General features: G+C 41.8%; 1 protein-coding gene across 1 annotated transcript; it reads left to right on the forward strand.

Moving 5' to 3' along the window:
• The first annotated feature begins 21074 nt into the window (after positions 1 to 21074).
• Positions 21075 to 48407, forward strand: LOC147628220 (protein EARLY FLOWERING 5-like). Its single transcript, XM_086813286.1, has 10 exons — positions 21075 to 21093; positions 21180 to 21284; positions 22380 to 22473; positions 45942 to 46027; positions 46192 to 46241; positions 46336 to 46402; positions 46487 to 46568; positions 46640 to 47046; positions 47131 to 47718; positions 47810 to 48407. Exons 2-10 carry the CDS (start codon positions 21204 to 21206, stop codon positions 48008 to 48010), a joined length of 1656 nt encoding a protein of 551 aa, XP_086669412.1. The 5' UTR covers positions 21075 to 21093; positions 21180 to 21203; the 3' UTR covers positions 48011 to 48407.
• The last annotated feature ends 23682 nt before the right edge of the window (positions 48408 to 72089 follow it).

Raw genomic sequence — 72089 nt, forward strand, 5'->3', positions numbered from 1 at the left:
GCGTGCAGCCTCGGCAAGATACCCGTGGACTTCATGTACATAATGGGAAAATATATATATATATATGAATTTAGGAGCATTACTATCTTTCCTTAATTGCTGTGAGATCCTAACCTTTGATTCATATCTTGGTTTAGCTTGTGGGTCTAAAGTTCCCTCAACCCATTCTTTTATATCCCTATGAAGGTAGGATTGCCATCATTCTTATTGTCAGAGGTGAAAATGCCTATCCCAATTTGTGATCTAGAAGTATACATCTCATCCCTTGCCTCAAACATTCTATTCATGAGGCCATCTTCTAACTCTTCCATGGAGCAAAGGTTGTGATCCTTCTCTTGTTCTTGAATTGGCTCTAGGATGTCCAATTCTCTATTTCACATTGTAGATACGCTATGTCAAGGGTTTATTTCTCTCTTTAGCTTTTGTTCAAAATTCCCCTGGGCTTCTCGAATTAAACCCTTTGTTGTTTCTATTTTCTCAACCTCTTTTTCCACATTGGGATATTCTCTGATGCCCTTTGGGTTCCTTGGCCTTTCCAAGGTCTTTTTTGGGGCTTTTTTATAGGGACACTCTCTTGAATAGATCATATTGACCATGTCTCTATGGTTCCCTCGTCTAAACCATCGTTAATAAGGAACATTGACTAACCCTTTCCTACCCTCTTTTGTTGCCTTCTCCTACTTTTTTTAGAGGTTTGAAGCTGGTGATTAGAGAACATGCATGAGCTTAAGTTAGCAAATTTAGCAAGGCTATAATGCATACTAGTTGTATACGTAGGCTTGGTGCAAGATTAGTGGAAGTTGTCGCTTCCCCACTTGACTTTTATGGACTTGTATAGACAATGCTTGATTAGATGATCTGCTCCACACTTCGTAAACAGGTAAACACTAAAGCCATTAATGCTTATTATGGAGCTTGTTGCTCCAAGAGCAGCCATTTTATGTGAGTACTCTCCTTCTCAATGAGGTCTGATAACGATAACATTACAAAAAACGAGGCCCTCCACATTGTTGCATTCCTCTCTCCCCCTCCATTAGATAAAGCTTTGAAACATGGGCATTAGCATCACTCATTACATAACGTAGAAATCAAGTAAAATATCATGTGGCTCCTCATTATAGGGTGGTTGCAGGATCAGGGTGCCCAGTTTTGTCCACTCAGGCACCCTGTTAAACAGTAAAAAAACAAGCATTTGTTTACCTTTAGTGGCTAATCTCTCCTAGCTAACAAAGGAATTTCCTTTCAAGTTCTTTTGTTGGAACATCACATGCAAAATTTGGAATATAGTTGCATAATCTGATTAAGCATAGTCAAAAGTCCTCATTTCCTTAGGTACAACGTTAATGTATACACCCTGTCCCAAATTTGGACGGATTCCATAAAATACTAATATCTTTTACATATAAACTCATATGAGATTCCCACTTTGGACATTAGATCTTCACATAATATAGAGCTTAACTTGATTTTTTGAGAAAATTTTAAGCTATTTGTCTATTTTCTTTAAATATTTCAAGGTCTTTAAAGTGTTATAATATATGACACTTTTTGTACCCACAATATCTACCACCTAAAATGCTCAATCGTGTAGATCAAAAGAGTGTTAGATAAAGAGACATGAGTAGAATGTGGTGGTTAGTCAAAATTTCAAATCCAATGGTTGGATTTTTAATGATATCTTTTCCAAAATTCTTCCAGGTTATCAAAAGGCCTGCAAATATTAATAATCCAAAATTCTTCCAGGTTATCAAAAGGCCTGCAAATATTAATAATCTAATTAGTAAAATTACATTTCTAAAGTAAATAATCTAAAACCTATAAGGACTAGCGTACTTGTAATGGTGCATCTATGGAAAAAAATTTGGATCACTCTAAGTATATGAAAAGATCAAATTTTTATCATTTCAACATATTTTTGATAAATTTTCATTAATTAAACTAATTTATATTAATTTAAGTTTTATTGGGTCAATTTTAGTGCATGTGTATTTTCTATTAGTTTCTTGATCTCATTTGAAGTACCCTACCTCCCCAAATTTTCTCTCCAAGCATTGTCCTAGTCCAGCATAAACTGGACAGAACTGGATACCCTGATCTTGCAACAACCCTATAGTTATGATTTAGTTTAGACTCACAAGGATATTCACTTTCTTCTCTTCAACAAAAACTTAATTGTGTAATCTTTGGTAGAGGTAGAGGTGGAGGTAGAGGTGGTTGTGGTGGCGGGATAGGTAGTGGTGGTACCCTATACATTCCTCATGTGTAAACTTGTCCTTGTAATGGTGTGGGTCCAATATTACCATTATGGGGGGTTTATGGTGTTGGTAAAGCATCTAGCTACTGGTATTTGTGCTAGTGGTCTAGCACCATATCTACACATGGATGTCTCATGTTCCCCAAGTGTTTGCAATGTGTATAATAGAGCAATGGTTTGGGTCACAGATACAAGTATTTTAGTGCTTGTATGGTTTTATCTACATATTATTGAACACCAAATTGGCTCTCTCCTTGGTTATAGGTGTGCATTGTTGGTGGAAGGCCCCTTACCTCCTTTAGCTTGATGACCTTAAGAATGGCCAAGGTCAATTCATCCACAATTATATTTTTTACTTGTCTTTCCCCAGTGTCTTAGTCATACCAACTTGACACTCGAGATGGCATAGCCAAAGATGGAGTCTTGTTTTCTTTCGGATTGGATAATTCATTGATAGTTATATTTTTTACTTGGCTTTCCCTAGTGTCATAGTCATCCCGACTTAACACTCAAGATGGTGCAACCAAAGATGGAGTCTTGTTTTCTTTAGGATGGGCTAATTCTAACATGCTATACTCAAATTCCATGGCCAATTTGCAACATGTATCCAATGTGGCTGGTTTTGACAAGAGCAGACCGTCATACATTTTAGGGTCCCTTAATCCCTTATACAGAAGCATGATAATAAGTGTTCATCGATGAGCCTCTTTGAAGCTTACACCAAGAGTTTAAATGTTTAAAATGAGAGACATAGTCTCTCATCAACTCATGCTCTTATTACTTACTTAATGTTGTAGACCTGTGCTACTAGGCTCCACTTGTCACCGCATACCATTGATGTGCCCTTCCCACCTAACATTAGCGAAAAAAAATGAATATGTGTGAGCTCATCAATGTATCCACATGTTCCACAAATGTACTCAAAGATTTCCACATGTTAGATTGGATCCACACCTCTTTGAATCTTTGCATTAGTTTTGCTATATGGTACGGCTTCATGGGATTTTGCCATGGGACATAAACTTGAGCCCTCCCCAATTCTCTTGCCATCCCTGCCTATTTTAACTATCATCCTTAACAAATCAGTTGGGTTAGCTGTGGTTAAGACTGGAGCTAGCTCATAGGCTGGATTTGTGAAGTGTTTATATCCTCGTTCTCTTCCCCTTCCCCTTGCCATTCCTGGATTGGTTTATCATTGATACTCCTCGAGCTACTCATGGTCATGGGAAAGGATGGGAATTTCACATTCATTGCCTCTCCCCATGGTGGGGGAAATCTACCTTGCCCTTGTAATAGCACTATTTATATGTACGTAAGGAAATTGGGATTTGTTATCATTTTTTAATGTCCTCCTTTATGTAACGTTGTTCCTTGGATTTTCGACCCTTTTCTAAGTTAGGTTCTCCTAGCCCATGATGGGTAGCCCTTCCCCCTCTCCCTTTGGATCCTCCTCGATTGGCTAAGAGCTTGGGCTTACGCTGTAGCCTTTAACCTATCCCTTTCTTATGTGTCTGGCTCTAGGGTTTGCGCTCTTCCCAACATCTCTATTATGCTAGGGCCTTTCTAAGATCCAGTTCTTTTTAATTATAGATTTACAATTGTTTCTAGTCATCGCTGATTTTTATTTCAACTTCCATCTCCTCACTCATACGAAAAAAGGTCTCTCCAATTTTTACGATACTCTCTCCACATCCCTTTTAACTCTAGGATTATAAGATTTGTAATTATTCTGTTAGGGCCTTTTTAGGATCTAGTTCTTGTTCTCATTAATTATAGATTTGTAATTTTTTCTAGTCCTCCCTAAATTTTATCTCAACTTCCATCTCCTCACTTGTATGAAAAAGGTCTCTGCAATTTTGGTGATACTCTCTCCACGTCCCTTTTAACTCCAAAAGTGTAAGAGATTTGTTCACGACGAAGAGTGATAAGGTTTTTCCTTGGTACAAAAGTTTGTATGGGAGGTGCTACTTATGCAAATCCTCTTCCCGTTGAGAAATGTTGCTCATTGTGTGACCCTCATCGATATAATGATCCTCTTAGGCCATATTTGGTTGTATTCAGAATAGTCCTTTGGCAATGTTTAACAAGCCACCGGATATTGTCGGGGAGCTTGAAACTCTCTTCTCCACTTGCTAGTCTATCACCTAAGCTACTAGTTTTGCTTGAATTTAGACCTCTTTAGACAAACTCACTTTGATAAGTGCTAGCTAAAGGACCAAATCCAATGCTCCTTTGGGGTAAGAAGATCTTTGGTAATTTGATGTACTATCCTTGGAACAATTTTATCTCCCAAAATCTTCTCAATGAATCTCAAGTGCATGAAAAGGTGTTTTAGTAGGCTAAATCTCAATTGTTGGACTTATTTTTTTGTTTATTAACCTTTGGTTACCCAAAGGTTAAGTTATTCATAGCATGAATAACTCTGGTTTTTCACATCATGGAACTTTTTTACTCATCTTTCCAATTCAAGGTAGCATTATTGACTAGCATTATTCCCTTAGTTGGTTGGACTAAGCACCATTCATAATTTAATATCAAAGAGATTATGCTCGTAGTGTCTCCTCCCCTCAAACCTATCATCTCATCACTGCCATTAGGAACATCTCATAGTCTTTGAAGCCTGCCTGAAGCTTACAAGATAATGGTTATTACCAATAAGCTCTACCCCATAGTGTTTTTGAAATTGGACATCAGAATCTCAAGCCTTTCTTTATCACATATTTCTGTGATATGTAATGTCTAGTTTGATGGATGCCAAACCTATCATACATGAATTTCATTGTCAATTTATAAAAGAGGACATGAACTAGTCTCCTCTCTTTTTCGCATCTTTTCTTTCCTCAAACACATGAATAACTTAAGATAGTCATGATCGTTTTGAAAAACTTTGGTTTTTCATGCCAAAATTTTTCCAAGATTTAAGTGTAAAATCATTAACAATGAACTCTAACAATATGTCTATAACATGTAGGCACCTTAAAAGTCCAAACCGATGAAAGAATTTTGACATAAATTTCTCAAGAAACTCACTACCGTGAAAACACATTAGTTTTCACACCAATTTTTTTTTCTTTTTATGTCAAATTTACTTGTAATTAACTTAAGTGATCAATTTAGGTTATGTGGACATCTCCAAAACGGTGGGTGTCCTTGTAATATGGCTTAAGACTTTTGTGAACATGTAAGGTTTCACTAGGGTACTCCTATGGGCTTGGAGGTATGTATTCCTCCACTTGTAGATGTAATATGCCCAATCATTTGTCAGATTCAGGTGTACCTTTTATAGTTCATGGAGGTCAATTTAGTTATACATGTCCATCGTCTTTACTTTGCATAATCATTTGTCAGATTCAGGTGTACCTTTTATAGTTCATGGAGGTCAATTTAGTTATACATGTCCATCGTCTTTACTTTGCATAATCATTGAAAAAGGGCCCTACATGTCTTCTCATTTTCCTGAGCCTTGATCTTGTCATAGTCCACCCAATTGTTGTTGTACTTAACTTTTTATAGCATTTCTTTAAAAGGGAGTCCTCGTATAGCCATAGAAGTAGGCAACTAAAGTGCTTGCCTAATATCCTCTTCATGAATCACAATTATATATTTAGTACCATCTGGAAGAGTCACTTCTCCAGCCTTGGTATTCTTATCATAGGAGTGTACAAAATTTGCACACAATTTTGGGTTGATGATCATTGGAAGCTCGCAAACTTGGCCTTGAATTATGGGTCTTCTAGGAATAAGAGGAATTCGAGGGAGTGGTACTGGAAAGCCACTTTTTCTCTTAATGTTATGACTTCATCCTTGATAATTCTCTATGATACATCCTGTATGGTCCCAAATGAGTAAAATTATACGGCTTGGTCTGCTTCTTCCTTCTACTTTATCTTTTTCTCTTGGTGGGTGTGGATCCGAGCTGTTCTTCTGAGGTCAATGAATTTGAAGATAGGTACTTAGACTCTAAGGCCTCTCTCCTACCTTTGAAGATAGGTACTTAGAGTCTAAGGCCTCTCTCCTACCTTTTTTGCGAGACATTATGTAAATAGACAACCCAGTTATGGTTAACCTGACATTGGCTAATAGGGGTGTTGCCATGTTCTCCAACTTGTGTTGAAGTACCTTCCTGGTTTTTGTGTAAATAACATAGTGTTGTATGGCATGAAGTGTGTTGATTACATGTTGTTTGTGTGTGTGTGTGTGTGTGTGTGTGTGTGCGCGTGTGTGCGTGTGTGTGTTTGTTAAGTGATCATGTGCAATGCTAGTGGTGGGGAAAATCTGACTAAGCATGTGCATTATGTTGTTAATGGGTTTAAGTCATGAAAAACCAATGAAATTAGTCATAGTGTGATTTTCTTTAGTCACATGTAATTCCCTATAATTAGTCATAGTGTGATTTTCTTTAGTCACATGTAATTCCCTATAATTAGTCACGATGTGATTTTCTTGAGTCACATATAATTCCCTATAATTAATCACGATGTGATTTTCTTGACTTAGTCTTGTGTAATTCCCTAACAAATTTTGGAGTTTTGGTGTGCCATACATGTGCTCAACAGCATGTGTATATCATCATGTGTGAGTTGATAATGAGAGAAAACATAAAAGTAGTATGCTTGTGGAAAACCGGTGTTAGGGCAAGTTTATTGAGATAATCATGTGCAGGAATCTTTATATTTTGGTTTTTTTTCTACTAGAAGTGTACCCAAGGAGTTTTGATAGACATAGGTGAATGATTTCCTAAGTGTTGTGGGTGGATGTGAAAAACTAAAAATACAAAATAACATTGTGACTTGAGTTAATCACATGTAAAAAATAGTAAGGGTAATGTAACAAGAATGAAAAATGTTCTATTTATGGGGTATGATACATTAATGAACAAGTGCCAAGACATAAAAGCAGTATGCTTGTGGAAAACCAGTGTTAGGGCAAGTTTATTGAGATAATCATGTACATGAATCCTTATATTTCTACTATCAAATACAAAATAACATTGTGACTTGAGTTAATCACATGTAAAAGATAGTAAGGGTGATGTAACAAGAATGCAAGATGTTCTATTTATGGGGTATGATACATTAATGGAAAAGTGCCAACCATGACTAAGACTTTGACGTGTGCGCATAATTATGAAGACTTTGTCACATGTGTAGGGAATGAGTCACATGCAAGTGAGAGGGGTTTTTTATGTTTTATCACCATTGGTAGGTGAGAGAGGGTTAAAGCATGACATGAAGGTATTTTTGGTGATTGGATGCACACATGAAAATCCACGACTTGATTATCTCGACCAAGTTTTTCATATGTAAACCCTTAATTCTTGTCAATGATGGCTTTATAATGATATTGAATGGATTCCATGATTTTTATGAGAGATATGTATATCCTAAAGGCCTCCTTTTAAGCTATTTTGTTGAACTCAATATTTCCTTCAGAAAGGCTTTCGCAAAATCAACAACAAACATGATTCTTTTTTATTGGAATCAAATGAGTAATATAAGTCTTCTTCACTAGAATTAAATAAGCGATCTTCATCGATCTACCATGATTAAGATGATGGAATCATATCCTAAAGGTAATCCAATAATGACCATGCCTATGCACACCCATTTCATATGCGGAATATCTAAAGTATGCAACTTTCCTTGCATTTTTATCCTTTCGACTTTTATCTTTTGGCAAACTAAGCACTGATAAACATGTAATACTACATCCTTTTTAAGTCTAGGCCAAAAAAAACTTTTCTTTTAGAGCCATGAAAGTCTTCACATAGCTGGGGTGTCCTTGTTGCCATATATATAGGCAGTGATGTGTGTGAACACTCTTAGGACCGCCGAGGTACTTTTTCTCTCTTTAGGAGGTTTTTTCCCCCGGCTTGTATATACGCCCATCATTCTAGGGCTAACTTATCTTTTGTACATTGACACAATCTAATACACTGTGTGTTGTGTGCATTCTTGCTTCTTCTTCTTCTCCAAGCTTTATGTGCTTTCTTGCAACCCTAATTCCAATAATTAGTATCAAAGCAGGCATCGGCTCCCAGGGCTATGTTGCTAACACCCTCCGACTCACGTTCTCTGATTGAGGTGAGCTTTCACGAACGCTTGCAGGTCCCTATACTCTACAATTAAGCCCGTAGATTTTAGCGTTCTCAGAAATTGCATCTGAGGTCGTTTCGGGCTCCGTTTTTGCATTGCAAGTTTTGCACAGGTGTTTTCGTCATTTTGTACAAAAATTTCGATAGTGCAGATTTCTGCAAAATAGGCATATGTATTCTATTGTGGACTGTGCTACTACATAGCATGAGTTGTTTTCTGTTCAGTCTTTGCTTCATTACAGGTAGCTTTTGCATCAGTTTCAGTCAGTGGCCATGGCTGATAACAGCAATGATGTATTTCACATGTTGTCTGCTGATGACAAATTGGATGGAGAGAGCAACAACCCACTTTGGGTAGTTGTCTGCTGATGACAAATTGGGATGGAGACAGCAACTACCCACTTTGGGCATACATGATGCACCATGTTTTGGTTGCAAAAAGAGTGTGGAACATTGTGTAGGGTATGGATGTACGTCCAGGTTCTGTGGATGTAGGATCTATTGAGGATGTAGTAGGTTCTAGCAGCTCTACTATTGCTGCTGTTTTATCCACTGTTGAACAAGCTCATTGGGATGGTAGAGATGCGTAGGCTCATGCCTTGATTGCACTTTCTGTCAAACGTAACATCACTCCACATATTCGTTCAGCTAAAACAGTAAAACAGGCTTGGGATATTCTAGCTGGTTTGTATGCAGGTCGTAACGAGGCAAAAATCTCTTACTTGCGTAAAGAGCTAGAATCGAAGATTATGCAGGAAGATGATGACATGAATATTTTTCTTGCTGAGATTAAAGATCTCAAGGAACAATTGATTTCTGCAGGTGAGATTATTCCTGATCATTCTCTTATGCAGACTATTCTTGATGCTTTACCTGAGTCATATTAGACTTTTGCTTCCACGTGGAGACTTGTTATTGAGGACAGACCTGATGTTGTCAAGTATGATACTTTAGTCAACAAGCTCTTGCAAGAAGTGTAGTCCAGGCAAAACAGGGCTAGGCAGCGTGCAATTGATCAGGCAGAGAAGAAGTGGTAAGGCAGCTTCTTCCATTGTTTCTTCTCCTATTAGTAGGTCTGCAACTTCTTCTCCTTCCACAGGTAGCAACAATAGGTCTGAGAAGGCTCTTGATAAAGGTAAGAAAAAGATCAGGTGCAACTATTGTAAGGCAACTGATTATGTCATTAAGAATTACCCTAAGCTAAAGGCTAAAGAGGCAAAGAAGAAAGAGTCAAATGCAGCCACAATAGCGGATGCTTCTACAAATGCAGATTCTACAAATGTTGTGCAGCATACAGAATGGGCATTTAGCGTGTATTGACAGTATGACCCATCTGTACATGATGCATGTTTGGCAGTTTCTATTGACTCTGATGTATTTTAATAGTGGTGCTACAAAGCACATTACCTCGCATCGTGATATGTTCACTTGTCTTGAGGCTGTCTCTAATGGGAATACTGTCACATGTGCCACCAATAATGCTTCTTACCCAGTGAAGGGCATTAGTAAAATTATGCTTACTGCTGCAAATGGCAACGCTTTCATACTTTCAGATGCTTTCTATGTGCCAGGGATAAAGAAGAATCTATTGTCTATCTCTATGCTTGCTAGACTTGGATTTGTAATCAAATTTGTGGATGACAGATGTACTGTTTATGATTTGACTTCTGGGGATACGATTATTGCATCTGGCACCTTATTTTGTGGGCTGCTGAATAGGCTCAATTCTTATGACAAGCGTGTGGAAGATTCAGCAAATGTAGTTTTTGATGAAAAGGCAGTTTCAGATGCAAAACTATGGCATGCTCGTTTTGGTCATCTGAACTTTGCTAGTTTGCTGCGTTTGCAGAAATTTGATATGGTTGCTTCATTGCCCCCTCTTGAGGCACCATTAAAACATGTTTGTGAAGGCTGTATTTTGGGCAAAATGCAGCGTTTTGTGTTTCCAAAGGATGGTTCTGTGCGGGCCACTTGCAAATTGCAACTTCTACATAGTGATGTATGTGGGCCTATGCAAACTCCATCATTTGGTAAACACTTATACGTCGTGACTTTCATTGATGATTACTCAAGGCATGCATGGGTATATCCACTGAAGGCAAAGTTCGAAGTGTTTTTGTGCTTCAAATAGTTTTTGCTTATGGTTGAAAATGTATCCAATTGTACTGTGGGCACCCTCCGTTCCGATCGAGGGGGGGAGTACATGTCTAAAGAGTTTGATGCATTTCTGGCTAGTCGTGGGATAAAACACCAATGTACAGTGCCGTATACCCCTCAGCAAAATTGTGTTACTGAGAGGAAAAACATGTCACTTATGGAGATGGCACGATGTATGGTCAAGAGCCAAGCTTTGCCACATGCGTTTTGGCTTGAGGCTGTCATGTGTGCTGCATATGTACTCAGCAGGTGTCCCACTAAGGCCTTGCAGTCTGTTACTCCATACGAAGCTTGGCATGGCAGGAAGCCTTCTATTGGTCACTTGCGTGTCTTTGGTTGCTTGGCCTATGCTTTAGTGCCTGTGCAACAACATAGAAAATTGGATGATAAGGCTATCAAATGCATTTTTGTTGGTTACAGTGCTGAGAGCAAGGGTTACAGATTGTATCATCCGCAGTCAAAGCGTATCTTGATTAGTCGAGATGTTGTTTTTGTGGAAGATGTTGTGCAGCCTTTGTTATCATGTACCAAAGAGACAGGTGTGAGCTCACGTGATGTATTTGATACGTTGTTGCCTCTGTTTACAGGTGGGAATTCAAATGTAAGTCCTAGTGAGGCAAATATTCAGCCTATGCAGATTTCAAATGACATCATAGATCAGCCTATTTCTGATACAGATTTACAAGATGTAATTTATGAGGATAGGGCTGAAAATGAGCAGGCTAGAGGTATGCCTAAATGGCTGGTGCAAACCGATGCATCTATTTCTAGTCGTACTCGTTCAGGTTTTCAGCATGCCTCTTATGCATCAGATTGTTATGCTTTGGCTGTGTCTAGTATGTGTGAAGAGGAAGAACCTCTTTTATTTGATGAGGCACAAAAATCAGAAAATTGGTTGGCTGCAATGCAAAGTGAATATGATGCTATAGTGAAGAATGGTACATGGTCTTTGTGTGATTTGCCTATTGGTAAAAAGGTCATTGGATGTAAGTGGGTTTTTAAGTTGAAACGAAAGCCAGATGGCAGTGTTGATCGCTATAAGGCTAGACTTGTTGCAAAGGGTTATGCTCAAGAAAAGGGCATTGATTTTGATGAGACCTTTGCTCCCACTTGTCGTATGACTGCCATTCGTAGCATTTGTGCATTGGCAGCTCATAATGGTTGGAATGTACAACAGTTGGACATAAAGACTGCGTTCTTGAATGGAGATTTGCATGAGGAGGTGTATGTATCGCAGCCTCATGGTTTTGTTCAAAGAGGGCAGGAAAACAAAGTGTGCAGTTAGAAAAAGGCTTTATATGGTTTAAAGCAAGCTCCACGAGCTTGGTATGAAAAGATACATGCATATTTGACTGCACATGGTTTTCAGAATAGTCCAACAGAAAGCACTTTGTATGTTAAACATGTGGATGATGTACATCTAATCATTGCTCTCTATGTCGATGACATGCTGCTCACAAGACCAAATGAGAGTCATATTGCTGATTTTAAGGCTAATTTGAATGCCTCTTTTGAGATGTCAGATTTGGGGCATTTACATCATTATTTGGGGATACAATTTAAGCAGTGTGATGGAGGTATTGCTTTGTGTCAGACAAAGTATATTGAGACATTATTGCGGAGATTTGGCCTTGAAGACTACAAGCCTATTGCTACTCCAATGGAGACAGGTTTGAAGTTGAGTCTTCATGATGCTGGAGATCACTTTGATATCATACTCTATCAAACAGCTATTGGTTGCCTCATTTATGTATGCATTACGAGGCCGGACATTCAGTTTGCAGTCTCACAGGTGAGCAGGTTTATGCTTAGCCTAGGGTCTCAGCATTGGAAGGCAGTTAAATGCATCTTTCACTACTTGAGTGGCACCATACATCTTGAGTTGTTTTTATCCCAAGGGGGGATCATTGCCTCCAGATTTACATGCTTTTTCGGACTCAGATTGGGCTGGTTGCTATGACACAAGAGTGTCCACAAGTGGTTTTTGTTTCATGCTCGGTAGCTCATGCATATCTTGGTTGAGCAAGAAGCAACCTACTGTGGCCACTTCTAGTTGTGAAGCTGAGTACAGGGCAGCTTTCACAGATAACTACGGTTGAGTGTGTGTGAGTCAGACGGCTTACTGCCACCTCTATATACACTGACAGCAGTCAGAGCGCATTGGCAGTTGCGAGAAACCCAGTTTTTGATGCTCGTACAAAGCACATTGAGGTGCATTATCACTATGTCAGGGAGAGACTCTCAGCAGGAGAGATCAGCTTGGCCTATATGCCAACACAGGACAACCTCGCCGATCTTTTCACAAAGGCGCTTCCTCTCGTGAGAAGTTCGAAGCTCCGCCGTAAAGCTTTGGGCTTGCTCCCCTTTGTGGACTAATCTACTTCGGGCATGGCACTTCCCTATACATGAGTGCCAGCTCTCGTTCACACCATCACTCCCAGGGGGGATTTGTTGCCATATATATAGGCAGTGCTGTGTGTGAACACACTTAGGACCATCAGGGCACTTTTTCCCTCTTTAGGAGATTTTCCCCCCGGCTTGTATATATGCCCATCATTCTAGGGCTAACTTATCTTTTGTACATTGACACAATCTAATACACTGTGTGTTGTGTGCATTCTTGCTTCTTCTTCTCCAAGCTTTGTGTGCTTTCCTGCAACCCTAATTCTAACAGTCCTACTGTAGGGCTATCATGAGCTTCCTTTAAAATTCTTCACTTGAGATCTATATCTTTAGGAACACAAAATCTATTATTGAAGTACATACATTCATCCTTTAAGATGAATCCTTAAACTTTCTTTACTTCTTGGACTGTCGTACTTTCTTACTTTTAATAAATGCAATAATAAGGGCAAAGAATTTATCTAATTTGATCTTATCCTTGGTCTCAAACAACTAGGTAAGGGATTGAAATTACTCTTACCTCGTAATAAGGAGGCCTTCCTGCTAAGTGTATCTGCGACCACGTTCTTCTACCTGATCTATACTTGATTTAAAAAGAAAAGCATTTGCAGCCATCTTCTTTGCCTCATGTTAAGATCATTTTGAGTCAAAATCCACTTTAAGCTCTTATGATCTATAACCAAAGTGAACTTATGCTAAGAAAATAGTGTTGCCACATTAAAGCTCAAGGGGTACACTATTGCAAGCAACTCTAGATCATGGTGGACAACATAGTTCCTTTCATGATGTTTCAATTTTTGAGCTTTATAAGAGATGGGACATCCTTCCTACATTAGGATTCCTCCAAGAGAAAATCTATTGGCATCAATAATGAAACTTATCAAAGGCATTGTGGCACATTGCAGACTGTCGAAATGGAATATCTCCTTCTTGAGAAGTGTCGAGCAATCTTAGCATATTAGGGAATAAAGACCCGCTATCAATACCACCTTATCAAACCTAAGAATCCTTTGACTTGCTTTACCATTTTTAGTTTTGGCCAATTGATAACTACTTGTACCTTAGCGAGATCAGCTGATATCCATCTCTGAACGATATGAATCCTAGGTATTCAATCCAGTCGATAAAGCTCTTATTAGCAAAAAAATTATACTTTTTGAGGGTTTCCAAGACTTACATTCATGATTCTCATGATCAGATCATTCTTGGAGTAAACCAAAATATCATCAAAGAAGACTAGCATGAAATTATCCAAATGTTCTCTAAAGATTTCCTACATTAATTGATTAAAGGTAGCACGGGCTTTAGTTAATCTGAATGACATTACTGTGAACTTATAATGTCCATATTGGGTATTAAAAGCCATCTTGGGAATACTCAGATTTGATAATAACACGACTTTAAGTTAATCTTTGTAAATATATAGCTTCCATGGAATCGGTCTAACAACTCATCTTTTATGGGAATATGATATTTATTCTTAATGGTAATAAGCTGATTCAAGCCTTGATAATCAATGTACAATCTGATAATAACACGACTTTAAGTTAATCTTTGTAAATATGGCATCCATGAAATCAATCTAAAAGCTCATCTATTATGGGAATATGATATTTATTCTAACAACTCATCTTTTATGGGAATATGATATTTATTCTTAATGGTAATAAGCTGATTCAAGCCTTAATAAATCAATGTACAATCTGATAATAACATGACTTTAAGTTAATCTTTGTAAATATATGGCATCCATGAAATCAATCTAACAGCTCATCTATTATGGGAATATGATATTTATTCTTTATGGTGATACGCTGATTCAACGCTCGATAATCAATGTACGATCTAAAAAACACATCCTTCTCCTTCTCTGGAAAAGAGTTGGTGCACACCCCAAAGGGATACACTGGCCGAATAGAGATTTTCTCCAAAAGTTGCCTCAATTGTTCCTTGATCTCAATGGCTTCTAGAACGGCCATCTTATAAGCTCTTTTCGTAGTTGGTTGGGATTCGGGGATCAACTCTATATCATGATCAACCTCATGAGTCAAGGGCATTTCAATGAATTCCTTAGGAAATATATCAGCACACTTAATCATTCAGGTCTCTAATAGAGAGAAAAAAGCCATCATGTCCTAGAAGGAACCATCAAAAGTAAATAGGAAAAGCTTATTGATACCTTCACCCATGTATCATATGATCTTCCACATTTAGGTTGCTCTGATACCAAGTGTTACAACCCTATGGATTCCCTAAATGCAAAAACACGAGTAATTAGTACAACCCCCCTAAGAGGGGTGCAGGCTAGCTCACCACCCAACCATAGGTTAGCATTCGCAGACCTCCCCTACGCCAAAGGCCTAAGAGGGGTGCAGGCTAGCTCACCACCATCCGTGAATTGTCAAATCTAATCATGTTCTCGATAATCCTAGTCCATTACGGACATAAAGTGAATAACTCTCTGTGAACAATAATAACCCAAGTCTCACTTATATAGTGGCTAATGCTGCAATAAATAGCTATTCGGTCATAAATAGTCAGTATACGTGGCAAGGTTGTTAGAGGCCTTTTCATTTTTATGTGAAAAAGACAAATAGAAGGATCATGCTATTAGTCCTTTATGATGACTTGATTATCACTGGTGTGATAGTGATGTTGACATACATGATGTTAGGAGACTTTTCAAGTAGAAGTTTGAGATGAAGGCTTTGGGTGAGCTACGGTATTTCTTAGGCATAGAGGTGGTGAGATCACCTCATGATATTTTGTTATTACAGAGTCAGTATGGCTTGAACATATTGTCCAAGTATGGTATGATAGGGTGTAAGCCTATTTCAGTGTCATTGGAGTAGAACACAAAGCTTTCCACAAATACAGGGGTGAGCTTTTGGTGGAGGACCCCAGTACATACATGCGCATAGTGGGTAGCTTGATCTGCATGACCATTACTAGGCCATACTTGAGCCATGTTGTTAAACTTGTGAGGTAGTTTAAGCAGGCTCCTAGGAAGTCACACTTGGATGTGGCCAGACGGATTCTCAGGTACATAAAGTCCATAGTTGATTATGGACTTTTCTATGAGGCTGGTACAGAGATACAGCTACATGGGTACACAGATGTTGATTGGGCTGGTAGTGTCGTAGATAAGAGGTTTACCAGTGGCTTTATCTTTTTGGTTGGGAGTGCTACTGTGAGTTGGAGCAGTAAGAAACAGCCAACAGTTGCTTTGTCAAGTATAGAAGCAGAGTATAGGGGTGTTGTAGCTTGTAAGGTAGCTTGGTTTACAATTGGCTAGTAACCCAGTATACTATGCTAGAATGAAGCACATTGAGGTGCATTATCGCTTTGTAAGGGAGAAGGTTCTAGCAAGTGATGTAGATCTAGTATATATCAGCATATAGGATTAGGTGGGGCTAACATCTTCATGAAGTCATTGGGCACAGAGAATCTCCATAGGTTTAGGAGCCTACTTGGAGTGTAATGTGTGGAGTTGAGCTCGAGGAGGAGTGTTGAGATATCCAATTGCTATGGACATTGATGACTCGCCTGGGTAATAGCTTATATACTTATGCCACTGGCATGGTTAGTGAGATTACGGTTGATATGCCACCAGTGGATGATAGGCTATCCGCTTTGGAGTAACAGAGTTATGGCATAGTTATAGTGCCAGATCATATAGTCGAGTTCACACTATGGACCGAACATCATATGTTATTGTAGGAGAGTACTTTCCCATATAGTATGTACTCTTACCTTTTTAGTTATATGGTTATAGAGAAGAGACGAATATATAAGAAAATTCAGCTGTCCATCTCTCTCTTGTGTCCTACTCTCTTGTATGTGTGTTTACTTGCAAGGAACTCAAGCTCTCCCTCTCCCCCACATTCTCTTTACGTAAGCTCAACGAGACTTCATAGCTCTCTCGAAACTCTAAGAACAAGTTGAGTTCCTCTAGCCGTAACATATCTTGGTGAGGTTTTTTTTCTAGATTCTCCCTTTCTTGGGATCCCTATTATGAACTCCATGTATAGGTTTATTGGTCTAAAGATCCTTGTGATATGCCAAATAGAAAAGGTAGAGCACAATTCTATGCTAACCTAAAGTAGCTAGTTAGAGTCATGATGAAAGAAGGCAAATGGGTTTACTCAAGTGTTCATAAAGATTCTTAGTTCTGAGGAGTCTATAAGAGTTCGTCTATAAGTTATCTTCAAGGTATTTTCGTTCTTATCTGATCTTGAAAAAGATAAACGATGGAGTTTGTGTGCATCCTATCTTTCATGTCAATAGAGTAAAAGACATGCTAGGTGTAGGAGATAGCTTGATGTGAGCTTACGAGACTAAAGGATCTATTTGTTTATGTTCCCCATAAACCGGTTCTTGGTTGTTGATCGTAGGGAAGAAATAGGTTAATTTTTTAGTGGATGATTGTGAATGGAGAGATCCTAAAGCTAACAGTTGGGAGAATGATACTTCATAACCAATTTCAAGTTTCTTTCCTCCCAACGTTCCTCTTGTTAGGGGGAGAATGCTAAGTCATGTGCCTAGACATAACGAGGCAAGCATGAGGCAAGATAGTTCAGTCAATGTGATGAAGATAACACTTGGGAGAATGTTTCTTCACTTCGGAGCCAGTTTTAAGATTTTTTACCTCCCAATCTTCCTCTTGTCTCACAAGAGGGGGAGAATGTTATGTCCCATGCTTGGAAACAACGAGGCTAGCATTAGAGGCTAGTTAAGTGCAAAGTGGATTATTGGGCTATAGTTAGAGGGGGAGAATGTTATGTCCCATGAGGCTTGGACACAACGAGGCTAGCATAAGAGGCTAGTTAAGTGCAAAGTGGCTATAGTTGGGATGTGGCTGCTTATAAAGGGAGTTCCTCCATGGGACTAAGACCTTGGGAGAGGAGCCTCCCATGGCCCTAGCTACTAGTTTGCCCAGTGGGCTAGTCACATCAATGGTAATCATAAGGACTGATGGACATGGTATGGAGTATGTATGATTTGAGGGTACGGAATGGGCTAAAGTTATGTGCTCTCTATCTTGTAGTGGTTAGGTTACAAAAGTTCACGATGTGGACTAATTTGCCGACTAGCTAGTCACATCAATGGTAATCACGAGGACTCAGGGACATGGTATGGAATGTGTTTGCTTTGAGGGTACATAATGGGCTAAGGTTGTGTGGTCTCTATCTTGGAGTGGTTAGTAAATTTTCCATGGCTGCTTTTGATTATGTGGGTGGTAACACAAAAGTCTTAGTTTTGGATATTTTCTTGCAAGTTCATACACAAAAGTCTTAGTTTGGGATAATTTTTCAAGTTCATACATGTGTATATGCAAATGTGGTAGGACCTTAGCATAACTAGATTGTTGATTAGTAATGTGTAATCTTACATCATTAAATGTTAAATACTAGTCTTAAGATAATTAACATGTTAAATTAACCTATATACCTCGTTATTGAAAGAGAAGGCTCTATTCTCAAATTCTATTTTAAAATGCATTAAGAGCTCATAAGTTTCTTAGGTGTGGTAGGCAATCATGAGTAATCCATTAACAATAATTGTTTTTGGGGTCAACAAACTAGATCGTAACGTGCAAGAGCAATTGTAACTTGCAATCGTAGAGCTTGCAAGACTGATAACTTATAACTTATAAGAATAACCATTAATTTGTAGTATGTAACCCTTCACCAATACAAAATCTCGTGTGTCATAATTTACTTATATCAAGAAACTTTTAACTTTTGTTATGTTTTAAATATCTAGAAGTGAAAGTCTCTTTCTTGATTTTATAGAGAAAGCTAACCAACTTTTCACCATAATTATTTAACTAGATAATTCTTCGAAGATTAATAAGTTTCATAAGTGAGTCTAGCAATTCCTAAGAAAGAATATTTTTAATGACCTATGTGAATGACACGAAAGCATGATAGTCATCGATTACAGTTTACTTGTTTTGTTAGTAATCATCCATGCACTCTCACTCCACACTAGAAACTGTCATGATAGTCATCGATTATAATTTACTTATTTTGTTAGCAAATCATCCACGCACTCTCACTCCACACTAGAAACTATCATGATAAGTCATCGATGACAATTTACTTGTTTCATTAACAATCATCCATGCACTCTCACTCCACACTTGAAACTATTGTTGTGTGACAGTTCATTTTATGAGTAGTTGATTATCTATTAGCTATCCTTTTTTTTTCTTTTTCTTTTTTTTGCTCCCATCTTTGTAGGCTCTACTAAGGGGTGGGCGGCCTAGGTTGGTGAAAGTAGTGTTTTTTAAATCCAATGACATTCTTTTTGTTTGAATTTATTGTAAGAAAACACAATAGCAGAAGCAAGATCTTCACAATACAAAGCACTGAATCGTAAGAAGAAGTGGAGAGTAAACAATATTACTGCTTGAAAACTTTGATTATAAAAATTTTGATGGCTACTGCCCACTCGCATGCTTTGGGTAAGGGGCCCTGATGGCGATCTAGATAGACTCTGGATGGAGGATGTTTTGCTTATAAGAGTGCTTGAACACGATAAACATGATGATGAACAAATCCTGCCAAACTAGTATAGTGCCCAAGGTTGGCACCACATCAGCTAACCTACAACTTGATCCAAAATGACTAACTGACTTATCGCCCCATAGGACACGAGGTGCAACTCCCACGAGTATCTAAGATTGTGTGGACACGGGAATTGAAATGAGAACAATGTGTCCTTGGTTTTTTTTGTAATCCGGCATGGTCACATAGCCTGCACATGCATGTATTCTACTTCGCAAAGTGCCTGCTTTGCCAAGCAGGATACATAAACCGTCGTCTCCTAACCATTTAGCCACACTTAACCACCATCCCAATGTCTAAACTAGGAATTACTGAGTGTCCGGGTGCCCACCACAATGGCTACCCCTTATATAGGGGGCCTTACAAAATAGAACACATCCATCACCTGGTCAATAACAACATAAGGGTGGAGCATTGAGCAAATGCTTTTCCAACAGTTATTGCATTATTTAATGTGTAGTGATATCTAACAATTAATGTCCAACAAGTTAATGCACACATGTCTAAAGATTTTAGAGGAGCATAAAGGATTCCCTAAGATTTGATACTCTTGTTGTTGGACTCTATCTCTTCATTGGTGTGGGATCTAGGGGTTGTATCTTGTAAGTGGATCAAGATTATAGTAAAATCTTTGTTGTTATCTATTGAAGCTTCTATTGTAGTGGACAACCTTTACAATGCTTACTAAAACCCTGCTTTTTTTGATACCTTGTCCATGAGCAAATGTAAATGGCCAAAACTTTTGGTCCAACCAATTAGAAGATAGACATTGTGTGGGATGTGTATTTGTTGTAACTATTGAGAATTGAGGTGTCCAGTCATAGGTATAAGCAAGTCTTTATATTCGTTTTGAAAGTATTTAACCCCTAGATTTATAGTTTTAGAAAATACTTACTTAGACTTAGTAAAGAAATGATTGTGCTTTAGGGCTAGTTTACAAGCATTCGACGGACAAGCACAAGCAGTGCATCCTACATGGCTGGTTGGAAACATTTAAATAAAAAGTTGTCCATCAACGCTTGGAAACGAAAGCGAACAAGCTCTCCTTGTTATAGCAGTTTTTATCTCGAACAGATGGGCTGAACGATTTTCGTGACGACGCGTTTGTTTTAAAAATAAAATAAAATTTGACGACTACTAGAAGGGAGCAAAGTAGTTTGTGAAGCTATACTAGATTGACTATTATTTTTGAGTAAAAAATTCTAAACTCATAACAAATCTCTACTCACTATTCTTGCCCTTGGCACAACATTCACCTAAGTGACTGACTATAATATAGCCTATGTGGCATGGGGTGAAGCAACGAGTGGTCCATAAAGTTCGAGCCGATGCCCAATGTGGGTAGGGCAATTCCTCTCCGAGAATCCGTCGGGTATACAGAGTTTTTAGTGGGTGAGCCTAAGGGCAAGTCCCACAGTACCTAGGCTTCTCTTGGAGTTCTTGGTTGCTATCATGCCCAGTTCCTGAGTCTTCCGAGGTCATACTTTAAGGAAGTAGCAAAACCGTCTATACGACAGAGACGACGAAGCTAATGACAAAAAAGCGTTTCTTTGTTCCAGTCTTAGAACTAGCGTGCTTGGCTCGAAAAACAAAAAAAAGTGCTCCATAAAGAGGTATGAGCCCATTTGCAAATAGCATTTTGAAACTTCTTGTTAGTTGCTTATATCGCTTCGTTAATTTTCTCTTCTCTCATTGGCAGGAGTGAACTCGCCCTGTTGCAGCCATGAAGACCACAAAGGGTGGGAAGGTCATGAATCCCACGGACGCTTACCGCAAAGAGCTCCGCAAGAAAGAACTGAAGCGGGTACGAACTCTTCCCCTTTTCACCTGAAACATTTGTTTGCCTTCCTTCAATCTTTCTCTGTTTCAGGGTTTTTCGGTTCGTTTTAAGATTTTGCATTTGTGGTTAATGCTTCAGGATTGTTGGTCCGTCTTGTAATGGGGTTTATATATAGTACATAATGGCTCATCTTGGTCAGCGCATAGCATAAGCTAAGGATTGGCGTTGCATGATCCATCAATGGATGGGTAATGTATGCTGTCCCCCTCCACCTATGGGCAGTTGAGATGTCATTCTAGATATGACTGCAGAAGGCTGGTTGGATTTAGCGTGCAGCCAGACATCAGATGGAAATATGTGATCCACTGACCCGTAATTGCCCGTTCACATCACATGGGTGTAAGGACAAAAATTATGGGGACATACTTCTCTCTCTGTGTAACCTCCTGAAAACCATAACATGGAAATATGTGATCCACTGACCCGTAATCGCCCGTTCACATCACATGGGTGTAAGGACAAAAATTATGGGGACATACTTCTCTCTCTGTGTAACCTCCTGAAAACCATAACATTCATTCAGAGCTACAATAGGTGCATCAGAGTGATGGGGTGGGACTGAGATAATTGCGCCATTCCCCTTCTTCTTTGTTGACTAGAATGCAAGCAAACATGAAAAAAGTTGCAAAGAGGGAGAAAAAGTGTGAGGGATGTCTCTTTGGATGCTATGGAATGGTCTCATTTTGCCAAACAATTACGCATGAGGGTGCTTGTGTGTCTTCATGTGAGTCCTCCCGCTTGTTGTCTATTATCCATCCTCAAGCACACATTGTGGCACCTTGTTGCTGGCTATTACCACTGTAAACCTCTTTTGCTATAATCAAGTGATCTTGTCTGCCATCTCTCTCTCTCTCTCTCTCTCTCTCTCTCTCTTCCTTTGTCTATGCTTCCGCCTGTGCACACAACAGTTATGCATAGTTTTTTAACTGCATTCCTGTCCTTTGTTGATTGCACTTTCTTTTTTCTCTTGTGCTGCTATGTTCTCTGCTACAAAAGTAAGGAAAGAAGTAATATGGATGTTGACTTTGCTTATTCCCACCCTTATCCACCTTCTCCCAGAACAAAAAGGAGAGGAAAAAAGTACGTGAAGTTGGCATTCTTAAGAAGGATCCCGAGGCCATAAGGGAACAAATTCGAAAACTTGAAACAATGAGTAAGACTTCTTTTTTTTTTTTCCCAACATGTGGTTAACATGCTCTTTTCTTAACCCTTAATGCAAAATAGTTGGGTGGTTGAACTCAACCCTGGATCTTTGCACTCTCTCTTAACCTGTGAATAGTTTTTATAAAAAAGCAGTCAATATATGTATCTGAGCCTTAAGGTGGAAAGTTTTGTCCTAGTGAGGTTTTAACACCTAAAAGTATTCCTAAGATAGAGACCTCTGTTTTTCTTCAGTAATATGACTCTAAGATCAAGATCATGATCTTCCATTTGCACAGAATTTTATTGAGCTTGTTGGGGGGACACTCTTGGAGTTGTTTTTACAGGTTCAAGATCTGATGAGACAAGCTGCCAAATGACTGATGGAGCGAGGTTACATGTCGTTTGCTTGCCTTGAGCAGGCCTGTTTTCAGCATGTCCAAACTAAGGCATTCCTTTTTGTTTCTCTTCTCTGCCCCACCGTTGATGTAAGCGGCACCCTTGAACAGTTTGCAGAGTGTTCGCCGTTTGTGAGCCGTGTTTGCATAAAGGGACAAAGGTGTGCAGGATATGAGGCTTAGGGTGACATGGTAGATAAGGTCCATGCTTTTGATGGGGTTTCAAGTCCTCAAGGCAATGGACTATGAGAATGACTGGCTGGGAACAACGAAAGCAATGCATAGACAGATTTGGTTGTTTTGAGCCCATATGCATAAGTTTGGGCACGTTTTGGACCTTTTTTCTAGCCCATATGCAGATCCAAATCAGCTCTGGGCAGGAGTTCAGGGGCGGCTCAGAGACTGGGTATGTGAAAGGGCCATAAAAGGTCTAATGAGGGATCTTCCCTGTTGTGAGGTTCCTTACAGCAAGCTGACAGGCCAATCAAGTGTTTTCCAGAAAAGGGCCTCCCCAGTTCCTCATTTGAGCAGTTTAAAGTGTTAGGGCAACTAGCACAAATCAATGTAAGGTGGCTTGCTTTTTGGAGGCCTATAAATATAACCATTGTAGAAAAATCCCACATAACCTCAGTGGTAGAGAATGAGGTACACACTTTGGGTAGTGAAAACGTGTAAAGGTGTTAGGGGAATAAAATGCCTAGGGACATTAGAGTTTTAGCATTTTATGTTATATGCTTATAAGCTTAGTGTGGGCACTTTTAGAAGTTATGACACTGGGCTAAGGGGTACACCTAGTCTTCCATGGTGTGGATTATTGTAAGAAACACAAAAAATGACGTGTTTATTGCTAATAAAAGTTATTGTGAGTTTACCCATCAACCTACTCTTTGTGTTCATTCTGTACAGATTGTGCGTGTTTTGCATGGGTGTGTGTCTGTCTTTGATCCATTGCATGCTGTGTGTGTCTTTGCTTTGACGATCTCAACCACTACAAGTGGTATCAGAGCAGTTGATTGTTGGCAGCTCATTGTCGCAAAGCTGAACCAGGTACCGCAAATCGTTGTGGCTAAGGTCAGCTTCTGCAGCAGGCAATCGGTCAACTGCTACATGGCTGTGATCAACTGTGACATGTGAGGCAAAGCAGAGGCATAGGGGTGGTTAGCACTGTGTATAGAGGTGAAGGCATACAGAAGCGACGTTAGCAGATGGTCATGAGGCCTAGATAAGGCTGTGCACTTTGTGGGCCAAGGTGGCAGAGGTACCCGCCGAGGCTGTTTGGCCGATTCTACATGCAAGAGGCTCTGCACGTGGCTAGGTGGCGGATAGAATTAGCAGACAGAAACTGTAGCTGTACAGGTGGTCAGGTGGATACCCTACAAGAGACAAGTTCGGGTTTGTGTAGAGGTGCAGGTTTAAATATACAGTGGGTGTTGGCTTCTTCAACTAGTCACATTGGTAAAAACTTTGATGTTTTAAATTATGACAGAACATCTTGAGAGAACAACTATTGAATATAGATGAAGTTATACCAGATAAGCAGCTTATTATAAACACTTTGGACTCTTTGCGACCTTATCTTGGATTTCATACTTCTTTTATCTCTCAATGAGAGGAGGTAGAGATCCAGTCACTTTTGATGAGCTTGTGGGCTTGTTTTTACAAGAAGAGCAAACTAGGCCAATTGTGCTCATGGTGGTGAACATGATTTGCGGTGGAAGACAAAGGGAAGTCCAAAGCTGACTGCAATAAGTCATTTTCTAAGGGTTATGCTTCAGCCAAGGGTGAAGCTTCTAAGAAGACAACCATAATGGCTAAGTACAAACTTGTCCCCAAATGGCAAGTGAGAGTCAACCGAGAAAACAACCATAATGGCTAAGTACAAACTTGTTCCCAAATGGCAATCGAGAGTCAAGATGCATAAAAGGGGAGGTGCTCTTCTCCTCTTGTAACATGTAGCGGAAGTATTCGTATTGGAGGATCCTGTCACACAAATGCTCACACCGTCTTCTGTATCATCCTGAGTTTCGCGAGTTTAGCAATCCACTTTAATGACTTCAAACTTTAGAGAGATTTGAGAGAGAGAGATGAGAACCATACATCGTATGGGGTCCCGAATTACCCACTGAAGGGCCCCCTATCCTGTTACCGGGATAGTATTTGCTTTATTATCTTTAAAGAGATTGACGGTGTGATTGACGATAAACCAAACGCAAGACCTTTGAAGACCAAGTGTTGGGCTGAACTGTGCACTGCTGTAGAAGCACCAAAGATGTCCAATCTCGAGCCAATGCACTCTTCCCAAGGGAATGAGGGAGGGATGCAAAGCTAGGGCTGAGAGGGGCTGTTTGGGACTGTACAAACAAGAAGAGATAAGGTGCTAGAGGGCAGTTGTCTGATTGAGCGAGAAAGTTGTTGCCTCTAGCTCTCTAAGTAAGAACTTGGCTTTGTGAAGCCGAGTAGAGTCCCGAAACACCTCAGACCCACTCCTTCGGAAAACTCATCTTGCACATCGTCCCCTCTAGAAAGCCCTAATCTACTCTGTCATAGGCTTTCTCGAAATCAAGAAGGAGAACAATCAGATCTTGATGACGCATCTTGACCGAAGCGCTTGCCTCCAAGAAGGTGCTGCAAATTTCAGAGTCCTAGATAAGGCTGTGTGGAATCCGGGTACTCAAATGTTTCTTGCCTCTAGGGAGAGAATATGTGATTGGAGAAAGTAGTACCTGCTAAAATACTAATCATGCCACCATGATCACAAGCCCACTCATATACATAGAACCGATCTAATTTGGATACGCTAGTTCTAGTACTCTTCTTGTTGGATCTGGAGAAACACAGACTCTCGGGGTTGCGTCCAAACTTTGGAAGATTCCAAGGGTCCTGTCCCTTGAGAGCCAAAATCAACTCCTCCCAAGCCAAGTACTTTGTACCAGATATTGTAGCCATGCCACCTCTGAGTTTGTCCTCTATCGACTCTAGCATGTTAAAATCCCTACCCATACACTAGAAATCCACCTGCGGCAGGGATTTATGAACTATACTCCTGAAAGCGGCTCAGCCTATTGCAATGTTCGGCACATATGCATTCAAGCCACCCACACAGTCCCCTCCAATCTTGATGGTCATCCATTGAGCTCGTCCAATGACAATGGTGCCTGCTCACTGACGGAAATGCATACTCCACCCTATGTCCCAGAGTGGCCAAAAGAATAGGTCCGGAAGGCGGGACTCCTTCCTTGTAAGATCGTGTCGTAGCGGTAGATACGTCCCTCTAAAAGGTGGTCCTCTTGAATGAAGAGAATGTCAATGGGTCCACCAACTACTGCTCTGTGGAGCTCCTCACTAAGGACATGATGCCTTTGAAAGCACTGTGGGCCCCCCAAATCTTTGATGTTCCATGAGACAATCCGCATAACTAAGGTCGATGGGAATTGAAATGTCTGAACTGCCCTCCACTCGAAGAGTCTTGGGCATGGGTTTTGATGGAAAGTAATCACTATGGAGCGAAGTTGCGCTAGATGGACACGAATCTTGGCCTCCATGTGGAGCCATTCTGTTCGAGCATTGGAGTATGCATACTCTGGACTCCACCTGTCACAATGTAGGTATCTGTAGGAGGGAGGAAGTGGTACTGCCATTGAAACATGAAGAAACACAAAAAGTAGTACCTCCAGGTTGGAGGACACCATCTCCCTTGCATGACCTCTAAGGCTCGAGCCACCGAACTCCATCCAAGTCAAAGGCCAGAGGTGGGTAAGCATATTAGTGATGAGAGGTCGTGCAAATGGTGTGAGAGCTCTATGGCGTGTCCCTAAATAGCGGCGGGGACACTGACTCCATGCTCTAGTCAGTCCCTTGTGTTGCACTCAGTGGGAAAGGAGAAGATCATCGCGCCACTCTCTGGGGTGGTGTCAAATCCCCAAAGGATCACCTCGTAGAACGCTCCTGGTACAAGGCTCGAAACCTGCAAAACAAACCAAGCAAACGTGAAGGGGGTGCAGGCCTGACTCACCTCCCAACCTTGACAGCCGTGGGCAAGCCCACAAGTCTAGGTTGTCCCCACCAAGCCACGAGTTGAGCTAACTAGATGGACGTGCCGACCAATCTCTACCTCGTGACGTCCCATACTGCCACGAAGCTACCCTTGCGGGCCTCGAGATTGTTGTCGGCCTTGGCTGTATAAGCAGGTGCACGTGTGCACTAGATCCAGGCTCCTGACCATAGAGCTCTCACAAAGACATGCGAGACTCTATGAACTATTGACTAACTTTGGCTACCCTTTTATAGACTCTTGGCCAGTCACTGGGCGTCCACACTTGGGCGCCCGCTCATCCATACTTGGGTGCCTGCTCGTTAGTCTATCCCTAGCCCAGCTCGCCAATCAGCTTACGTGACTCCAAGCTTTCCCAAGCCTTGAAGCTAGTCTTGTGCGCGTTGCACACGGTAGATACACACTGTGCACATGACATACTCCCCTTGCTCTAAGAGCTCACTCCTAAGCTCACTAAAAAGCCAGGGTAATCCCTATGAAGGGTAGTCAATGTCTCCCATGTAGCGTCTTCCTCAACACGATCCTTCCACTTGATCTTGTATTCTGTGATAAGTGTATTACGCAATCGTCTTTCACGAAATCCAAGAATCTTTTCCAGTTCGTGTGCAACAAATGTCATGTCCTCGACATCTATAATTTCTTGAGGAGTAACTAATTGGTTTGTTTCACCCAGTACTTCCTTAAGTCTATTGACATGAAATACAGGATGAACTTTCACATGAGAAGGCAAATCCAGTTCATATGCAATTGAATTGTAATACGAAATGGTCCACAGTATCTAGGGGATAATTTCGTTGATCGACCTGTCCGTAAAGTCTCGAAATCTTTCGGAACTCACAAATATACCATTGTTTCTTTAGAGAACTCTCTGGGTGAACGATGTCTATTAGAATAAAATCTGTCTCTGTCTTGAGTACTTCTAATAGATTCTTTTGCAACTTGTAACATTTCTTGCATATCTTGCAAAAAATTACGTGCTGCATCATGCTGAAGTCCTGAAAATCTCACTGTAACAGGTGATCTAGGTTGAAAACCATACATAAGCATGAATGGACTAAAACCTGTACTCGTATGCTTAGTACTATTATATGCAAATTCTAACATAGGAAGATAATCCTCCCATGAACTCTGTCTTTTGGAGACATATGCTCGAAGTATATCTTCCAAAATTTCATTGACTCTTTCAGTCTGGCCATCATATTGAGGATGATTTGAGGAACTCAAATTCAAACTTCTCAAAAACAAGCCTCCAAAAGTCACTTGTAAACTTAGAGTCCCTATCACTGACTATGTCTTGCGGTAACCCGTACAGTCTAAATAATTGCTCGATAAACTGCCTTGCTAATTGCGTAGCGGTAATGATCTTCCGGGTCGGTAAAAATCTAGCCATTTTTGTCAAGCGATTCACCACAACCCAAATAGAATCGTGGCCTTAACGTGTTCTTGGCAATCCAGTAATAAAATCCATGGAAATACTTTCCCATTTATTACCTGGGATTTGCAAAGGATGCAACAGCCCAGCATGTCTAAAGCGTTCAGCTTTATTTGCTTGACAAACTTAACACTTGAGGACATAATCTTCTACATACCCTTTCATCTTTGGCCAATAAAAAGTGTGTTTCACTAAAGCTAATGTCCTGTGTACCCCAGGGTGTCTAGCAGAAGGGGCGTCGTGATACTCCTTAAGAATCTTGGACCTAATGTCCGAGATCTGTGGTACACAAATTTTGTCATTACGGAATAGTAAACCATTCCGAATCATCCATTGACCTCTTACAGCCTGAATGGTAGGTTGCTCAGTCATTGAGTCGTGGTCAATCAATGAGCTCTTGTCCTGGATGTTCTGCCAAAATGGGCCAAAATAACTATCAGTCCTGCAAAACCTTCTCAATGACTGAAATAAGTCAGTAGAAATCTCGGTGAACGGCAAAGTATTCACCTCTCTAATTCGACTAAGTGTATTTGCGACACTATTCATGGACCCCTTTTGATAACGAATCTCAAAATCAAAATCTTGCATTAACTCAGCCCATCGAGCTTTCCTTCCTCTCAAATCATCTGCATCACACACATACTTGATTGACTGATGATCAGTCAATACCACAAACTTGGAGCCATATAAATAATGTCTCCAAACCTTGAGAGCGTGAATGACAACATAAAGCTTCTTCTCAAGGGTTGGCCAACGAGATTGAGCGTCATCTAGCTTTTTACTCTTGAAAGCAACAGGTCTACCATCTTGAAATAGAGCAGTCCCGATGGCATAGTCACTAGCATCAGTTTCAAGAACATAAGGCCGACTAGGATCGGGTTATGCTAAGATAGGTGCTTCCTGGACTTTATCTTTTAAAAGTCTGAAGGCCATATCGAGATCGTTATTCCAAGTGATAGGCTGATTCAACTTACGTCCACGACCGTTCAACAAGTCGGTCATCGGTAGTGTGAGTTGAGAGTACTCGTGCACATATTTCCGAAGAAAAACAACGAAACCGAGAAAAGAACGAAGTTGTTTCACTGTCTGCGGTGTAGGCTAGGCCAGAACCTTCTGAACTCGGTCATAGTCAATGCTCAATCCATCTCTAGTGATCTTGTGTCCCAAGTAAATGATTTCTATCATAAAAAACTCACATTTACTTAATTTAGTATACAGTTGATTCTATCTTAAAATAGTTAAGACAATCGTGAGGTGTCTAACGTGATCCTCAAGAGTACGACTATATATTAAAATATCATCCAGGAACACAACCACAAATATTTCCAAGTGTTCATGAAAAAGATCGTTCATCATTTATTGGAAAGTGACTGGAGCATTGGTTAACCCAAAAGGTAATACGAGAAACTCGTAATGGCCATACCTAGTCCGAAAGGCGGTTCTTTCGACATGCCTTTCATGAATACGTATCTGGTGGTAGCCGGTACGTAAATCTATCTTTGTGAAATATTTCACTCCGGCTAACTGGTCAATCAAGTCATCTGATCTAGGGAGAGGATAACGGTTCTTGATTGTCAGCTTGTTCAATCTCTTGTAATTTATACACATTCTCCAAGTGTCGTTGTAACACGCGGAAGCTCTGGGTAGTCTTCTTTCAGCCCTAAACACTCTTGGAAACCTTCTGATGCAAAAAACGCACCATCTGATGCAAAAACGCAAGTAGAGAGAGAGTAGAGAGAGAGAGTGAGAAGGTGCTGGAATTTCAGTATATACTATGGTACAAAAAGGTACATATCTTTGCAGCCATGGGTTGCCTTCATAAAAAGGTGGCTAACCCTAAAATCTGTCCCCTATGGGACCTCTAAGGATCCAATCCCCTGGTGGGAGAGAATGCCTAAGACAAAGAGCAAGGATGCCTTTATATAGGCCTTGGAGCATGTGGGAAACTGGCCGACTGCTGGTCGGCCAGTTATTGATTCATAAAATCAATTAAAATGCAGTCGACTGGTTCTCTTGGATGCGCCTGCTGCCAGCACCCTCTGTCGTGCAGCCGACAGCCCTTTGGTCATGCTGATGTCAGCCTCCATGCAGCCGACAGCCTTTTGATCCATGCTTTGCTCCAAGTCCTGCTCCATGTCCATCTTCTACTGGTTCATGGTCTTTATCTGCTTGCCCCTTCTGGATTTAGTCTTGAGAAGGTCCATGGCATTGCTGATGCACATGACATCCCCCTCTGCTAAACTTGATGACGGGAATCCAACCTGCTTTTGGATGACTGTCATCATCCCAATCCTGTTCCGAAATCCCTCTGTCATCTTCCATCCCTGCAAACCTTTTTCTCTGAAAATCCGATCTGTTCTCCAAACCACTCCGTCTCTGATGAAGATCTATGCATCTGGTCTTCCTCTAGTCCACAATCCATTCCTGCCCTGACTCTGAACACTGTCTTGGTCTTCTTTCCTGGAACTGAGTCTGGCACTCTCACATCACCCTTGGAGGATCAACCTCCCTTGGGACCGTTACCTGAGAACCTATCTGGCTCACGGAACTGCCATCCCCATCTGGCAACACTGTGGAACACCACCAACAAACCTCCTGGGAGTTCTTCCCGCTTCTGTGCTCCTCGCCTTGGGCTTCGTATCCGTGTACTTTCCTGTACCTTGGACCTGTACACCATCATCTGGGACTGATTCAGCGTTTAGCTTTGCTGAGCCTGATGCTCTGATACCAATGTAACACGCGGAAGCTCTGGGTAGTCTTCTTTCAGCCCTAAACACTCTTGGAAACCTTCTGATGCAAAAAACGCACCATCTGATGCAAAAACGCAAGTAGAGAGAGAGTAGAGAGAGAGAGTGAGAAGTGCTGGAATTTCAGTATATACTATGGTACAAAAAGGTACATATCTTTGCAGCCATGGGTTGCCTTCATAAAAAGGTGGCTAACCCTAAAATCTGTCCCCTATGGGACCTCTAAGGATCCAATCCCCTAGTGGGAGAGAATGCCTAAGACAAAGAGCAAGGATGCCTTTATATAGGCCTTGGAGCATGTGGGAAAACTGGCCGACTGCTGGTCGGCCAGTTATTGATTCATAAAATCAATTAAAATGCAGTCGACTGGTTCTCTTGGATGCGCCTGCTGCCAGCACCCTCTGTCGTGCAGCCGACAGCCCTTTGGTCATGCTGATGTCAGCCTCCATGCAGCCGACAGCCTTTTGATCCATGCTTTGCTCCAAGTCCTGCTCCATGTCCATCTTCTACTGGTTCATGGTCTTTATCTGCGTGCCCCTTATGGATTTAGTCTTGAGAAGGTCCATGGCATTGCTGATGCACATGACAGTCGTCCTTCTTTCTCCTGAGTAACACAGGTGCACCCCAAGGTGATTTACTTGGACGGATGTGGTGCATCCTCAAATAGTCAGCGAGTTGTTTGGCCAACTTATCTTCCTCAACTTGGCTCATCCTGTAAGGTGGAATACTAACAGGGTGAGCACCAGGGGCCAGGTCAATACGATGATCTACTGCTCTTTCAGGTGGTAAGCTTAATGGCAGTTCCTTTCTTTCTCCGAAGTAACACAGGTGCATCCCAAGGTGATTTACTTGGACGGATCTGGCCCATCCTCAAATAGTTAGCGAGTTGTTTAGCCAACTCATCTTCCTCAGCTTGGCTCATCCTGTAAGGCGGAATGCTAACAGGTTGAGCACCAGGAACTAGATCAATATGATGATCCACTGCCCTTTCGAGTGGTAAACCCGATGGTAGCTCCTTAAGGAAATATATCTTGAAACGAGTCAAGTAACTTCTTTAATTCTTTGCTTTCAAACACACTTAATTCATTAACATCTATAGCAAGTACTAGAAATGAAGAAAGTGGAATCAACACACAGTGGAAAGTAGTATACAAAGAAGAATCCATTATATTTTCAAAATCAATTGTATTTACAAGAGGTCCCTGAGAGGGATGTATACAATCACCTTGAATGCAAAAATGGGTGTTCTTATGTTCAAAAGAAAAAGAATGACCAAACCAATCTATTTGGACCTTAAGGGTCTTAAACCACTCAATCCCCAATAGCAAGTCTACATGCTCTAGGTGCATAACATAGCACTCCAGAATATCGCTGTAGTCTTGAATCCGGATTGGTAGCTTCTCCACCTTTCGATCCCACACTTGCTGACTCGCAAGTACGCGTACCTTGTAGGTATGATTGCTAGGCGTCTTGTCCAGACCCAATTTTTGCACAAGTTTGTAATTGACAAAGTTGTGTGAGCTTCCGAGGTCCAGAAGAATGTGGATTGTATGGCTGTTCACTTCTCCATAAACTCGAAGAAGATCGTGCAAGCCGAAAATCTTAGAGTTGAACAGACAATCGAAACATGAACTTATTCGAGAAAGCACATTGACTGAAGTATCTGTCAAAGACAACTGGTTGGTTGGCTTCGTCTTGGGTCCTGCGTTGGTCTTCCTCTTAGCACCCTTCTTCTTTGGGCACTTGTTACGCATGTGACCTTTGTTAAAATATTGCATCTTCTTAATGCTATCGTGGAGGTCCTGTCGGCCTGTTTCTACAGCCGACCTGCTTCATGCACAAGTATATAAGAGTTGCTCTCTTTTATTCATTCAATCATCTTACATTGCCCTATTTGCTGGTATCATACGCTTAGGCTCTGGCTGTTGCAAAGTCTGCTTCTCTCCGTTTTTTTGCTTCCCTAGATTCTCCTGGCTGTAGATCCTTCAAACAGTGGCTGCGTTTTCTTCCTTAGCTGCGTTTTTTGACCTACAAGCCCTCCTACTGGTGTCGGCCAGCCCCCTGACTGTGTTTTCTTCTACAGAGGCAAGTGAAGGAGTTCTAGCTGCAAATTCAGTAAGTGCATCAAACAAGTGGCACATCAGCTCTTCTCCCTCCAAGATCCCCTCCTGTAATATGCGGAAGGTTCGGAGAAGAATCGGTAACTTCAAAACTCAGAAATCAGCACTCTTTTCGCGACGGAAATTAACGCACAAACTGCAAGGAGATGTGCAGAAAATAGAGAGAGAAGGGGGAGATGGAGTGGACACAGTATTGCGTCCCAATTACCCTCTGTAGGGCCCCCACCACGGATGGTGTATTTGCTTTATTAGAATGATGTAAATTTGAAAACAAATACAGAATTCTTGACCTTTCTTGGCAGGGAAATCCTTGCCCTTGACCTTTAGAAGTCCACCCCTTTGCTTAGCAATCTCCTTGGCTTGTCTAGCCCTTGATTGGCTTGAGCTCTTGGTGAAATAATGAGATGAATGATGGGATTGTGGACCTCTCCTATTTATACTTACCCTACAGCTGCAGTCGGCCAGTATAAGCAGACACATCCCACGACTGAGTTAATTCAGCATTAAATGCTCAAAAAACCCTAATAAATGCTGCGTTTTTTCCCTAGCAAGTTGGGGAGGCAGGCGCTTGCTTCTAGAAGGCTGGGCATAGCCTTTGCCCACAATCCATGGGCTGGGCAGCCTGTATGGGCTGCCCCATACTTGCCCTACAGCCTAAGAAGGCTGTAACCTCCTGAAAATAGCCTTATTCTTGCCTTAGGATTGCCCTACAGCCCCTCCATGGCTGGTGGGTTCAGACTGGGCCTTCCTGGCCCTCATGGGGGTGGTTCTACACCATTCCCATGCCCACACTCAGATCCGGGGTAGCCCTATGGGCTGGCCCCTTGTCCTAACCACTATCTACTCAGTGATCTGGCATCCGGTACCATACCAGATACACAGAACCACTGACATCATTCTAGAGGGAGACTCATAGCGCGGACTGGCACTGTTTCATGTGTAGGACAATGCACATCTGACCTTGGACTCATGTGTAGGACAATGCACACTTGACCTCGGACGGCCGAGATGGATCCCTGGCTGACTCGTCCTGGACTGGGCTCACATGGGACTAGTTCACCATCCCAGGTCCTGCACCTTCTGTACAGAAATGTCTACGTGGCATCCCCTTCTGCTTAACTTGACGGAAGCTGCATAGCCTCCAAATAATCCGTCAATAACGCCGGATAGTCTTCGAAGAACTCTTTGTCGAGCCATACCGCTTCATGGGTTCCTCGGTCTTGAAACTTCGTGAGGAACTGTCTTAGTCTTCGGCTTGAGCCATGCTTGAAACGGTGCAGAAGGATCTGTTCTGGAACCATTACTTCTGCTTCATCCACAATGTTGGGTTCCTCTTCGTCTTTGACCTCTGAAGGGGGTGGACCTGCATATGGCTTTAACCAACTGACATGAAATACATCGTAATAGTCCAACTCGGAGGTAGCTTTAACTGCATAGACACCTCATTAATCTTTTTCCGGATGCGAAAAGGTCTGAAGCTCCTGAAAGACAACTTTGGGCATCGCTTGCCCACCTGCTTCAGTCTTTGCTTCATAATCCGAAGATAAACCCAATCTCCTTCCAAAAACTTCATACCCCTTCAGTCTTTATTGGCCTGTCGAGTGTAGGCCTCTTGCGCTTTAGCCAATCTGTCCTTTACTGACTCTAAAATCTCCTGGTAAGACTCCGTCACTCTGTTCGCCTCCGGTACTGAAGACGAAGTCCTGGTTAACAATGACTGGAAAGGTGTTATGACCCTGTGAAAGTGGAACAGCATGAGTGTCAGCATGGTGGTTGGTGAGCAAGATAAATATTTAATGATTCATATTTGGGTGCCCGGACAAATGGAAATATGTGTGGATATCCCCAAGTGTGAAGGGGGACCAAGGGATTTATTACTTATAATGTTTTAACCTTGGGTGGCCCCTAGGCATAAGCCTCTCTCTTCTCTCTCTTTCTTGCTTTTGGAGAGAAGTCGTGCAAGCTGGCTGCGTGGAGGAGAAGGGAAACACAGTTGCGTGGAGAGTAGCTGTACAGTACAACAGCTGTGAGAAGGCTAGTACAGATTGGTACGGGTGCTGTAGGTTCAGGCGACTACTGTGCAGGTTGGCTGGCGGCTGGTACAGACAGTGCAGGTTGACAAGGACAGCGTAGACCTGTATGGACAGGTGCAAGCTGACAAGGACAGCGCAGACCTGTACGGACAGGTGCAAGCTGACAAGGATAGCGCAGACCTGTACGGACAGGTGCAGGCTGACAAGGACAGCTTTGTCCAGCTGGTATAGGCGGGTACAATGCAGACTCGTATAGTTGGTACAGGCGGCGGTGTATCAAACAGGCAGTAGCTGCAGAAGCTAACCTGTACGGACAGGTACATGCGAGTACTGACAGCTCTGTCCACCAGCAGGTATAGATAGGTACATTCCAATCCTGTACAGCTGCAGGCAGCGCCTCATCAGAGTACAGTCGGTGCATAAAGAGAACAGCTGCAAGTACTGTTCTAAGGTGACTGCAGGGAGGGAAAGTACAGACAGGTACACACGTGCTGCAAGTACAGACCCATACAGACAAGTGCACACGTGTGATGCAGAGTTGCTGATACAGGCGGTTGCAAGTACAGACTGGTACAGTCAATCCCTCCGATGCAGAACTGCGCATAAACGTTTGTAAGCTCTGAACATATCTTTCTTTCTTTCTTTCCAGTGACTTATGTCTGCTGTAGAGTTGTTTCATCTGGCCCTTTGTGAGAGGAAGGGTATAGCAGTTTGAAGGGTGGAAACAGAGACTGGATAGTGGACTGATATTTAGGCTGAGTTTGAAGCCATGAACATGGAACAGCCAGATGTGTGCTCAAGGCTGCCCTGTTGAATTGTCTTGGTTGATTAGAGGAAATTAGTGTGTTGCTTTTGTGGGACACAGATCTGTATGTGAATCCTCTAGGCTAAGAGGTCTTGAGGGCTGCTAGATTGGACATGCAGGTTTACTTTCCTTGTTTGGCTTTGTTGTACTCAGTTATACATTCCATTGAATTTGAATAAAGAAATACCGAAAGGGGCGCCAAGCTTTGGGGCCAACAGGTGTCGATTTCCTTTTAGTTCTGGAGCATTCTAGCTCTTGTTAATTTGTTATTTGTTTGGACTACAATTGGAAGGGTGACTGCTAGTCTACCGCACTTTGGTTTCTACCAGAGGCCGGTTTCAAGGTTCCGTTGCCGGGACCCATCATTAACTTTCTTAAGGGGGTGAGCTCGTGGTTGCCTCGACGAAAGTCATTGCTGAAAAATTCAGCAGCATGTTAGACACAGAAGATGAATATTTTTATGATGATGAAGAGGAAGAGCAAGAGGCCTCTCTTGAGAGAAATGAATCTGAGGATATTCTTGCAGGAGAACAGGCTGTAGTAGATGCACAATATGAGGATGTAACACAGCCAGAAGACATGCCTAGTAAAGAGGAAGATGATGCTCAGTTTAAAAATCGTTTGGCAGGTGTAATGGATGTGTTTATGTAGCTCACTCAAAGTGAGAAGTTTGCTGAATTTATGAGATCTCATTCTGAGCCTGAAAAGAAGAAGAAGAAAGTGCGTTCTAAGAACCCACCTCAGGGCAATAGTGGTGCCTTCCCACAGGATCCATCTTTTGGACAGTTTCCGAACATGCAACATACTTTTGGTGCCAACTCATAGAGTTCCTTTTTCGGACAGCCACCTATTCCACAGCAGTCTATGCATCCAGGCTATTTTGGTGGTGGCTCTGTGTTCCAATCCATGACTGGGGGTTATCCTCAGGGAGGCATGGGTATTCCAAGGAATTTTGGAGCTAGTTTTCAGCCTGGTATGCAAGGGAATATGTATGGTGGTATGCAGTCCGGAATGCAAGGAAACATGTTTGGGGGCATGTAGCCTGGAATGCAAGGAAACATGTATGGGGGCATGCAGCCCAGTATGCATAGTGGTATGTTTGGAAACATGGCTGGAATGTATGGAATGCCAAGTGTGGGAATTGGTAATGTTGACCCTATGATGGGCATGAATGCCGGGGGTAGCAATCTTGTGAAGCCACTTCCTTGCGATAATCTAACGCCTATGGGTAAGGCGAAGGATTATAAGGAAGGAGGAGCTGCTGTGAAATTTGACACATTCAGTGGGGCCAAAGATAAGCTAAAGGCACTTACCTTTTTACAGCAGTTTGACGTTGCCTTTTCTTGTGGTAATTACACGGAATCCTCTAAGGTGAGAAAAGGTGTGACTTTTCTCAAGGGCAATGCATTGCAGTGGTGGTTCACTCTTCTTTTACAGGGCATAGCACCATCTACTTGGGTACAGTTTAAGCAGGTGTTCTTTTCCGTATGGCTCACATCTACTTTTGAGGTGGATGTAATGATAGCATGGCACAAGTTGGATGCATCAAAATGTGAAAATCTTGAGGATTATAATAAGAAGTTTTGGGAAGCTTTACTCCCAGTTACTTCCTATCGTGCAGTGCCTTTGTCTGAGCAGGTGGAGAAGTATTGTTGTGGGCTGTCCAAGGAAGTGCGTGACTATTGCATAAAGACTCGAGTAACAAATATGTCGCAGATGATAGAAAATGCTATGACGGCAAATGCGTTACTCACTGGGGTCTCATCTGGATTTAAAGGAAGTAAAAGCTCAAGCAAGAGATTTGAAAAGTTAGGGCATGCTTCACGTGATGCAAAAGGGTCTACAGAGAAGCGGTATAAGAAGTTACCAATGCCCAAGAGAACTCCTGAGGAGAGAGAGGCTTTGATGGATGCTCGGAAATGTTTTGACTTTACAGAAGAGGGACATATGTCTTTTAATTGTCCCAAGCGTAAGTCCCAAAAGGACTCTGACACTAAAGGGGAGCCCAAGTCTAAGAAACCAAAACTCTCTGCAGGGTTAGTTCCTGATCTTGTTGGGGAACAGCCAGGTGGTGAAGAGATTGAGTTGTGCAGGACATGGGGCAAAGTGAGAGATCAAAATGCCTTGATTTTCTTTGACACAGGTGCTAGAGTCAACTTTATTTCACCAGATTTGGCTGGTCGATTGGGGATCCGTGCAGAGGAGATAGGGCCTTTGTATGAGGCTAATATGGCTTGTCTTGGGTATGCAGAACCCGTCACTCCTATTATTGGGAAGCTCAGGCTTCATGTGCAGGGTTATGTGGACAGTGAGGAGTTTTTCATCATGCCACTTGATGGATGTGATGTTTTGTTGGGTATGCCATGGTGCCATAGAGTACATGCGGTGGTGGATACATACAACAGGAAGATTACTTTGACTCATAGAGGGAAAGAGCATATTTTGGATGTAAAGCTTAAAGGGAAATCTGTTCCTATTGTATCAGCTTCCGCAATTTCATCAGTAATGAAAAAGCATCTTTCTGCGTACTTGATTTTTGTAAAGGATGCAAAAGATGATGAGTCTAAATCTAATTTGTCTACGTTAGATAAAGACAGGATTGATTTCTTATGTGAGTTCCAAGATTGTTTTTCCGAGTCATTGCCAGGAGAACTTCCTCCGGAAAGGCCAGAAGATCATGCTATTGATCTAATTCCGGATAGTACTCCACCAAATAGACCGTCGTACCGTGTTAGTGTAGCCCAACAAGAAGAAATTATGAGTCAGGTACAGGAGTTGTTGAATAAAGGGTTGATTCAGTCTAGCTCATCACCCTTTTGCTCACCTGTACTCTTAGTGCAAAAGAAAGATGGTACTTGGCGCATGTGTATAGATTACAGGGCGCTAAACAAGAACACCATCAAGAATCGATTCCCTATTCCGAGGATCGATGACATATTGGACCACTTACAGGGCTCAGCAGTCTTTAGTGGGATAGACTTTAAAAGCAGGTATCATCAGATACGCATTAGACCCGAGGATGTGCATAAGACAACATTTCGAACCACTTTTGGGTTATATGAGTTCTTGGTTATGCCCTTTGGTTTGACAAATGCACCTGCCACATTTAACAGAATGATGGACAGGATTTTTCGGCCTCAGAGAGCGTTTGTGGGCACATTCTTTGATGATATGATTGTGCATTCACACACTGAGGAGGATCATAGGAAGCATTTGGCCATTGTATTTGAAGAACTCCGGAAGCATAGGCTGGTCATTAATGGCAAGAAGAGTGAGTTCTTCTTGGAAGAGATACACTTCTTGGGGCATATTGTGTCTAAGCATGGAGTCCATATGGATCCTTCGAAGGTGGAAGCAATTCTTAATTGGCCAGATTTGAGGACCGTGCATAATGCACGCAACTTTTTGGGATTGTGTTCCTATTACAGGCGGTACATACGGTATTTTGCTGAGATTGCTTCGCCCCTTCATGCAATGCCGAGAAGCATTTACAGGTTTATGAGAAAGAGATGTTGGCTGTAATTCATGCTCTTTCTACATGGAAACACTATTTGCTTGGGGTTGATTTCACTGTGCAGACAGATCATCAGACCTTGCGTTATTTCCTCACGCAAACTAAACTTTCTGAGAAGCATATGTGATGGGCTAATTTTTTGTCTATGTTCCACTTCCAGATTGTGCATGTGGAAGGCAAAAAGAATGTTGTGGCAGATGCTTTGTCACGCAAGCCACAGGTCTTAGTAGTTTCACTTGCTTATCATCATGAGCTTGATGAGATGAAAGAGTAGTATGCCCATGATGAGGACTTTGGAAGGCTTTATGATCAGATGTCTGAGGGTCAGCGGCATGATCATTATATTCTCAGAGATGGTTTTTTGTTGATGCATGGTAGACTGTGTGTTACCAGGCAGTTACGACTCAAGGTTATGATTGAAAGTCATGCTCCACCGTATGCAGGTCATAGAGGTATTGACGCCACAATAAAAGTAGTTGAAACTTTCTTTTATTGGCCGACCTTGAGAAGAGATGTTGATGCTTTTGTTAGGCAATGCATTATGTCAGAAGGTGAAGTTTGACCGTCAAAAGACACCAGGGTTACTTCAGCCTTTACCTATTCCAGATAGACCATGGGAGAGCATTGCTATGGATTTTATATTTGATCTTCCACGGACACAAACAGGGAATGATGGTATTTGGTCTATCATATGCAGGTTCAGTAAGCAGGCTCATTTCATTCTCGTCCGTAAGACAGATCAAAGTTGATCATATGGTGAAGTTGTTCATGGCGAACATCTTCAGGTATCATGGCTTGCCTTCGTCTATCATCAGTGACCGTGATCCACGGATGACGAGTTTATTCTGGAGAGGGTTGTTTGACAACATGGGTACAACTCTCGAGTCTCAAGTTTTCATCTTCGTGTCATCCACAAACAGATGGTCAATCGGAAGAGGCTAATTCTACAGTGTTAGATCTTCTTAAGTGTCGTGTCAGAGCACAAGCAACAATGGGAAAAGTATCTTCCTTTGGTGGAGTTTGCTTATAACAACACTGTCCATATCTCGACGGGCAAGGCGCCTTTTGAGATTGTGGAAGAAGGGAAGAAGGTACCACCCATTTTGCACACAAAGGATAAGGTCTTTGAGACTGATTAGTATGTGGAGAACATGGATGAAGCTTATCGGAGAGTTAAGTTGGCACTCCAGAAAACTCAGCAAAAGCAAAAGAAAGCAGTAGACCGTCACAGACGTGCATTAGAGTTTGCATTGGGTGATTGGGTTCCTTTGCGATTTGAAAAAGCTAGGCTCAAGAAGATGAAGGGTAAAGAGCGCTTATTCCCTAAGTTGAGCATGCTGGACCTTTTCAGGTATTGGAAAAGATTGGTGAGGTGGCCTATCGCTTGAAGCTACCAGATCACTGGAGGATTCACAATGCATTTCATGTGAGTCTACTTAGACCTTTCCATGGGGATGTGCCTGAGGACGTATCAGATGAGGCTCAGTCGGAAGCTGAGGAACTTGATGAGGTTCTTATTCCAGAGCAGATATTGGCACATAAGGAAAGAAAGGTACGCGGTAAAGTTTCCCGTCGCTATCTTGTGAAGTTCAAGAACTATTCACCGATGGATGCGAAGTGGATGGAGGAAGGTGACTTAACAGATTCACCTCAGGTTTTGCAGCGTTATCTCGATGCCTTTGAGTTGGAGCCGACTCTTGTTACGGCTCATTCAGGTTCAGCAGAGCATGGGTCTGGAGCATTGCCTGATGCTCAAGAGGGGGGTAGTACCTCCACTCCCTTGATACAGATAGGCTCAGATGACATCTAGAGGTCGCTTGGTGCAGCTTTTGTCTCACCCAAAGGTACTGATGGCTGACAATACATCTGTTTATGGGACTTCTATGATATATGTGTACTAGTCACATTGGATGTTGTGGTTGTGTATGGTTCAAACTTCACAGTGGTATACAACTAGACTACTACTACACCATTGGTTTGCAGTGAATGTTGTTACATATGCATGGCTTAGAGAGATTGGGACGCTGATCTTGCCATATTGTACATTTCACTTTGGCTATTTTGCTGTATCACCAGATTGCAATCGAGGTCGCTTGTCAATTTTCAAGAGGGGGGTATGTTATGACCCTGTGAAAGTGGAACAGCATGAGTGTCAGCATGGTGGTTGGTGAGCAAGACAAATATTTAATGATTCATATTTGGGTGCTCGGACAAATGGAAATATGTGTGGACATCCCCAAGTGTGAAGGGGGACCAAGGGATTTATTACTTATAATGTTTTAACCTTGGGTGGCCCCTAGGCATAAGTGGCCCTTAGGAACTTTATTGAACATTAAAAAAGGGGCCTAAGATATTTATGGAAGGAGGCAACTCCACTTTTGGGGGTACACGCCTCTCTCTTCTCTCTCTTTCTTGCTTTTGGAGAGAAGTCGTGCAAGCTGGCTGCGTGGAGGAGAAGGGAAACACAGCTGTGTGGAGAGTAGACAGCGCAGACCTGTACGGATAGGTGCAGGCTGACAAGGACACCGCAGACCTGTACGGACAGGTGCAGGCTGACAAGGACAGCTCTGTCCAGCTGGTATAGGCGGGTAGAGTGCAGACTCGTATAGCTGGTACAGGCGGCGGTGTATCAAACAGGCAGCAGCTGCAGAAGCTGACCTGTACGGACAGGTACATGCGAGTACTGACAGCTCTGTCCACTAGCAGGTACAGACAGGTACATTCCAGTCTTGTACAGCTGCAGGGAGCGCCTCATCAGAGTACAGTCGGTGCATAAAGAGAACAGCTGCAAGTACTATTCTGAGGTGACTGTAGGGAGGGAAAGTACAGACAGGTACACACGTGCTGCAAGTACAGACCCATACAAACAAGTGCACACGTGTGATGCAGAGTTGCTGATACAGGCGGCTGCAAGTACACACTGGTACAGTCAATCCCTCCGGTGCAGAACTACGCATAAATGTTGGTAATTTCTTAACATATCTTTCTTTCTTTCTTTCCACTGGCTTATGTCTGCTGTAGAGTTGTTTCATCTGGCCCTTTGTGAGAGGAAGGGTATAGCAGTTTGAAGGGTGGAAACAGAGACTGGACAGTGGACTGGTATTTAGGCTGAGTTTGAAGCCATGAACATGGAACAACCAGATGTGTGCTCAAGGCTGCCCTGTTGAATTGTCTTGGTTGATTAGAGTAAAACACAGTGTGTTGCTTTTGTGGGACACAGATCTGTATGTGAATCCTCTAGGCTAAGAGGTCTTGAGGGCTGCCAGATTGGATATGCAGGTTTACTTTCCTTGACTGGCTTTGTTGTACTCAGTTATACATTCCATTGAATTTGAATAAAGAAATACCGAAAGGGACGCCAAGCTTTGGGACCAACAGGTGTGGATTTCCTTTTAGTTCTGGAGCATTCTAGATCCTGTTAATTTGTTATTTGTTTGGACTACAATTGGAAGGGTGATTGCTAGTCTACCGCACTTTGGTTTCTACCAGAGGCCGGTTTCAAAAGGTCTTTCAAACGTTGCCTTATATGGAGTCCTGCCAATAGCTGAAGAAAAAGAGTCATTCAAAACAGCTTGAACTAAAGGTAAATACGATTCCCACTTACCTTGCTTATCGTGGACATATCACTTCAGCACGTCAAAGGCCAACTGGTTGTATATCTCTGTCTAGCCATCTGTTTGTGGGTGGAATGCACTGGAAAAATTCAGCTTAGTACCAAAATTATCAAACAATGCTCTCCAAGAATGACTGGTAAACTTGGCATCTCGGTCTGACACTATGGTTCTAGGAATCCCGCCAATCAGGTACCAATGCCGAATGAATAACTGGGCAACATCCTCGGCGGTCACATTGGCCCTGCGAGGAATAAGCATAACAAATTTGCTAAACCTATCAACAATAGTTAAGCAGTGCGTATTACGCTTACTCGGACTGGGAGGCAGATTTGTGACAAAGTCCATCGAAATGTCCTGGAAAGGACCCTTAGGAATTGGCAAGGGCTGTAACAACCCTATCTTCTTTCCACGAGGAGCTTTCACCTTTTGACAAATGTCACAGCGTTGTACATATGTAAACACATCACGCCTCATCTTTGGCCAATAGTATTGCCGTTCTAATTTCTCCAGAGTCGAATTCATGCCCCTATGACCACTTGTAATGGCGTCATGGGCATCATGGAGAAGAGCTGCCCAGAATGATTTCATGACACATAGTCGGCCTTTGTAGAAAAGCCAACCATCGGTATCAGAAAATGGCATGGTCCTGTGGCATCCAATGCCTGTTCCCACTGTGTACCGAATTCTTCGGAATCCGCGTACATGTGCTTCATGTCTTCTAGTCCTGTACCAACAAGGTCAAGTCTAGTGGTTTGAATCGTAGACATTTGTCCCTTGCTGCTCAAAGCATCGGCCATTGGATTGGCCTTTCCTGGAAGGTACTCGATCTAATGTCATAAGTTGTCTGAGGTACTTCCCAGTTAACAATCTCAGCCACTTTAGCCGGATCAAGTCGAATGCCTTAAACACAAGTGGCGCTAGCGTTCGAAAAATCAACGTGAGTGCGATTTTGGGGCTGCCTGGTGTTTTCTTCCGTGCTTTTCCTTGCGCGTTTTTCCTTGCTGTCTGGCGCGCCTTCTCTCTGCTGCCCATCGCTTCGCCTCTTTCTCTCTTGCTTGTGTGCGCCCGTAGGGCTGCTTGCTACAGGCCGCCTATGACATGCCTGCTGCCAGCCACTACCTGTACAGTCAGCTGCTTATGTGGCAGCGCCTGCAGTCATGACAACCCCGCAGCCACGTCAGCCGCTGCAGTCCACGTGCACCACATCAGCTTAGCTGTACTGTGTCAGCTGCCATGTCACCTGCACCTGTGCCACGTGGCAGTGCCACGTCAGCTGCTGACTGGGTTGACCCACAAGATGCCTCAGCTGCTGCTCCTGCATCAAGGTAAGAGAAAGACCAAAAACATGCACATGAACACACACACACACACACACACACACACACACACACACACACACACACCCCAAACATGTATCTGCATCCACACACGTGTACAAACTTACACACATGCATATACAGGGTAAAACATGATTAGTGAATGCTAAACATGCTTAAAACATAAATTGCAATGCTTAGAAAAAGAGGTAAAATACTCAGTCCTGTAACACTTTGGCATGAGATAGGGGAGAGCCACTTGGGCAGCGAATGGTGACATCGACAGGCGGGGCACAAGGCATTTCTGCACCCGCAGGCGAAGGCAGCTGTGTAAGCAGCTGCATGAGGCGCTGCATTAAAGGCAAGTGAAGATGCACTTGACGCTGTACAAGAGCAGCGCACAGCACAGCAGAGGCGGCAACAGGCTCTGCACGGGTGCACATGAGCTGAGTTGAGCTCTGCAACGGCGGGTGGTATACAATGCTGCGCAGACAAGCGGCAACAGGTGGCATCAGGTGCTGTACACGTGGTTCACAGGCAGTGAATCATTGGCAACAATAATCTGCATTGACAAACAAATCCTTGCAAGCCATCAAGTATTTTTGATACAGTGCATTTGAGCTATCTTGGTCAATGGTGCTACAGCTCATTACACTTGCAGGCTTATAGTTCAGTGTTGGGGTTTTGCTCTAGCATTTGTATTTGCAGTATTGCAGTGGGATTTTTGCATTGTTGAGGAAGTGATGGCACAGGCACAATATGCATTTGGGCTTCTCATCTAGGAGGTTAAGTTGGACAGAAACTACTACTTTTTTATGATTCGCAACGTGTTGGTAGCCAAAGGGCTATGGGATATCGTGTTTGGTGAAGACACATGCCTACCAACACTTCAGCCAGCTACACCTAGAAATGCGGTACAAAGGGTTGCAGGTGTTGATGTACAGGTTGCAGATCCTCCTCCTATGCGGGAACAAAGGAGGCGGGACTCTGATTTGCATGAATGGTACCTTTCACTACAAGGTGTTGGTTAATTTTGGAAAGCTTTGCTTGCTTTTCATAGTGCTAACACCTGTTTTGTAAGCCCCTTAAGCATATTCACAGTGAGAGATTGTGTTCAATGGTAGATTTTATTCAACTTGTTTTGAGATCAAAGACCGTTGGTGAATATATTTGCTGGCAGATGGTGGAAACCATACGTTTCTGCCTTTGCCATTTGAGCAGCATTCAAGGATGCTTCACTTTTACTAGCCTGTCTGCTAGGTGGGGTTTCAAGATCAGTCTGCTTCTTTGTGTGCTTTGACGATGCTCTAGTGCTGTATGACTTGTGTGGTCTGGAGAGCTGGATAATTAGAAGAATGTGCCTCACTGCTGCCAATGAGGCGGTTAAACTTCTGGATTGCTTCCATAGTATGTGGCACTATCCGATGTAAGTTTATGACGTTTGGTAACAGAGGCTGATGGTGCCTTGGATAAAACACGGAGACACAAAAAACGGCAACTCGAAGACACACTCCATTTGGTGCTCAAGAAAAGGAAGGTGAGTCTCTCTCCTGCTTTTCTTGTGTTGCTTAGCAAGTTTTACCAGCTTTCTAACATTAGAAGGTCTACTTCTTGAGGCTTCTAGAAGACTGTTTTTAGTGCTCAAAAAGCCATGCTCATACCGTGGGTTTGAATGATTGGTTGTGGATGTATCTTTGGCAGGAGTATGAAGACAAGATGCGGGAGAAAGGTGAAGAGCCTATCATGTTTAGGTGAGTTTACACCCTTTTTTTTTGGTTAAATTTAGTCCTTCTGTGTTTCTTTTTTGGGAGCTACTCTTTGTTGAAGGAAATTCTACCCTGGCAGTCATCTATCTGCTCCACGGAGAAGAACAGCTGAGGAAGAGCAAAAGGCCAAGCAGCTGAATCCAGAGGTATTAATTTTCTGTTAGCATTACTGGCCGTTTTGGCGACCATATTTTGTTCTCCAGTTGATCTGCTGCCTGCATACAATACAGGATTCTGTCTATTTCCACCCGACACTTAATCCTACAGGCGCACCACCCCCTGGAAAACCACCAATGTACAAATCTTCCATTGGTATGCTAAAGTACCCTATTCACATGTTTGAGTTTGCTGTGTTCCTTTCTATAATTGCTGATTGCCTGCAGGACCTAGGATTCCACTCCCAGGAGAAGACCCAGCAGCTGCTGGAGATTTGGAGACAGAGGCAGCTATCCCACTTCCTCTTTCCCATCCTCTCCTTATGGCTGGTGAAGGAACCTCTTCTGCAGAAGATTCAATCATTCCCTTGCCTGTTCCAGTGCCACCTCCACCTCCTGCACCACCTCGTCCTGCCGCTTCAGCAACCCCATCTCTGCCCCCTCCCCCTCCACCTCCCCCTCCCCTTGGCCCACCTCCAAAGGTTCGGTCTCCTCCACCACCACCACCTTCCAGGCAAGCACAGCCTCCTCCACCAGGAACAGGGATGGTAGACTCTTCAGGAACCATGAAACCTCCAGGTACTGATGATGCAAGTGAGAAAGCTGGGGGAAATGTTAGTGGTGCACAAGACTGGGTATGCTGTGCTCTAAGCTGATAACATCTTTTTTTTTTTTTGCTTTTTATTGAAAGGCATCAACCTGTGGTTTTGTTGATACAGGGTGCAGTTCCTCCTCCCCCGCCTCATCGGCCATCACAAACTGCCACCCAAGAAGGTAAGGCTGAGCTAAATCATGCAGAAAATCAGGATGCAACTTTGCAGCAAAGACCACCCCCTCCAGCTCAAAGGCTTGCTGGTTCTCTGCCACTGGCACTGCCACCACCACCACCACCGCCACCACCTCCTCTTTCAACGATGATGAGGCCCCTGCAAGGGTCGATGCAGCTGGGAAATTCAATGGAAGTGCTACCTCCTGGTGTTCTGAGGCTTCCTCCCCCAGCCCCTCCACCTGGTTTGAGGGCTTCACTGCCTGGGCCACCACCTCCTCCCTCCAGATTGCTCCCAACCGGGATACCTCTTTCTGGACTTCCCCCATCAAGGCCGCCGCCTCTTGGACCACCACCACCTACAACAAGGCCTCCTTTAGGACTGCCTAGTGCTCCTCCAATGACAGTTGTTTCAAAAGTACAGGATGGAAACACAGTAGATGAGGCTGGGAAAGGTTCAAAGGCTTCATTTGTGAAATCAGCTGCTCCTACAGTTGTGAAAAGGCCCCTTGCTCAACACACACCTGAGCTGACATCAATGGTAGGGTCCCCTTCGAATGTTCTCAGAAGTTAGAGAAAACAAATGTGTTATTCATGGTGTCAATATATTTGATTAGGTTTTTCTTGAACAGGTTCCAGCTTCTGTCCGTGTGCGCAGAGAGACTGTTCAAAAGGCGAAACCCAAGTCTTCCGTTGCAGTGAACACTACAATCAGTGTAGCAAGGATGCCACCAGCACAGGCTGTTTCAAAACCACAAAGCATTGATGATTCTTACTCAGCCTTTTTGGAAGACATGAAAGCTCTTGGTGCCTTTGAAGGAGATTTCTCATGATGAGTGCCTTTACAGCTACGATTCCTTAAAGATCACACTCTTAGGAGGTTGGAATGTAAAAGAGAGATGCTTCAATGAGTCTGTGTAACAAAGCACCGTTTTATATGCAACTGATCAGTTAGTAAGATTTCCTTCTTTTTGGAATGTATTGTATATTGGGACATCACTTCAGGTGGCATTTGCGAGCCCAGAGCTTTGTTTTGAGAGAAAAAGAGTGGAAAGCTAACAAATTGAGATGGTAGTAACTCATAGGGGCATTCTCCAAAACACGTTATTAAGATAGCCCTATTGAGGCCCTTGACGTAGGACCTCGACTTTGTGACAGCTATCTCTTTAGTTTTTGTCAGCATAGAGGGGAGCATGTACGAGCTTCTTTTATGAGTATCAAAACAAACTTGCATGTTTGGTGTTGACTCTATCCTTAGCATGTTTTTAAAGTGTGTGATCCATTTGCCTGCTGTTGGGTCATACATGTAGTGCGTATACATGGACTCCCCTCTTTCACATGTGCTTGAGATATGTAGTGGGATCACTACAAATGCTTCAGCCATGATAGGGCTACATTGTAAGTAGTAACTGTCACTCACATTGTTCATCTAGACAGCTGGTTTGTCTTTTTTTCTCTGGTGCAGTTACTTCACTTGCTCTATATAATACTTTTGGTCTCATAGGCCCTTTGGTTTTTGTAGACGTTGATACACCTCTGTGCGCGTGTGTGCGTGTGTGGGGGGCTTGGGGGGTGCAAAGGCAGGCTTCACCTCAATCTTGTTTTTTTCCCCTCCCCCAGACTGTTCGCCTAAAAGCTACAATCCTCGTCGGACGTAACAAATACAAACTATGACGGGGAAAAACTCCCATGGATAGCTCCTCTCGAAGGAAAACTGCATTGGGGAGTTTTTTTTTTGTTTTTTGTTTTGTTTTGTTTTTTTTTGTTGAGGCGGTGGGGAGGGGTGGGTGGGTTGTTACGTTGCTCCTCTCGATGCATTGAACCTGCTGGATGTGCTAGACCGGGATGGTGCTGATGAGTTGCCGCCTTTGGTTGGTGGGTCCAGGGAATCTCGGGGGTCAGAGCAAGTGGGGATGATTGTGACTTACAAGTGGGTGAGTTGCAGTAATAGGCCCTTGCCATCCTCTTGGGTGAGTATTCACTGAATCTGCAATGCCCTTGGACAATTCTGAAGGCAGGGCATCGAATCTCCACGGATATCCATAGTGATCACAGGTAGCAAGGTGGTCGACAATTGCTAGCCACGTCCAAGAGGCTTGTGGGGTACCAATCAGATGAAGATGGTGGAGGGAAGCTGTCCCATAGCCACCATCAAGAGATGCTATTGGCTCGCCAATGGGGGGTCGCAACAACGAGGTGTATGCTGCAACCTAGTTGAGCAAGGCACCCGAAGAAGAGGAAGTTGGGGTGCTCTGGGGGCGTGCTGGAGTCCCTCCATTGCGCCAGTCTCCTAGGTCCCCATTGAACGAGGGAGCTGTTAGGGGACCAGTTATAGTGTATCGGGGACAACCGTGAGGAGTGGGGGTTGTCTGCAGCTTTGACAGGGGAGGTTTTGATGTATCATTTAGCGTATGTCCCCTTGCTTGAACATAAGGTGGCTAGCATGTGGCCAATCCACTTAGTATGAATTGGATAGTTGGGTTGTGGCTCATTATAGAGGGAATTTCTATGTAGGACTTAAGATCTTGGGGGAGAGGCCTTGCAAGGGTCTAGTTATAAGTTAGCCCCCTGGCTAGTTGTATCAGTGACAACAGTGGGGGTCCATGGTATGGGCATGCATGCCTTGTGGATGTGGATTGGGCTAGCATTATGTGATCTCTAGCTCGAGGGTGGCTTCTAGTTGTACTTGGTTTGGAGCCTATATTTGGGTGGCAAGTGCTTCCGATACCCATCATGGCCTCATGATGACCATTGATACATTGGTGACCCTGGACAGGTGCTTCGGATTGCTTCACACAGATATGCTAATGTGTGTGTAAATATTAGGTGGACGCTTAAGGAAGCATGATTCATCTTTGGGGTGTTTCATATGGTATTAGAGCTCTACTCCCATACAGATTGTGAAGCTTGAAATCTGTTTGTTGTCCTTGATGGTTTGCTGAGAAAATTGAGGTTACTTGGTTTCGGTATCACGTGTATGGCTTTGTATGGTATCATGTGTTTAAGTTTGCACGAGAGAATGATTACGTATATGCTGTATATACAGAAAATAAGGAAAAATAGTGTGTAAATATTTGTGTTTTTTCTATGACATGAAGACGAGCATTTTTGTAAGCCTTGTTTATTAAAAAAAAAAAGCTTCTTTGGAGAATTAAAAACTTAAAAATCAGAGTCGGCATCTTGCCTAATCCATTGCCCAAAAAATTCTCCAAAAAGATTTATATTTTTACAACCTGAAGCCTGAAATTGGTGTTTCTACAACTTCAAACTGAAATGTTAAGTCTTTAAAAATTTGATTCATTTTTGGAACTTCATCATTCACTTTTTATTTTGTCAAGTTGCAATAAATGTATGAAATTATTTGAGAAATAATCTAAAACAAATTCATTTTGAGTTAACAGAACATAACTTCATCCTTTGCTTTTGGTGGCTCAGTTGGTTGTAGAGTACTTGCCGTAGGAGGAATGCCTTTGCAGCAACCACTTATGATGTTTCTCAGTGATTCATTTTTAGCAAGTGCAAGATCTGGTTTCTCTAAGTGAGCAACGATAGACTACTCCATAAGTAGTGTCATCTACTTTGCTGGGGTTATCCTCTACTACCTCATAGGTGGTGTCATGTACTTTGCTGTTCACTTCTTGATGAGAATAATTTGTTAAGGACCTCTTCTTCTTCATAACAAGTAGTTAAAGCCTTGGGATGTTAACTACTAGACCTGTGGATTCTTCTTTTGTCCTATTTGTGATGTCTTTTTAGACAACATCTTGGTTTGGTGGACACCTAAAAAAGGCACTTCTCATATAAGTGAAGTTATATGTGCAAAAAAGTTAGTGGGCAATTGCTTGAATGGCTCGGCTCATCATGACGCACCCTAACCAAGAGGTCGGGGGTTGGAGATTGAAATTGTAGGGTTGTGTGTGAGTGGTGTATCCTCTACCTCGGCTACATCCCCTCAAAAAGAGGCATTCGAAAAGAAGAAGATATATTTGCAAAAAAGAGTAAATGTGACCGCTTTAAACAAAAGCTTCTATGCATTGGACACATCATTACTTGGGAATCATAAGAGAAATATTTCATGTTGGAAGCACAATCAATAATTTTGAATAATTTAAATTCAACAACAGTGCAAAAATTTGTGACCAAGCTTGAAGTGGAAAGGGCTTAGATAGTTTGACATAAGTAGGATGGTGTCCGATCCTTGAAGCCATCCACTTTAACAAGAGCAAGGAGAAAACAAGTAGCAACAATGAGGAAGAAAGCTTAATTTTCCAATTAAAACTCATTAAATATTACTTCATAAAAATATATTAAAGTTTGCATATAAACTCATCCTACATAGAAAATTTCTACCCATAATCGGGACGTTACGATTTATGATAATGTCATGTTGTGTGTTTGAGGGGGAGCATGCTCCCTTATTTATATACGTTTATTGTAGGGTTATGTTTGCATATAAACTCATCTTTACTCATCAAGTGTTGATCATCCTACATAGCATGTTTCTATCCATAATGGGACATGTTAGGATTTATGATAATGGCATGTTGTTTGTTTGAGGGGGAGCATGTTCCCTTATTTATATACATTTTAATTTGGGAGAAAGGTTAGATTCTGTGGTGGTAAAAGGGTTGAAGAAGAAGTCAAAAAGGAAAATGAGGTGTGTGGATGAGGATGAGTACATGTGAACACTTGTTGAGATACCCCATGGGTAGGTTAGGTGTAGTCTTGTGGTTTTTCATTGATAAGCTCTCTAGATCTGCACATTTATGCATTTGGAGACACATGATAACAAAGGAATGTAAAATTAGCACTTATACTTTTAGACTATCCTTAAATTAACCTAGATTAGTGGTGGGATGAAGACTTTTCTCTCTCTAATTATTTTGTTTACTTATTTAGTGATAACGTAAGATGAACAATTAGGAAACATGAGAGAGTGAGAGAGAGAGAGACAGAGAGAGAGATTATTCTTTAAGGTATCTCTAGCTTGATTGAATCTTGCTCATACATGGTGAAACTAAAATAAGAAGATCATGGGGAATGCAATGCTAGAGGTACAGAAGGAGTTCAAAGCAATGTTGCAAAAAAAATTGCATGAATTAGTAATAGAATGTTGGGATCAATTAGGAGGAGTAGCTAGAGAGAGGAATAGCTGGAGAGAGAGAGAGAGGATGCCAGATCTAGAATTGACTAGAAGTATATTAGCTAGAGAGAGGGTATCAAATCTTAGGGGACTTTACTGTAGATGAAGAAACGGTGATGCAGGAGGATGCATTGTAGGTTAAACAATTGCAATGGAGACAGGTGGTGCAAAGACTTTTCTTGACTCATTAGGTTATAATGCTTTAGCAAAGAAGAATATTGATTGGACCAAAGAAAGATTATTAAGGGGATTGAAAGAAAGATAAATAGGGGCATGCAAACAAGGTTATGACGGTGACAGATCTAGGCCATCAACTTGTTAGGGCTTCAATTTTTTGTGGACAAGCAAATCTCTCCTTTTGCATCATGTGGAGTGATTCTATTTTGTACGGGGAAGGTACTACCATTTGAGTGAACCAATTGGCTTGAGAAAGAGGCGTTTCAAGACAAAGTAATCTACATGAGAAGAGGGTTCTTTAATGCACTGATGGTGGTGGACTCAACTTGGAAGTTAGGTACCTCCCCTATTTTATATGGGGAGCTTCATTCATGACTTGCCCTGCCTAATTTTGGGAGAGTTTATAGATTTACTGCCTTGTATTTGGCCATGCATTGGGAGATCTATCTAAACTATTTGGTAAGTCCTTGTTTGTGCCCTCTAATGCATGGTTCGAACAAGGTATACATCACATGGGGTACAGAGGTTCTAGAACCATTAGAGATGGCATCACAACTAGATGGATCCTTTGTTAGGGCCTACTTTCATTGTGGTAAATTTGGGCACTTTGCTAGAGATTTTGTGAGAGGCAAATTTTTGATGGAGGTGTTAACCCACCATTATTATTATGAAAGAGCAAAGATGGATACACCAAAAGGATGTACAATCAATAAGCTATGAAGTAAATGTGCCAAATTTATAACTTGGATGGGCGCTTGTAATCTTATGGCAATTCCTGCTACAAGAACACGTGTTAACAAGCTAGGATGAATCTCTTGTGAATGTATTATAAGATTAAGTATTATAAAAGTCACTTGTGAGTCATGGGCACTTGGTCGACCACAATTTAAGTGTGTGTGAATACTTATGGGGTTAACAAAGCAAAATAGGTAAAACATTATCAACCAACATGGCTACACTATCATCCATGGAAAATATTGACCTAGATAGTGAGCCTACAAGGGTCAGTATTCAAATGTCTAGAAACATCAACACAAGCATAGCTTTACTTGACATAAGAGCGAGTCACAACTTGATGTTATATAAAACATGGGCTAGAATTATGTGATCTCTAGCTTGAGGGTTCTTGTTGTACTTGGTTTTTGGAGCTTGTATGCATGTGTTTAAGTTTGCATGAGAGAATGATTACGTGTATATGCTCTATATACAGAAAATAAGAAAAATAGTGTGTAAGAATTTGAGCATTTTTGGAAGCCTTGTTTATAAAGGTCGATAAAAAAACTTCTTGTAGCTGTTTTTGGCCGTTGCTGTTCGTCTTTGTTTGCGTGCAACCGTCGATGTTTGTTGGATGTAGGAGGGCCGGCGCCCAATCCAATTTCACGTTGTGATTCTGCAGTGTCTAGAGTAACACCGTGTTCTCTCATCCCCCCAAAACCATTTTGTTCACCTCTTCTTTTTGCATGCACTTCCATGGGAGTATAAAAATGAAGTGAGGTGAAAAATGGATGGAAAAATAAGAGAAGAATTGCTAAGCAACACCACCTTAGAGACTAACAATTGAAGAACAAGAGGGACCTCTTGGTAATTGTTTCTTTGCTTTACACAAACCTAATATGGTGCTATTTTATGGCCTCTTATGCAAGACCTTAATCCAATTTAGTTATAGCCCCTAAGGTCCATACTAAAGGGCTGTGTTATAAATGTGAAAGGGGTGTATTATAAATGTCATAAGTTGAGCCATTATGTGCCTCCTTATCTTGTGAATAAGAAACCTGGTCATGGTTGAAGTGGTTGCAAGTCATGGTTGAAGTGGTCGCAAATTGGCTCAATTACACTGGATTTAGTTTGAAAGGCTAGACCTGCTTATTTAGAAGAAATGTAATGAAGGGGTATATGGATTGACCTGTTACTATTGAAGATACTAATTTCTTGAACCCCATTCTTTCTTATTTAGAAGAATTATAATGAAGTGGTACACATCGCTTGACCTATTTTTGTTTTCTTAAATAGATAAAACTCTATCCAAGAAAAAGGTGTTGCGTTCTATAATACAAATATTTAGAATTGTGGTCTAGGCATTACTTAGTGTTAGAAAAAAAGGCTACTCTCCTCAAATTGAGGTTTCAAGATCATGCAGAGAATCTATAATTTTTATTTTTATGCCTTGATGGCATAAATGTTTTACCAGGAAAAGAAAACATTTTTCATAAGAGCACCTTGTATAGAGACCTATGAATATAATGAGAATAATTTCACCTTGTATAGAGACCTTCTTGGTCCACCAATGATTAAATTTGTTGGTCCATCTAAGTATAACGTATGATGAGTCACATGTGTATAGCTTTAGAAACTATCAATATGCTTCATAACGAAGGATGCAATGTTCTTTGGTGTGTTTTAACTGTGATGTACAATTTAATCATGTGATTCATTTGCATTTGAGTAAGACATGTAAACATAGCTTGATGAGAATAATTTGTTAAGGACTTCTTCTTCTTCATAATAACAAGTAGTTGAAGCCTTGGGATGTTAACTACTAGACTTGTGGATTCTTCTTTTGTCCTATTTGTGATGTCTTTTTAGACTACATCTTGGTTTGGTGGACACCTAAAAATTATTTTGTCACTTCTGATAAGTGAAGTTATATGTGCAAAAAAGTTAGTGGTGGGCACTTGCCCAAATGGCTTGGCTCATCTCACGACGCATCCTAACCAAGAGGTCATGGGTTTAAGCCCGACACTATAGGGTTGTGTGTGAGTGGTGTATCTTCTACCTTGGCTACATCCCCTCGAAAGGGGGCTTTCAAAAAAGAAGCAGAAGTTATATTTGAACACTTGTTGAGATACCCCATAGGTAGGTTGGGTGTAGTCTTGTGGTTTTTCATTGATAAGCTCTCTAGATCTCTACATTTATGTATTTGCAGACACATGGTAATAACTCGGTAATAAAGGAATGTAAAATTATCACTTATACTTTTAGAAAAATCCTTAAACTAACATTAGTTCCAAGATTAGTGGTGGGATGAAGACTTTTTTCTCTCTAATTATTCTCTTTACTTATTTAGTAATAACTTAAGATCAACAATTAGGAAACATGAGAGAGAGAGAGAGAGAGAGAGAGAGAGAGAGAGAGAGAGAGAGAGAGAGAGAGAGAGAGAGAGAGATTATTATTTAAGGTCTCTAGAGCTTGATTGAATCTTGCTCACACATGGTGAAACTAAAGAATACTAAAAATAAGAAGATCACGGGGAATGTAATGCTAGGGGTAAAGGAGGAGTTCAAACAATGTTGTAACATAACTTGCATGAATTAGTAATAGAATGTTAGGATCAATTAGGAGGAGTAGGTAGAGAGAGGAATAGATGGAGAGAGAGAGAGGATGCCAGATCTAGGATTGACTAGAAGTATTAGCTAGAGAGAGAGAGAGAGAGAGAGAGAGAGAGAGAGAGAGAGAGAGAGAGAGAGAGAGAGAGAGAGAGAGAGGGTATCAAACCTTAGGGGAATTTATTGTAGATGAAGAAATGGTGATGCAAGAGGATGCATTGTAGGCTAAACAATTGCAATGGAGATAGGTGGTGCAAAGACTTTTCTTGACTCATTAGGTTATGAAGAATAGTGATTGGACCAAAGAAAGATTATTAAGAGGATTGAAAGAAAGATAAACAGGGGCATGCATACAATGTTATGACAGTGACAGATCTAGGCCATCAACTTGCTAGGGCTTCAATTGTTTGTGGATAAGGAAATATCTCCTTTTTCCTCATGTGGAGTGATTCTATTTTGTACGGGGAAGGTACTACCATTTAAAGTGAACCAATCGGCTTGATAAAGAGGCATTTAAAGCCAAAGTAATTTACTTGAGAAGAGGGTTCTTTAATGCACTGATGGTGGTGGACTCAACTTGGAATTTAGGTACCTCCCCTATTTTATATGAGGAGCTTCATTCATGTATTACCGTGCCTAATTTTAGTAGAGTTTATTGATTTACTGCCTTGGATTTGGCCATGCATTGGGAGATCTATTTAAGCTGTTTTTGGTAAGTCCTTGTTTGTGCCCTCTAATGTAGGGTTCGAACAAGGTATACATCACATGGGGTATAGAGGTTCTAGTACTATTAGAGATGGCATCACAACTAGATGGATCCTTTGTCAGGGCCTACTTTCATTGTGGTAAATTTGGGCACTCTGCTAGAGATTTTGTGAGAGGCAAATTTTTGATGGAGGTGTTAACCCACTATTATTAGTATGAAAGAGCAAAGATGGATACACCAAAAGGATGTACAATCAATAAGCTATGTGGATATCTTAGGCCTTGGGGTCATGTACGAATGGTCCTTACATTTGTTGTGCATGAAAAGAATGGCCCTGGGGCTACTCTTGGATGCCTCATGGCCATCCCAAAAACGACCTTGAGGCCTTCGGGTCATGCACGAATGGCCCCATGGCCATTCTTTCTCATGCTTTTCATGAAAAAGAATGGCCCTAGGGCCATTCTTGGAAGCCCCCCATGACTTGGAGGCCTTGGGGTCATGTAAGAATGGCCCTAGGTCCATTCTTCCACCTGTTGAGCATAAAAATAATGGCTATTTGGATGTCTCCATGGCCACTATTTTTTGCTATGGGATGCATTTCAGAGTAAAACAGTGGATATTTGAGTCCTTGGGGTCATGCAAGAATGGCCCTTACAACTGTTGTGCATAAAAAGACGCATGTAAAGAGGCTAATCCAAAATGACCTTGAGGCATTGGGGTCATGCAAGAATGGCCTTTGGGGTCATTCTTCCACCTGTTGTACATGAAAAGAATGGCCCCAGGACCATTCTTGGATGCCCCATGGCCATCCTAAAAATGACCTTAAGGCCTTGGGGTCATGCAAGAATGGCCCTAGGGCCATTTTCCTCATGTTGTGCATGAACAGAATGGCCCTAGGGACATTCTTGAATGCACCCATGGCCCCTTGGGGTCATACAAGAATGGCCCCATTCTTGGATGCTCCCATGGCCACTAATTCATGCACTGTGATGCATTTTAAAGTAAAACGGTGGATATTTTAGGCCTTGGGGTCATGTAGGAATGGTTTTTACACCTGTTATACATGAAAAAGAATGGCCCCATGGTGGCCATCCACTAAAATGCCTCTCGTGGCCATCCCAAAAATGACCTTGAGGCCTTGGGGTCATGCACGAATGAAAAAGAATGGCCCTAGGGCCATTCTTAGATGCCCCCATGGCCAACCTTGACCTTGAGGCCTTGGGGTCATGTAAGAATGTCCCTAGGGCCATTCTTCCACCTGTTGTGCATGAAAATAATGGCCATTTGGCCATTCTTGGATGTCCCCATGGCCACTATTTCACGCTCTTGAATGCATTTCAAAGTAAAACAGTGGATATTTGAGGCCTTGGGGTCATGTAAGAATGGCCCTTACACCTATTGTGCATGAAAAGAAAGGCCATTGGGCCATTCTTGGATGCCCCAATGGCTATTCCAAAATGACCTTTAGGCCTTGGAGTCATGCAAGAACGAGCTTAGGTTCATTGGATGCCCCAATGGCCATTCCAAAATGACCTTTAGGCCTTGGAGTCATGCAAGAACGAGCTTAGGTCCATTCTTCCACCTGTTGTGGATGAAAATAATGGCCCTATGGCCATTCTTGGATGCCCCCATGGCCATCCCAAAATGACTTTGAGGCCTTAGGGTATTGCAAGAATGGCCCTAGGACCATTCTGCCACATAGTGTGTATGAAAAGAATGGCCCTATGCCATTCTTGGATGTCCCCATATCCATCCCAAAATGATCTTGAGGCCTTGGGGTCATGCAAGCATGGCCCTAGGGCCATTCTTCCACCTGTTGTGCATGAAAAGAGGCCATCCTTGGATGCTCCATGGCCATTACAAAATGACCTTGAGGCCTTGGGGTCATGCAAGAATGGCCTTCGGGGTCATTCTTCCACCTGTTATGCATGAAAAGAATTGCCCTAGGGCCAATCTTGGATGCCCTATGGCCATCCCAAATATGACCTTGAGGACTTGGGTTCATGCAAGAATGGACCTTGGGACATGCTTAGATGCCCCCATGGCCACTATTTCATGCACTGTGATGCATTTAAAAGTAAAATGGTGGAAATATGAGGCCTTGGGATCATGTAGAAATGGTCCTTACACGTGTCGTGCATGAAAAGAATGGCCCTAGGGCCATTCTCTTAGATACCCCATGGCCATCCCAAAAATGACCTTGAGGCCTTGGGGTCATGCAAGAATGGCTCCAGGGCCATTCTTCCTCATGTTGTGCAGCATGGAAAAGAATGGCCCTAGGGGCATTCTTGCAAGAATGGCCCTAGGACAATTCTTGGATGCATCCATGGCTCCTTGGGGTCATGCCAGAATGGACCTTGGGCCATTCTTGTATGCGTCCATGGCCACTATTTCATGCACTGTGATGCATTTTAAAGTAAAACGGTGGATATTTGAGGCCTTGGGGTCATGTAGGAATGTTTCTTACACCTGTTGTGCATGAAAAGAATGGTTCTAGGGCCATTCCTAAATGACCATAGCTATCCCAAAATGACCTTGAGGCCTTGGTGTCATGCAAGAATGGCCCATAGGCCATTCTTCCACTTGTTGTGCATGAGAAGAATGGCCCTAGGGCCATTCTTGGATGCCCCATGACCATTCCAAAATGACCTTGAGGCCTTTGGGTCATCAAATAATGGCCTTCAATGAAAAGAATGGCCCTATGGCCATTCTTGGATACCAACATTTCCATCCCAAAATTTCCATCCCAAAATGACCTTGAGGCCTTGGGGTCATGCAAGAATGGCCCTAGGGCCATTCTTCCACCTGTTGTGCATGAAAAGAGGACATCCTTGGATACTCCATGGCCATTCCAAAATGACCTTGAGGCCTTGGGGTCATGCAAGAATGGCCTTTGGGTTCATTCTTCCATCTATTGTGTATGAAAAGAATGGCCCTAGGACCATTCTTGGATGCCCCGTGACCATCCCAAAAATGAACTTGAGGCTTTGGGGTCATGCAAGAATGGCCCTAGGGCCATTCTTCCTCGTGTTGTGCATGAAAAAGAATGGCCCTAGGACCATTCTTGGATGCACCCATGGCCCGGATGCACCCATGGCCCCTTGGGGTCATGCAAGAATGGCTCTTGGTGGGCCATTCTTGGATGCCCCCATGGCGACTATTTCATGCACTATGCGGCATTTTAAAGTAAAATGGTGGATATATGAGGCCTTGGGGTCATGTAGGAATGGTCCTTACACCTGTTGTGCATGAAAAGAATGGCCCTAGGGCCATTATTGGATGCCCCATGGCCATCCCAGAAATGACCTTGAGGCCTTGGGGTCATGCAAGAATGGTGGCCCCAGGGCCATTCTTCCTCATGTTGTGCATGGAAAAGAATGGCCTCAGGACCATTCTTGGATGTACCCATGGCCCCTTGGGGTCATGTCAGAATGGCCCTTGGGCCATTCTTGGATGCCCCCATGGCCACTATTTCATGCACTATGATGCATTTTAAAGTCAAACGGTGGATATATGAAGCCTTGGAGTCATGTAGGAATGGTCCTTACACCTATTGTGCATGAAAAGAATGGCCCTAGGGCCATTCTTGGATGCCCCATGGCCATCCCAGAAATGACCTTGAGGCCTTGGGGTCATGCAAGAATGGCCCTAGGGCCATTCTTCCTCATGTTATACATGGAAAATAATGGCCCTAGGACCATTCTTGGATGCACCCATGGCCCCTTGGGGTCATGCAAGAATGGCCCTTGGGTCATTCTTAGATTCCCCATGGCCACTATTCCATGCACTGTAATGCATTTTAAAGTAAAACAGTGGATATTGGGAGGGCATGGGGTCATGTAGGAATGGTCCTTACACCTGTTGTGCATGAAAAGAATGGCGCTAGGGCCATTCGTGGATGCCCCATGGTCATCCCAAAATGACCTTGAGGCCTTGGGGTCATGCAAGAATGGCCCTTAGGCCATTCTTCCACCTATTGTACTTGAGAAGAATGGCCCAGGGCCATTCTTGGATGCACCATGTGGCCATTCCAAAATGACATTGAGGCATTTGGGTCATAGAATAATGGCCTTGCATGAAAAGAATGGTCTTAGGGCAATTCTTGGATGCCCCATGGCCATTCCAAAATGAGTTGGAGGCCTTGGGGTCATACAAGAATGGCCCTTGGGCCATTCTTCCACCTGTTGTGCATTAAAAGAGTGGCTGTAGGGCCATTCTTGGATGCCTCCATGTCCATCCCAAAATGACCTTGAGGCCTTGGGGTCATGCAAGAATGGCCCTAGGTTCATTCTTCCACCTGTTGTGCATGAAAAGAATAGCCTATGGCCATTCTTGGATGCCCCCAAGGCAATCCCAAAATTACCTTGAGGCCTTGGGGTCATGCAAGCATGGCCCTAGGGCCATTCTTCCACTTGTGCATGGAAGGAGGCCATTGTTGGGAGCTCCATGGCCATTCCAAACGACCTTGAGGCCTTGGGATCATGCAAGAATGGCCCTAGGGCCATTCTTCCACCTATTGTGCATGAAAAGAATGGCCCTAGGTCCATTCTTGGATGCTCAATGGCCATCCCAAAAATGACCTTTAGGCATTGGAGTCATGCAAGAATAGCCCTGGGGCCATTCTTCCTCATGTTGTGCATGAAAAGATTGGCCCTATGGCTATTTTTAAATGCACTCATGGAGCCTTGGGGTCATGTGACACATGGCCCTTGGCCGTTCTTGGATGCCCCCATGGCCACGATTTCATACACTATGATGCATTATAAAGTAGAACGGTGGATATTTGAGGCCTTGGGGTCATGTAGGAGTGGTCCTTACACTTGTTGTGCATCAAAAGAATGGCCCTAGGGAAATTCTTGGATGCCCCATGTGTTGAGAGATGTAATCGTGGTGTTGTGTATGTGGGAAAGCACCCTAGAGGTGCAAGATATTGTGTGTATGTGTGTATGTGGGAAAGCACTCTAGAGGTGTAAGATATTGTGGTGAGATAGGAATGCCACATGTAATATTGCATGGTGTGTGACAGTTGACCAAAAGAAGTGGAAAAGGAGTTGCCACATGGATGATGACATGTAAAGTGGGATAAGGCTAGAGAGCCTATATCATTGTATGGTTCATTGTGATATGCAATACAAGAAAATAGTGGAAAAGGAGTTGCCACATGGATGATGACATGTAAAGTGGGATAAGGCTAGAGAGCCTATATCATTGTATGGTTCATTGTGATATGCAATACAAGGAAATAGTGTTGAGTGTGCAATCTCTCTCTCTCTCTCTAGTCATGGAATTTTTAGTGTGGTTTAATCCACCTTAATCTTATGCTTAATCTATGTCCTTCACCATGAGCAATCCCATTTCTAGAATCTTAACATGGTATCAGAGCTAAATGGGCTCTTGGTCATGGTGATTATTATGTATATTAGTTTGGTTGTGTGTTTCTTTGATTAAGCATTATTTTCAGTTATTATGAGAAAAAAAATTATGCACACTCATATTATCATTTGCATTTGTGAGGATTTGAGAGAGATTTGGAGCTACCATTCTCAAGTTAGAGAGGAGATTTGCAACATTGAGGAAGTTGCATAGAGGCTGTCCAAGAGAGTTGCAAATTGAGTTTTGCAACATGGAGAGCTTGCTCATCATCAAGGAAGCTGAAAATGAAGATTTCAGCATTATGAAGGCTATGGAGTCTTCATCATTGTCAAGGAGAAGCTGCCAAGAGAAGATATGCTCCTGATTATGCCTCAAGAAGGTTGGTTTTGTGAAGTCTTTGCCTCAAGTTTTTGTTATTGAGCATGGAAGAAGGGTTGCTGATTTGAGGGATGTGAAGATCCCATAGTTCTTTGCATTTGGGCAAAGAGTGGAGGAGATGCATGCTTGTCAAGATAATGGCAATTGAGATGGTGAACTCAATGGAGTTCACATGTGTGTGCATCAAGAAGAGGATGCACTTGTGAATGTTTGCTCAATGAAGGAGAGCAAAGAAGGGGATGGAAACCTTGGCAGTTTCCACATGTTTATGCACCTATGGTTTCATTTGAGAGACCATGTGAAGAAGCACCCTTGAATGGATGCATACATTGAAGGAAAAGCATGCTAATTTGGAGGCCATGAAGGCTACGTCAATGGTCATGGAAGACCTCAACTTGGAGGTCTTGGAGAGTGCTTCAATGGGAGGCACTATTGTTGTGCAAGAAATTTGATGGAATATGCTTAAAAAGGTTGAGTGTGAGATCCCCGTTCCCACCGCGCAACGGATTCGGGGTACTAGCAACGGAAGTAGCACTTCTAGCGCGAGGCAGGGTCCCACACTCGGGGCCTCGTCCACGGATATCCGGACAAAAGACTAATCCGTCGGTTTTTCCAAAACTGAACCCGGAAAAACTTCCCTTATCCGGAAAGCACGGGCGATTCCTCCAGGATAACTTTTTACTCTAACGTAGTCAAGACCATTAGTGATCAAACTGATCCGACTGCACCTATAAAGATACTCGGTCAGATCAAGGAAGAAACTTGCACTTGGATCATTCGGATCAACGCTTTTTTCCCCATCAAGAGGCACAGCCGTTGATTCCTATCCATAGAACAATTACTATCCGGGACTTACTTCATCTATCGTAATAACAGAAATTGAGTCTCGATTTACGGATCCATCATTCCAGCCTAACCCCATCCAGTCCCATGGGTTAGCCAACCTCCCAACCACTGTAGTGATGGGATCCAATTAGGAATTTGGTTAGGTTTTGTCCCGGGTACCAGGGAAAAGAGTTCCTAGGCCCCCTAGCCGGAAGTTTATACAAACATAAAACTAGTCACACCACTTACACACCCAATATGAAATTGCCTTTTTCTCAGCATCAATTAACTTTCAAACAATCCTTTAATGAAACCATTATGTCAGTGATGACAATCCTCAAAGTCTCTGGTTGAATCCTTATTTCCCGTCATTCATTCATCGGTGTACTTATGGCATCATTGGCAACCAGAACGCTCACCACCTGTTCACTCAGGGGCCTTTTCCATAGTTCCTAGCTCATAGTAACCGGCAATATATTCATATAATAGAATGGAATCTCCGTGGTGGAAGATCAGCAAGATCAACCCACAGATCCATATAAAAAGAGCCATGGACTCATCCGTTGAGGACCAGCAAGGTCAATCAACCAGATCCATGCCCGGTTTCAGAAAACAACTCTTATTCCTTGTTCCAATATCTTCCACGACGCACGTGTGGGTATCTTCGACGACCCAGAGCCCGAGCACCATATGGTCAGCACCCTCTAGGATCCTTCGCAGGTGACCTAGCGCTTCACTCATAGGCCGCTCCCTTGGTCCCTCATCCACCGTACCGAAAGCTCACCATTTAAATCGAACCGAGGCTGGTCAAGACCTCGGTCGACCTTGCTACGCGAGACGTCCTCCATTGACTCTCCGTCAGCAGTTGCAACTTTAACAGTTAGGTCTTCATGACCTTAATCCACAAGACGGTCAAAATGCTTCCCCAGCATTCTTGACATAAAACAGTCATTTACAAACAGTCACAAAATACAGTTTCTAAATCGAACTCTCATCTTTCCACATTATCCCTCCTTAGTCCACATTACTTATTCCACATTCCATTCAATGTGTACTCATTCTCATCCATTTCCTTATATCGACGACACATTAATTCACATACACATTCACATTCACATCCATACATCCACATCTACATGCATACATCCATTTTTACATCCTCATTTATACATCCACATCCCATATCCACATTCATACATACACATCCATATCCACATCCATACATCCACATCCACATCCACATTCACATACATACATCCACATCTACATGCTTACCTCCATTTTCACATCCTCATTTATACATCCACATCCCATATCCACATTCATACATACACATCCATATCCATATCCATACATCCACATCCACATCCACATTCACATCCATACATCCACATCTACATGCATATATCATTTTTCACATCCTCATTCATACGTCCACATCCACATCCACATACATATATCCATATCCATATCTACACCCATACATCCACATCCACTTCCACTTTCACATGCATACATCCACATCTACATGCATACATCCATTTTCACATCCTCATTCATACATACATCCACATCCGTATCTACATCCATTCTTGCCCTATCACAACCCATATACATCTTATCCCATCATATACACTTCTTACCTCATCCTATACACATCTTATCACATCTTGACTCATCTTATCACTTCCTAACTCATCTCATATGCATCTTATCACATCTTATCACATCCCATACACCTCTTATCACATCCTATCACATCTCATACACATCTTATCACATCCTATCACATCTCATACACCTCTTATCACATCCTATCACTTTTCATACACATCTTATCACATCTTATCACATCCCATACACCTCTTATCACATCCTATCACATCTCATACACATCTTATCACATCCTATCACATCTCATACACCTCTTATCACATCCTATCACTTTCCATACACATCTTATCACATCTCATCACATCTTATACACCTCTTATCACATCCTATCACTTCCCATATCTATATATAGAATACAGGAGAATTCTTATATAAGATTTCTCTACACATTTATTTATGCATAAATTCCATTTAAGGAGACTAACACTTTCGAAATAAAAATCAATCTTTTATGCATCTTCCTATGCATAAATTCATTTTAAATGAAAATGACACTTTTGAATTAAAATTCAATCTTTTATGCATCTTCCTATGCATAAATTCAATTTGGATGAGAATAACACTTTTGAATTGAAATTCCATTCTTTTATGCATCTTCCTATGCATAAATTCAATTTGATAGGAATTACACTTTTAGAATAAAAGAATTTCTCTATGAATCTAAGTTATGCATAAAATCCATTTATGATGAAAATCACACTTTTAGTATAAAAAGAATATCTTTTATGCATACCTCTATGCATGAAATTTAATATGATAAAAGTAACACTTTTACAATAAAATAATCAACTTTTATGCATACCTCTATGCATGAAATCCAAATATGATAAAAGCAACACTTTTATAATAAAATAATCAACTTTTATGCATACCTTTATGCATGAAATCCAAATATGATAAAAGCCACATTTTTATAATAAAATAGTCAACTTTTATGCATACCTCTATGCATGAAATCCAAATATGATAAAAGTCACACTTTTATAATAAAATAATCAATTTTTATGCATACCTCTATGCATGAAATCCAAATATGATAAAAGTCACACTTTTATAATAAAATAATCAACTTTTATGCATACCTCTATGCATGAAATCCAAATATGATAAAAGTCACACTTTTATAATAAAATAATCAACTTTTATGCATACCTCTATGCATGAAATCCAAATATGATAAAAGAAACACTTTTATATTAAAATAATAATTCTTTTATGCATACCTCTATGCATGAAATCCAAATATGATAAAAGTAACACTTTTACAATAAAATAATCATCAATTATGCATAACATAAAAATCAATTTCTCCATGATTACAATAAAATTCTTTCAATTAATCTAGGATGATAATTCCTAGAATATGGTAGGAAGTTCTCTTTTCATGCTTTGGATAAAATTATTTTATGTGTAATTTTTATAAAAATTTTACCATAGCTCCGCTACTATGACTGATAAATCTCATTTTATTTTGAAGGATAAAGCTTATCATTAAGAAAATGATTAGAATGATCCCTAATTGGATCATTAACCCAATAATGGGTTGAATCATTAATATTCATGAAATACATAAACTAAAAGCATAGAAAAAAGCCATTAATTTGACCTCAAGCATAGATTAATCTTGGATTAAGGAAAAGCTTTATGAAAAGCTTTATTTGGATTGAGAATGGGTCATGAGTATGACCATTTCTTGAGTGACAGAGAGAAATTACATAAAAACCATTAGAATTAAGCATAAATAGAAATTTATGTAATTCTTAACTATCATTAATCAATTAACTTCAATAGCATTCATCAAATTATGTAACTCTTCACTACCATTCATCAATTAACTTCAATAGCATTCAAAAACCATTCCAATTAAGCTTATCAAGCTTGAGAGGGGTTGAGAAGAGAGAAACATTGAGAAATTATAAAAAATGATCAAAATTCACTAATTACCTTACAAATTGCTTGATTCTTTGTTCACGGTAGAGGCCCCCAACCAATCAATTGGTTAAGTATGTTGATGGAGCCACCAATGGGGATTGAAGAAAGAGGGAAGCTCCAATTTCTTCAATTTGGAGAGAATTTTAGAGAATAGTAGAAATTAGCATTATTTCAGCATAACTCTAGTATAGTAAAATTTTTCTATTTTTTTCAAAGGACTCATGTTCTATTTATAGGAGAGGGAAGCTCTAACCAAAGCTAACTAAATTCTAGAATTTTCCAAATTCAGTTTGGTTGAATTTGGACTAGATTTGGACCTAGTTTGGTTCCTTTTTGATTCGGTTTGGTTCCATTTTGATTTGGTTTGGTTCAAGAGAGAGGAGAGATAAAAATATCACATTATTTTTGAGTTTAAAACTCATTCAAGCATGTGAAATATGCACCTCCTTTAAAGAACTCCCCTTCCTTACATATGTGTCAAAATGGAATTATTATACCCAAAATATCTCATATTTTTAATATTGCTCATAGTTTTTTACTAATAAACCTTGTACATTTTCAACTCTTCATCTTATGTGAGCATTTACTCATTTTTGGATACCCAAAATATCTCATATTTTTGATATTACTCATAGTTTTTTACTAATAAACCTTGTACATTTTCAACTCTTCATCTTATGTGAGCATTTACTCATTTTTGGATACCCAAAATATCTCATATTTTTGATATTACTCATAGTTTCTTACTAATAAACCTTGTACATAGTCAACTCTTCATCTTATGTGAGCATTTACTCATTTTTGGGTATCTTCTTTTACAAATTGGATTTATCTCCTCCCTACACATGGATTGATGCTATTGGCCCAAAGAAACCTTAATTGGACCATAATCTAAAATTTTTGAAAATCTAGGCTAAGGTCCTTTATACCCATTTCCAATTAATTCTACTTGCACATTGGAAAATTTTTTCTGAATTTCTGTTTCAGGGGAATTCATTTTAATAAGATGAGATATTTTTCTATCCAAAAATATTCAAAATCTGAATATTCTCTCTCTAGAATATTTTCTCTCTCTCTATGCCAAAACAAGCAGAGACAAGATCTCTTATATTTCTGAAGAGGGAATTGATTACAGGGGAATATGCTGGACATTTTGAGAGGCTGGGGAGGAATCTTACATTGAGCATGTGATTGTTTTTCACTTGGAAGAAAGTATGGTTGAAGAAGGGAAGCACATTGGTAGTGCACAAAAGGGTGCAAAATTAGAGAGCTTGGAAAGCAAGCTTGAGAAGAGGAAAGGCCCTCTTCTCTACCGGTAAGAAGAAGCCATAGATGGCCTAGTGACCATGGATTTGGCTAGACATTGATGTGTTGGGATGCCTCAAAGGGAGGCAAATGCATGAAATTGCAGAGAGAGAGTGTTTGAAAGCTGAATGATGAAGCTTCATCAAGAGGGTGCAACCAAGAACTTGATGTTGAAGTCTTATACAAGGCTGTTTGAACCTCAAATTGGAAGTATGTGAGGGCAATGTATGCAATAGAAGTAATGCTTCCAAGGAGAAGCCAACAAGGGTACCAATCATAGAAGCTCATAAGGCAGCATAGATCGAGCAAGCATAGCTAAGGAGGCTACATAGCTTGAAGCTACGAAGGGCACAATGATGGTCATATTGATGTGACCAGCAGGTTAAAAAAAGAAAGCTTGTGGAAGATGGATGCTCCAGCCATGGTGTTCATCACAAGGATAGAACAGGCAGAGAAGAAGAAAAAGCATGGAAGCTCAACAACTGAGGTGGAGCTCAAAGATGCTTCGGAGAAGCTGTAAGAAACAGCGCAAGAACTAGCAGTAGGAAACATCATCATCATCGCCTAGAGAAGAGTCGGGCAGCAGCTCTGGTAGAGAGAGAAGATTGTAGCTGACTACGAGGCCATCTAACAAATGAGGACAAGTATACGCACAAGGGAACCTATGCCGAGATGTTGCTGCCGATATCAAGTGGCTGAAGGAGATACAATGCTACAGAGGAAGACAGCCTGCAGAGGGCAGCACACGAAATGCAATGCACGCACTAAAAAAAAGATCACTATGGGGCAGGAAAAAAGAAGGCTCCGATAGCTTGCGTTTATCTCTGGAGTACAACGCAAAGAAGGTGCAGCCTTCATAAACAACTTGGCACCGTTTGGAGATGAGGACAAAACAATTACTGCTCGTATGAGGTTGGTGTGTGGCACACGCAATGGCTAAAAGCTGCAAACTTTCAACGATGCACAGAGTTGACTGGCATGCTGCACGTTGTAGAAGCAAAATCGGATTTTTTATTTATTTTTCAGACCCTTATAAATTTTAAGGGTATCTTCACACACACACTGCCTTGTGTTGATGAGAGGCCATTCAAATGCTCTTAAGAATTCACACACAAAAGACCTTGTAATTTTTATTCACCCATAATTGATGATGGGTAACCGTACCCGAGCTTGTGTGCTCAAAACGAGGATTTCTTTATGTAATCACCCATGGTATGAGGGTCGTCATGCCCGAGCTCACCTAGAAGCTCAAAATTGTTGTGTGATGTGTGCAAGAGCGATGCACGTGTGAGGTGCATGCGCATGGGTTGGTTCCCACCCGAACTTTCATGTTCAAATCGGACTCAGTGGTTCCGCTGTGTAAGAGTTGACTAAAAATGGACTAGGTGTCTAAGATGGTAGACACGGGCACACATGTTTGGTTGATGGACACTCCAATGTATCATTGAGGGGGAGTGTTGAGAGGTAGCGATTGCGGTTGTGCAATGCTACATTGATATGGGTGATGAATGATGGGTGAGTTGTGGAACACCTCGATTAAGAGGGGGTGTTGAGAGATGTAATCGTGGTGTTGTGTGTATGTGGGAAAGCACCCTAGAGGTGCAAGATATTGTGTGTATGTGTGTATGTGTGTATGTGGGAAAGCACTCTAGAGGTGTAAGATATTGTGGTGAGATAGGAATGCCACATGTAATATTGCATGGTGTGTGAGAGTTGCCCAAAAGAAGTGGAAAAGGAGTTGCCACATGGATGATGACATGTAAAGTGGGATAAGGCTAGAGAGCCTATATCATTGTATGGTTCATTGTGATATGCAATACAAGGAAATAGTGTTGAGTGTGCAATCTCTCTCTCTCTCTCTCTCTCTAGTCATGGAGTTTTTAGTGTGGTTTAATCCACCTTAATCTTATGCTTAATCTATGTCCTTCACCATGATCAATCCCATTTAGCTCTTTTTCACTGCTCTACATGTTCCATCTTGCGGTGGATTCTTTCATTCAAGCATCCTTTAGTCTTGTTCTTCAAATGACTATGCAAACTTGAAATGCAGCTCCTCCATGAGCTGCAAACTTCTTTGCTCCACTATCATCTCTGTGAGCTTCTATTTCAGCTCCAAATGAGTTGTGTGTGCCACTCCTCTTGTTGTACCTTCTCATGCTATTGGGTCTCATATCATAGCATCTCCCGTTGCTACTTTGCCTCTTCTAAACCTCTCTCATTGAGGTTTCTCCCATAGCCATCAACATGGCCTTGCAAGTTCCCAAATGAACTTGCACTCTCTATGCTTTTTCTTGCATACAAACTTCAAGTTTGAGATGAAAAGATGCAGGGGGAAAGAGAGCTTGAGCTCTTGCAAGCGCACACACACACTCACAAAACCCTAATAGAGAACACACAAGGTGAGAGGCTGAAAATCTTCTTCTTCACTTTACTCAACACTCAACACACCATATAATATTACATGTGGCATTCCTATCTCACCACAATATCTTGCACCTCTACGTTGCTTTTCCACATACACACAACACCGCGATTACATCTCTCAACACCCCATCTTAATCGAGGTCTTCTACAACTCACCCATCATCCATCACCCATATAATTTTTTTCTGGAAAAAAATTATGCACACTGTTGAGAGGTAGCGATTGCGTTTGTGCAATGCTACATTGATATGGGTGATGGATGATGGGTGAGTTGTAGAAGACCTCGATTAAGAGGGGGTGTTGAGAGATGTAATCGCGGTGTTGTGTGTATGTGGCCAGAAAAAAATTATGCACACTGTTGAGAGGTAGCGATTGCGTTTGTGCAATGCTACATTGATATGGGTGATGGATGATGGGTGAGTTGTAGAACACCTCGATTAAGAGGGGGTGTTGAGAGATGTAATCGCGGTGTTGTGTGTATGTGGGAAAGCACCCTAGAGGTGCAAGATATTGTGGTGAGATAGGAATGCCACATGTAATATTATATGGTGTGTTGAGTGTTGAGTAAAGTGAAGAAGAAGATTTTCAGCCTCTCACCTTGTGTGTTCTCTATTAGGGTTTTGTGAGTGTGTGTGTGTGCTTGCAAGAGCTCAAGCTCTCTTCCCCCCTGCATCTTTTCATCTCAAACTTCTGTCTAAGCAAGATCTTTACATCAAAGATCTCTGCATCATGGTCCCCCGTAATGATCAAGTCATCTACATAGATGACAACAAGCACAACTCCTCTATCACCATGTCTCACATACAGCGAGAAATCTGCATTGGCTATCATGTAGCCAATGCAGATTTCTCGCTGTATGTGAGACATGGTGATAGAGGAGTTGTGCTTGTTGTCATCTATGTAGATGACTTGATCATTACGGGGGACCATGATGCAGAGATCTTTGATGTAAAGATCTTGCTTAGACAGAAGTTTGAGATGAAAAGATGCAGGGGGGAAGAGAGCTTGAGCTCTTGCAAGCACACACACACACACTCACAAAACCCTAATAGAGAACACACAAGGTGAGAGGCTGAAAATCTTCTTCTTCAGTTTACTCAACACTCAACACACCATATAATATTACATGTGGCATTCCTATCTCACCACAATATCTTGCACCTCTAGGGTGCTTTCCCACATACACACAACACCGCGATTACATCTCTCAACACCCCCTCTTAATCGAGGTGTTCTATAACTCACCCATCATCCATCACCCATGTCAATGTAGCATTGCACAAACGCAATCGCTACCTCTCAACAAGGTGTAAGATATTGTGGTGAGATAGGAATGCCACATGTAATATTTCATGGTGTGTGAGAGTTGACCAAAAGTAGTGGAAAAGGAGTTGCCACATGGATGATGACATGTAAAGTGGGATAAGGCTAGAGAGCCTATATCATTGTATGGTTCATTGTGATATGCAATACAAGGAAATAGTGTTGAGTGTGCAATCTCTCTCTCTCTCTCTAGTCATGGAGTTTTTAGTGTGGTTTAATCCACCTTAATCTTATGCTTAATCTATGTCCTTCACCACCATGATCAATCCCATTTCTAGAATCTTAACACCATGGCCATCCCAAAATGACACGTAGGCCTTGGGGTCATG

The sequence above is a fragment of the Cibotium barometz genome, chromosome 19 (assembly GCF_041138505.1).
Source record: "Cibotium barometz isolate CiBa-2024 chromosome 19, ASM4113850v1, whole genome shotgun sequence".
NCBI lineage: Eukaryota > Viridiplantae > Streptophyta > Polypodiopsida > Cyatheales > Cibotiaceae > Cibotium > Cibotium barometz.

Coding starts and splice junctions, on each gene's coding strand:
- LOC147628220 (XM_086813286.1), top strand. CDS start 21,204: ATGAAGACCACAAAGGGTGGGAAGGTCATGAATCCCACGGACGCTTAC. Junction 21,285..22,379: donor GCAAGAAAGAACTGAAGCGG/GTACGAACTCTT, acceptor ACCTTCTCCCAG/AACAAAAAGGAGAGGAAAAA. Junction 46,242..46,335: donor GAAGAGCCTATCATGTTTAG/GTGAGTTTACAC, acceptor CTACCCTGGCAG/TCATCTATCTGCTCCACGGA.